Source organism: Amblyomma americanum, chromosome 3 (genome assembly GCF_052857255.1).
Source record: "Amblyomma americanum isolate KBUSLIRL-KWMA chromosome 3, ASM5285725v1, whole genome shotgun sequence".
Classification (NCBI taxonomy): domain Eukaryota; kingdom Metazoa; phylum Arthropoda; class Arachnida; order Ixodida; family Ixodidae; genus Amblyomma; species Amblyomma americanum.
In genome coordinates, this window is record NC_135499.1 from 173590693 (window position 1) to 173662781 (window position 72089).

Below are 72089 nucleotides of genomic sequence, written 5' to 3' on the forward strand. Positions count from 1 at the left end.
AATGCACCGTGTCTGTCCGACTTAGCTTTAGACGCAGCCTTATTTTCTGGAAGGTATGATTACTGAAAAATACTGTAGACTTGAGAGCTGCGCGGGATTGGTATTAAACGACGGTCGAGACAAAAGCGCCTCGTGCTCTTTTGCAGAGTATGAGGCAGCGTTAATAAACAAGAATGAGTTATTGCTTGCTTCCGTTCCACATTTCTTCCCCGTCTTACTCGATGGAGCGGTATGCGTAATGAGCGGGATGTGCATCTTTGCGATAACCACTGCGAAAATAGCAGAGAAACCTATGGCAATAAAGTGGCACAACTCAGCGTAGTTAGATAAGGGGGACTGAAAAGGTAAAGGTCTTATCCCATTTTGTTGGAAAGGCATTTGCAAAGATAAGCGACCAGAACAGGCACGCGCGTGGAAGGGTAATTTTATTGCATAGATTTTCCTCAGAAAAGCCGGGTTCTTGAAACAAACTGCAACAACAATGCGTTTTGTTCACTCTTCCTTGCATCCTGAAAAATAAATCTTCCCTTTAGAGAAAAGCGGTCAAGAAATGTTTGTTCCTCGAGTGCGAGTGTGAGGCAGTGTGCGAATATTCACGAAACAAAAAAGGGGGGGGGGGGGGACGTAAATACGATCCAGCGAATTTTTTTTCCCGGAGCGCTTATATCGCTTTATTGGATGAGATGGAACAAAAATTGGCTGAATGGTTAGGCAAATCTCTATAAAAACCCCCTTTTTTATCCTTCTTTAGCTCAGATAAGGATGTTCCGTCGCGATGTTTCTTCTCTCCCTTCCCTTTTTTTACGGCCGACAGTCAAAATATTCCATTCCTTCATTCCCTTGAAAGCTCTTTTTATTTTATTTCTGGCAACCGTTGGACGATTTTTATGTTTTAGTTTGCAATCTGTGCCGTAATTTTGAACTAGAAAAATAACATATGGTGGCTTCCGGAAGATAGGACCCTTTCTTCCGTCCATATTTTTATTTCGTGCGGTACAAAAACAATGAGGAATATTGCTTGCTCGCATTACGTTGATCGAAGGCAAGTCTGGCCTGGAAACTAGCGTTATCTTGCATCAAGTAGATCGTGGTGTAACTGGGGCGGAAGTTTTGCTGCTTAACAAGTCGGAAAAGCACGGACACGGGAAGCAGGCTGATACTTGCACTTAGACAAATGCGAATACTGGGCACATGCGCAATTCCGGTGTCGCTGCTTGCTTTCTTTCTTTGTTTCCAATAGGTTGAGCTCTGAAACTTTGGTGAAAAGATGTTCTGCGATTCAGGTGGCACCAATAGGTAGAATAATAACTACTAAGCTTCGAATTTCTTAAGCCATCTGCGAAGTCTACCTGATCTGTATACAGGAAATATTCAGTTTGTTAAATATTAAGTTAAAGGCAGCTGGTGAACATGAAAAAACGTTTTGTGGGATATTATAATTTCATCAAGATGGGACCAAAAGTATAGACCTATTTTAGTAAAAAAATTTAGACTTATTTTACAGTTATCGAACACAGTACATATCTACAGTCACGAGAGGTCAAATAGAAAACAAAGATCTGCATATCACGCTACGTACTGTAAATCTGTGTTTCACACTACTGGTGCGCGTTGAAAAACCGTCAGTATATATTAAGCGGTAAAGTCACGCGTACGAGCGGCTTTACCGCGTTTTGACACAACTCACGCATACAGTACATCATACGCCAATGTTCATCCTTCGATGTTACAGCACGAATAATGGGCACATATTGTGTTGAGATTTCTGCTTGGGTTTCTGCTCTGTGAAAGTAGCTCTCGATTTATGACAGTAAAGAGAAAAGAGACATTTCGTGTCTAGAATTTGGTATTTAATGCTCTTGTATCCCCGTTCGCTAACAGGGGGATAACAGTGGCAGTGCTAACGTTGTAGTAAGAAAGAAAATTACTTCTGTTTTGGATTTGATTAACTTTCCGTTTCAATAATGCAATAACTATCCTGCTTCAGGATACTTTTGACTGCAGTGCCAAGAAGCATTTTTTTTGTTTTCAATCTCGGCTGAATTCCTTCAGAGAAAATTGGTAGCATATTCAAGCTTAAGTGGCTGAAAAGTTTTTATTACCTTCTAGCCCCTTCCGCAGTAAGAATGTGGGCACCTATTTTAAAACATAGCGTCTTAAGCAGTGAAAACTAAATCCAACAAAGGGAAACTTAAGTAAACATATTTTAGAACCTGTACGAATATGTTATCACTTAATGAAACGTCATATCAACTAGCCCCGCGGCTCTAAATTGGCAGATACCACCTATTTCTAGGGTGTGATATTGCCAGGCGCACAAAATTAAATTATCGTGACCATCGCCGACTTATGGAATAATTTTTTTTCCCGTCGCACTAGACTTCTTGTGCTTTTTAAAAATAAACGTTAACGCCTCCGTTTCTGTATGCAGTATTTAGTAATAACGCCGCAGCATTACCATGTTTCTGGCGGCGATGTTTGATTGAGATTTCCCGCACGTCGGCGCGTATTTATAGTACGGGGGAGCCAGCTTGCAGGTAAATTCGTTTCGCAAGCCATATTCGGAGATTGATAGCATTTCTTTCTCGCCTTGCTAGCGAATTTGCTGGAGCGCTTTTTGAGCCGTTTTGCTCGGCTTAGCTTCGTAAGTATGAGATTACTGTGAAGCCAAGCCATATTTTGCTGAAATATACTTCGCCGTATGGGACGGTAAAAGATATGTATAAAAAGTTGCATAATTATTCCTAACGGCCCTGCAGTTAGCCGTTCTGAAAGATTGATTTCGGAGGCACATGACCTAAAAATATGCTACAGCAGCGGACGTGATTAAAAGAGGCAAGGTAACTTTGGATCACATTATATCGCTAAAACAACCATGAAGAAGCATGCCTCATGTGCTGTATTTGTTTGACTAATGCATGGGAGGTGTTCTACCTCCCTGTATATTAAAGCAAACTTGCTGCGTGCTTTTTCTTTCACCATTCATTTGGAAGAATGTGGGTGTGCTGTTTTGCATACGCAGAGAGCGCTTTCGCTTTCCTGTTTCTTAGAGTATTTGCCCATGGAAGCTGTGATAAATGATTGCGGTTTTTGCTGAAGTAAATTTGATTAAAAAGTTTACTTGAAGCAATATTACTAAGCAACATAGACGTTGGCCTTAGCAACGAAGTGCGCTGTTCTCTGCCACGTAAATCACCGAAAATGTTTTTTTTTCTTCATAGATTTAATATTGGCACGTAATCCTGTAAAGCGTTTCATTTTTATGTAGGCCACGTCACTAATTATAGGCAATTGGTTTAGCTGTATGCCGCGGTAGCTTCGGTCGTGTTTCGACGCGTGCTACCCTCCAGAAATATTTATCGACACATGTTGCTTGGTTGCCACCATTGCAGGCAATGTCGTAACAATTAAGATCGTTTTTCAATGTCTAATTCGGTCGGAGAGCCAATAAGGAAAGCTATAGCTTTTTTATGCTATCGTAGAGGTTTGTTCTACTTTGACTGGTGCATGGCAGCCAGAGATAGCGATGTTTTGAGGTCGGAAACGATAAATAAAAGACTGCAAGGGCATTTCTAGAGCAGGCGATATGTGGTTAGCAGTTATTACATGAGCTGAGCAGGCGAAGAGAGATCGCGAAGGGGGGATAAATAATTTCGATTTTATTTCTGCAAAAAACTAACCTAGTAAATTTTGAGAACAGAGTAAAGAATTGCTGAGTTCAAGTAATAGCTGTTCTTGTAGGACAACGAACGGTTCATTATGACTGGCACTTTTTTGTTAACATATGAGCGCGCATCTATGGCGAACACACCTCGATGCATGATTCAACATGTAAAACCTCAAAAACATCTAAATTCAGCCCAGGTGCTGGTAACCGGTGATGAGGATATTTGTTGTTCAGCCACCACCGCCAGAGGGTGGGGAGGCCGCCACTGTCCTGACACAACTCGACCAATTATCGTCTTCCGGATGTTACACGATTTCCTGCTTCCTTTCCACTTTCATTCTATCTTTTTTTTTCTAATAGTTCTGCGGGTGCCATGCACTAAATCGCGAAAAAGACAAGCCCTCGTTGTACTGCGACAATGCAGTGCATTTTCTGCCAGCCACAAGCGAATGTGCGGCCCTTTCCTAACGTTTTCTCCCGCGGCGCGAAAAAAAAAAAGTCGCGCAAGGAGTCAGGGTTGTCGATCACGATTCTTTCAACCTTCTTATCCCTCTCTCTTCATTTCTTCCTGAATTGCCTTAGCCAAGTATTCTTCACCTCTATTTCTCGTTTTGTCACAACCGCTGCTGCGCTTGGAATCCAGAAAATTTGTGCTTATTATTTCTCTGGCTCCCACTTCACCACTCTCTGCATTGCTAATTTATTTCTTCCGGCGTGCGTGTCGATTGGTAGGCAACCCTCCTTTGCAGTCTTCTCTGTCTATCGTTTCTACGGCTTTTTTTTTTGTTGCCTTCTTCATTGTTCTTCGTGAAGAATTCGTTTTAAGAGTACACTGCGCGAAATAGTTGAAGAGGCTGAAAAAATGAAGAACAGCTGAGCCTAGACCATTATTAACGAAGTCTTCCTCTCGGACTGTTACTGTTTCTTTTTTGATTCGCATATATATGACGACAAATGAAATCCACGAGGAAGCGGGTAGTTTTTGATTGCTTCAGTTTGTGTTCTGAATTCTGAGGGGCTGCCTATCGCAACTGTCTTCGATACGCGTTTTATTTGTTCAGCTTTGCTGTCAACAAATCTCCAAATTGTATGTTATAGTAGAGACAAGACGCCTCTTGCAGTCGCTTATTCCGCGGTTTGTACTCCATTTCTATCGCATTGTAGGCGTCTCAGTTGTGTACCTTATATTATGTGCGTTTATTTTTTGTTTATTTTTCTGGCGTGCGGCGAAAATTGAGCGCTGACAATATTATTAAAGGCAGAAATCCGTTTTTTGCCACCTTGTTTAAGCGTTCGCTTTTTTTTCTTGCAAACAAACAGGAAAACAGATATCATGCATTTCTCATTCGGTTGGGGGATCTTTTTAAAATGTTTATTTCGCACGCTCACACGCTGTCAAACGGTTTTTAAAGCTTTGCGGTTGTGCGTTGATACTTGTGTTGCTATGTTACTTGAAATATAGCTATTTCGTAAGTATAGTATTAACTCTGGTATCTTACAGGGCCTGAAACTCTGATTAAGACTTCCAAAAAAGCTTTAGAACCAGCCACTAGTCTAGTTAGTACCATGTGTATACGAAGGTGGCGTTAGTCGTTACAGGTAAAACGCAGAAACAGTTTACCTTGAAACCGCATGTGATTCAACTTGGTTTGTGTTTTCAGTGTGAAAGAAAAACATGGTTGTGTTTATATTTTTCGGAGACTTCGAATTAAGGTTTTTTTTCATTCATCTGCTCCCTTTTAAGTATCACCAAGCAATGTTCAAGAGAAAATTAATCTGCTTTGCGCCTTGAGTAAGCATCAAGTCAACCTTTAGAAAGGCGAAGCTTTTGGCGACAAAAAGGCACCCTAGAACAAAACGTCTCAAGAGCTGGAGAGAGGGAGAAGAGAGCGTAATTTCACAGCTCTTAGCGCTGGAAGCCACTCAGCGAGATTCACCTTTTTTTCTTCTCCGCCTCTTTTTTTTCGAACTATGATACGTATGTTTATACAGATTTCATTAAAATTCTGCATTATAATAATCAGTATGAATACACAAGTTTGCGAAGAGGGGAAGGAAAACAATTTTGCTAAAACTCACTTAGGAGTCATGATTTTTCATATAATATGGCCACCCAATTCCTTGAATTCATTGACAATCTACAGAAATAAAGGATTACACTCTTCTCATGCCCAACAATACTGGACAAGAGCATTTTTCAATGAAGTTTATGAACGCAATTTTTGATATATTGTAAGATTTTAATATAAAAAACAATACATCCGCCGATGTCCCGAGGACAGGCTTGCATTTTTTTTTGCTATTATTGTTTTTACTATCGTCAAAACCATTTCCCATTAGTTTTCTACTGCAGTCTTAGCTGCTCGATGCGTGTCATTGAATAATTTTAAAAGAAAGTTTTTGCTACACACTGAAATAGTGATCTGTTACCTTCAATATTTACATAACAGAACCTTACAATTTTGGAACATTCAATATTTTGTCCAGGAATGTTGGGCAAGAGACGTAAGAAGCCACCCCGGTGGCTTAGTGGTTATAGTGCTAGGCTACTCAATCGAATGATGCGGGTTCGATCCCGGCCGTGGCGTTCACATTTTAATGAAGGTAACGTGGTAGAAGTCGGTGTACTATGCGATGTCAGTGTGCGTTAAATTAATCCCAAGAGGTCGAAATTGTCCGGAGCCCTCCACTACAGCATTCCTCATAGCGTGAGTCATTTTGGGACGTTAAAGCCTATAAACCAAACCAAACCAAACCCATCCCAACCAAACCCAACCAAACCCAACCAAACCCGACCAAACCAACCAAATCCAATCCAAACAAAACGAAACGAAACCAAACCAAACCAAGCCAAACCAAGCCAAACCGAACCAATATTCTGGGCGTAGCAGACTGGTCATAAGCAAATCGCAACAAAGAACTGTGTTTTTCAGGCGCGACAAATTTAAATGTTCATCCGCTGTTGTCGCCACGCTTACAACAAAACAATCGCGCACATTTCGCACCTGGTAACCCAGCATGAAAGGCACCCATTACCTTCCGCGTTTCATGAACGGGATGGAAGTCATATGCATCAAGTGTCTCAACACCCCCGCCAGCTTCTTCCAAGTAATGAATTTTGGAAAGGAGACGCAAAAAATCCCCATGACTTTTAGTTACCCCGACAATACAGTTGTCTGTAGAAGGAATAATTAGGAAGCGTGACGTGATGGTATTCGGTGGTCAGCAGTTAGCCCTTTACCAGATACACATGCGGTATCCCGGTTACATTCATGTGCACGTGTGTGGTTCCGGTGTTCAAAATTCATCAACTTCCGCATTTGTGATTCCGCACCTGAACGAGCGACGGGCATGTAAACTGGCTCACGCGACAGAAGCTGCGACTGCTAAGATTTACGCTATTGATTTGGCTCTACAGTTAATCTTCTCGGTGCGAGACCCGCGTATGTCGGTAATCTTTAGCGATTCCCAATCTGCACTGAAATCACTTGACAGAGCTAGATCAATACCATGGAAATCCGGACTGGTATACGAAGTTCTCAAACAATTTTCCGAGGCTACCAAAAGTAGAATATTACAGTTTTTCAGTGGATACCCGGACATTGCTTTATTTCTAGGAACACGGAGGAGGATGCAGCGGCTGTCAAGCACACTCCAATGCCCTCACTTCTGGCCTTCCGTTATCGAGAGGCGCATTGCACCGTTTCTTGAAGACAATGCGCAATGAAATGAACGAGAAGATGTGGTGTGACCCAAACCATACAGGTTCTGATCTGCAGTTCATCGATGCGTTGGTGCCGTTTAATACTCCATTTTCTATCAGCAGAAGTTTAGAAACGCTCCTTCACCTCTTGCGTTTATGAACGGCTTACACGAAGCACTTTCTTCATATAATTGGCCGTGCATACAGCCCACGGTTAGTGTGTGGTCAAGAAAACGAGGATGTGGCTCACCTATTATTAGACTACAGAGTGCATAACAACCTCAGGTCGCGATTGAAGATAGACTTGAGCGCTCTTGACAAAAGACCCTTAAGTCTGAAAAAAGCTCGTAGGCCCGTGGCCGACATGTGAACTACAAAAGCGAGCACTTGTGGCATCGATAGCATTCCTTGAGGACAGTGGTATCCTTGGGAAGTACTAGCTTTTTAGAACTTGAGTCAGTGCTACAACTCTTACCTCTCGGTGTGCGAGTTTGAAGATCTTTTTTATTTGCTTGTGCTGTGTTTGCGGCAAACAAACTTTCTTTTTCCAGTTTTTTGTGAGTGAGTGCTTTAATGGCGTTGTTATCTACTTTTGCCGTGTGTACAGCAAATCAGCTTATTTCTTGTTCTTTTGCCCTTCTTTGTTCATATATATCTCTTATGGGTATTGTATTGTGTACTGTTCTCTTAACATTCAAGGTCTTTTTGTTCTCTCATTATTGCTACTTTTACTGACGCTTGTAATTTGTTTTATATGTTGCTTTTACGCCATTAAACTCAATATAACTTACTAATTTGGTTTTATGTGTTGTGCACTTCTTTGGTTACACGCGCGAAAACACGCACACCACAAGGTAGAAAGACAGGATGGAGCGCCACTAGTGAGTTGTGAGTGGCGCTCCGTACCGTCTTTCTACCTTGTGTTGTGTCTGTTTTCGCGCCTGTAACCAAAGATGTACAGTTACCAACTTGCCCAGCAAGACGTTCTTTTAAGTTGTGTTGTGTACTGTTTGTGGTTGTTTTATGTTATGTTGAGCAGTACATTGTCGGACCAAGTGGTTGCTACGAATTGGTGAAAAGGAAGCCGCTATGCAGCACCAACCTCTCTTCACTGTTCATATAAATAAATTAAAAAAACTATGGCGAAAAACTGCGGAATGGAACACGCTATATAGAAGCGATGTTGCCACAACGGCGGCGCCGGTTCCGCCGTAAGGAAAGGCGCTTCTGACTAGAATGGAGGCACTTGAGCAGCGGTGGTGTAAGACGAAGCGAGTGCGCGTCTCAGCACCCAAACTGCCTCACTTCACGGTCCACTGGCAAGCGGAGAGTTTACGCGTCTCCGTTCTCTCGGCTTGCCACATACTTTAACACGTCCCGGCTTCGTCGGGTCGTCGGCGGAGATTTATCCACGCTTGCAAACTCTGAACAAGTCCCCTTTTTTACGGGGTCAGAAGCGGGCGTTTGTATACGACCACTCTTTGGGCCCCGTCGCGCTGTGTCGTGCGATCGCACCCTTCCTTTAACCGTCTTCGCTTCGGGAGCTGAAGAAACACTCGGCGATATATCTGCAAGAGATCGCGTCGTTGTAAAATATGCACTCACATCTCCGCGGCAAGTTGGTGCTACTACCAAAGTGCGCACACTTCAACGTGCTCGCTGGAAGCGCATTGTTCTCGAACTTTTGAGCAAAGTACGAACTACGTCTTGTTCTGGACATTAATGGACCGTTCGCTGTCAAAGACAGATCTTCATGTGGTCGCTTGCGTTTTCCGTGGGACACATTTTGTCACGTGGCTGTGATGGTAGGCACTGACGACGCCGTAGTAAACAGTATAGCCCGGCATACGTAGCACTCGAAAGAATTTCTTCAATGGGTGAACTTGCAACCACTAAGGAGACGATGGTTCGGCGGTGGCGATAATAGGGAGTGCGCTAAGCGGTCCTCGAAGATCAGACAATTGTCGTAGACGTAGGCCATAGTAAATTTAAAGGCCGCTGTGATCATTTCAGATGTGGCTCTTATTACACCGGAAACATTCTCGAAAGTCGTAGAAGTTGCCGCGCGTGGTCACAACAGTTATAGAGTGGTCTGGTCCTGTCTCGCGTAGAAAACACAAAGCGATAACGCTGCGTGCCAGCGGCGATAACAAGAGAACGAGAGAAAGCAAGCGAAACACTTCGGGGCACCATACAGTACATTTCTTGCCTTGCTTATTATTGAATTTTTGCATCTTTATAAAAGTTGACATAAATGGTTTTTATGTTCAAATGTTTTGGGCTCATGGGTGACTAGATAGTAGTCGCAGTAGTTTCGGAGTACTCATACCGTAGTTTCTCTCTCGTGCTTGTCCTGTTCTCGTTGCTTCTGCTTGATTGCATAAGACAGAAAGAGTAACTGGCTCTGGAAATTTGCCCAACAGTTTCGTAACGCAAATATAAGTAAGCATGGTAGCTAAATACTTGAAACTTCGATTTGATTGCTTTGAGTTGTACGTCACTCAACAAGGACCCGAACTGTGCGCAGATGTTGTACCAAGGCTGTTCTGCATTTTTCAAGCTTGTTATCTTCTATGAGTTTCGTCAGTTGTTTTCATGGAACATCATAACGGTTTGTAATTGGGAGAACACAAAAACTTACTTTCATGATAGCTGAGATGTGTCTTCATTTCCACAGCTGAGAGTGCAACATTTAGGGTACCGCATTCAGTTCTAATTGTTTTTTTCTTTACAATAGCTGTTTAAAGAACACTTGCAGTTTTGGCACTTGTCATAATAGACGTGGCCGGCTTTTGGGATGCACTACTGCCTCAAGTTTCCTATCGCGGATTTCAACCTTTGTATTTATGCAGTTCAGCAACATGCAATTTCCGTTCACCATAGCCGGTAACTCTTGAGACAAGGAATTAAAATAACATAAACAATGAACATTTCAACCATAAAACAAAAAATTGTAGAAATGTTCCGCAAAGAATGACATGACCGCTTCCTACATCCTTTGTCTTTAGTTAACACAACTAAGAAAGGTGATCGCTGTACCGACATATCACCACTGGCACGACTTAAGGTTGCTTTATGTGGGCCTCGATTCGTTAGCTACAGACCTTGTCCTAGGACGGCAGGTAGAAAAGGGGCTTTGTGACGCGCTACCTAGCGGGTAATGCCGTACCGAATCCCAGCGCCAGAGCACGAATGTTCCACTGCCAGCGGGTCTTCTTCAACCGCATGGCAGTGGAGATGCTAGCTGAGATTTACAAGCTGTAAGCCCTGAGACACTACTTACATAAAATTACATGGCTAATCCTTTGGCTAAACTCGTTCTATATCTCTGGCTATGGTTCATTTCACTTAAAAGCTCATGTAACAGCGACCTGAAAAAAAAAAAGATGCGGAATTAAAAAAAAAAAGCTGGAGAACTAAAGTAACAAAATACATGTATATTGAGAATAGGGTTACCAACCATAAATTTAAGGCCAAATTAAAATGTTTTTATGATTATTATCACAAGCATCGCTTCTTCTTCGTTCTTCGGTGCATGCACAAAGATTGCACCTTCCTGACACTGTCTCCTTTAAAGGTTTCACATGCGCCCTTGCAAGAACTTCCTACGTTACTAAATGTTAAATAAGTCCTAATGTTTTGTCCAGGCGTCAGGGACAACGTTTCGTGGGAACGTGCCCGGGGCGAATATTTGCATTAACGCCACGACAAAGTGCTTTTCGCCCTTCTGGTCCCGCGTGTGCTGAGTGGTTAAGGAGAAGGCATTTCCAGTCACAAGCCAGCGTATATGAGTGAGACGGTAGAAGTAAGATTAATCTGTTTCATTTTTTCTCAGCTGTCATTTTTGACTTAATATTCCCGAACCCACTAACATCCGAAGATGCGCGTGTAATGCCGAGCTGTAGCTGGTAACAAGCCAATGCAAAATATCTTCATGGCTTGCAAGGAATTGGCAACCTTATATTCCGGGAGATTGTTCCCGTCAAAGTAATTGTTCTTATACAGTGTTTCGCTTTTGCTTTGAATGGTAATTGCACAGCTTAATATTATTAATAATAATGTTCCACGACTAAAACTGGTTTGGTTTGGCTATCTCGTAAGGATTGTTTCGTGTATAGCAAGTTGTTTTCTTCTACGCTGGTAGTTCTGCGCAGACATAGCAGGCATGGTAGACGCTGGTAGACATAGGAAGGCAAGTGACCTTGATTATATAACGCCACTGTTTAACCGCAGCTCTCGGTCCACTTCTCTAACTTCAGGTATAGTTAGCCAACTCACCTTGATCTATTGAACAGCTAGAACATTGAGAAAATATTAATTTTATTAGCAATGAATGTTAAGGTACTCAGACGGCTCGAAGCTGTTGATGGTCGCTTATCAATTAGGCTAAAGGTGCTACCGCGCTGGTTCCAGAGAAATGACTTTGTGGCATAGAGGGCGAGATTCGTGGTAGCCGTGAACTCGTAGAGCCCAACTGTTGACCACGCTTCCCGCATTTCAACTTATTGCCACGTGCGTTGTTAAATAAGTCACTGAAGGGGCGTGATAATGTTGAAAATGTCAGTTAATTTTGGGGTGCAGTTTCTTGTTTTTGGCGGAGTGCCCATTTTTAAGTTTTGCGTGAAGTAACAGATGCATGGGGCTTCACGTGGCCAGTTGGGGTAACCATCGTATTGCGAATTTATCAAAGTGATTAGCAGAAGTTTGCACCGTAGTCTTAATTCATAGCAATCATAAGAACTCGCTTGGCCTCCTATTGCTGGTCTGGTCATTCAAAAGTCGGTTTTTACTACAGAACATCAGGATCTTGTGGCAGACTGGGATAATTGATAATAACAGACTCTTCTTTGCGCAGGGACCGCTTTCATGAACGAGCATAACAGCTGCGTTCTGGGAACGTGTTATCTGGGGGAGCGCGGTACAAAAGTTCTTTCCTAAACTATTGATGCAAACGTTTGCAGTTGCTCCAGCAGCTTCATTGAAAATAATGTGCTCTGACTATCAGGCAGCAGGGTTGATGGCTACAATCATTAAATTCGAAGCTGAAAAAGAAAAAAAACAATCGTTTTAAAAAGGATCGTTTCTCTAGTACCCCGAAGGTACCTCTTACCCTTGCGCACAAGACGTTTCGTGCCAGAAGCGAATCATAAGTCAGGAACGACAAAGGAATAAAACCTAGCGGTCATAAAACCAAGTGGTCGTTGAGACAGCTTTAATTCTTATATAAGACTCCATGCAACGGAACCTTGCTGCAAGCAATCTCCTCCGGTTCAGAGTGATTGCAGGGCAAACCTTTTATAGCCTTCGACCTTTCATAAAGCCGGCTGCCGTTTCTTGCGGTAGGGTACTTGATATCGGCGCTGGAGGCAGTCGCTTTCGACATGCCCCCTTAAAACGCTCGCTGCCACCATACATACGAGTATAATGTCTCGTGTGCTTTTAATAAAGAATTAACCAATGACAACATTTCACAAGAAGGCGTAGTCTACTATTCAATCTAGAACAAACCATATATTTGGAAATTATTCAGATCTTGCTTAGTTTTTGCTTGGAATTGTAGTCAATTGTACTCAACTGCTGCTGGGAGCCGCGCGTCATTGCTAATAAAAAATAACCTTGGTTAACAAAAACGGAAGGCATCTACGGCATTGGATATGGAAGCCAATATTGAGTTAGGCGTGAAGGGGTCTCATTTATCTTTTTATCGGTCGGCTGCGGAAGCCACGTGGTTCTACTAGATGAACTTTTTTTCTTCTGTCTGCCATGTTCTGACCTGTGTTCAAAGCTGCACCTGCGCCATGAAAAGCATCATCACCATCATCACCCTTTAACCAATAGAGTTTTTCCCGTTTATGGTTAGTAGGAGCCGATTCTGTCAGGGTGAGAAAGCTATCAATCAATGCCAGTCGCTGCAGAAACAAAATGAATATTGACAAACTACATGTAGTCAATCGCATGGTTACAGACAATAGTCGCTGCAGTATGCGGACCCCCGACAACAGCAACTCACCAATCATGAGAATTGTGCCATATAGAAAAAGAAAAAAAAACATAAGAAAAGAGAAAACCGTTTCGCCGAGCCAGATACTGTTAGCACCGCAAACGCACATAACGAATGTAGTGCCCATAACGGAAACGTATAGCCCACTGGAGACAGGGCTCAGATGACATCTATGATGGAAAGCAGTCGTGGATAGCTATGAAGACAGCCCCAGCCATTACTTTCATTACGGCGTGCACATGTATCCCTGTTCCGATATAAGGATAGCAGCGCAATCCTTTACCGGCAAAATGGGGTCTTGTTTGTTTCTGTTTTTTTTATCCAGTAATTCCCAAGCTCGCATTTGGTTACCCGTGCTCTTATTGAGGTGACGACCATCCGTGCACGAGGGGTGCGTGCTACCTTTTGAGGCCAAGGGGCATTTTATTGTTGTGAGGCTTCCACGTGTCTTGTGCAAGAGTAAAAAAAATCAACAAGAAAAGTATGAGCTGCGGGCAATTTGCGTCGTCATTTTCTGTCAAAGATGACAGAAAAACATCACATCAAATAATCACGCACCTCACTCTCATTTGATCAATCATTGAAGCGGTATTTTCTTACTGGAGTGTTTGGTTCGGTTTAGGGGGGTTTAGTGTCCCAGAGGGACTCAGGCTATGAGGACGCCGTAGTGAAGGGCTCCGGAAATTTCGACCACCTGTGGTTTTTTAACGTGCACTGATATCGGGCATGGGACTGTCAAACGGTATATTTGAGCCCAAATTTATTTTTCACCACTTTGCACTTAAATTGCACATTTATATCCTTTGCCCACTATCTCATTTCTTTGTTATATTGTATTGTGTTCTTCCCACAAATATCGAAAACGCCATTTATATTTGGTTATTCCGAATCTATGCTGGCGATGTACTTGTAATAATTGTTTATATTATTTGATATAATTTATTGTGTATGTGATAAAAAAATTTATACATAAGGCCCTTGCACTTTTTAAATTCACAAGTTATCCTTGTGTTTTTTGTTTTGGTGCCTCATTTTTGTATGGTTGACGCACTTGCCGACAGTAGGACCCCCTGATGGTTGATACCTTGGGACCTTCTGCCGTAATGATTAATGATTAACTTATATGCTTTACATGTACCTAATGTTGAAAATAAAATGAAACCTAAAAACGAAAACAAGAAAAAAGCTAAATACGTATGTGCAGGTCTCCTTATCCAAAGTTTTCTTTAGGGTTCCAACTGCTTGGTTCCTGGCTGAGTCATTTGTCTAACTCAGATTGCTGTGAAACGATTATATATTTAAGATCAGCGCACAAAGTAATATTTTACCATCCTTCCATGTTAAAAACAAGTAAAAGATGCGTCTTAAACTTTGTTTTGCAGCGGTGCCTCTTATTGCTCTGTTTCCCGAGATCACGACGTCCTCTTGCATAATCGCGGGGCGCGGCTCCCATCGACAACACAGTAGTCGGCGTTGGTGCTCGCAGCATGGGCGGCGCATTAAAGAAATTCGAAACCTGTCACTGTTGGCGCTGGTTCATCTCGCTTTAGATTCGGCAGCGTTTTAAAAGGCTAGCATATAACCCGCAATGCCAGGCCGTCGCGTCTTCGCGGATGTGATGCCACAGTGCTGCATATGTGCCGCGGATGCCACAGGCCCCACGTATGCGCATCACATCTATTCAGCGGATTGATAATCGTCACTGCAAACTTCACACAAAGCTCCACAACCACCAATATAGTGTCATCCTTCAAAGACGTTCTTACCTTCCGCAGAACGTCACCTATACTACTGGTTGGAGACTACACAAAGGTGAAATCGATCACCATTACAACAGCCTTAAAGAAGTCACTACGGCTGTACCTCGCTACGTTCATAGGAACTATTGGGCGCTACAGACGTGCACAGACTTGGTTATTTTACAGCCTCGAATTCTCGCAAGAAATAGAACATAAAGGATGCCTTTACAGTGATCCTAACTTGCTCAAACGACACTAAACTCAATGCTTACTAAGACTATTTCATATAGTGCAACAAATGACTTACCTCCCTATCTCCTGTGTCTCGTCGACAGGAACATACCAGCTGCCACTGAAACTCGTATTACTCCAAATACAGAAACAGTGTCATTTTTTTCCAGTGTTGGGCTGTATAGCCAAATGTAGTGGCTTCACAATTTGAGCACAGTGATAACAATTACGATTATCAGAGTTGTGCTAAACGAGCACGCTTTCTTATTGAAACAGCGTCATGATATGACTGCGCCCGAGACTGCAAGAAAAAAAAATCAGCAGACCTCCGCTCCCCTTAAGCTTACCGATGTGGAAATGCAGTGTGGAGACATACTGCGTGAGAATTTCGAGAAGCGTATGCAAATATTACCTGTATTGTTATTTTTTCCAAGCTTAAGTTGGCCCTTCTTCCTGTTTAACAACGATAGCTGTTAGTGCCACATCACTGAGTTTCGCATCGTCGTCGACGTATAGCAGTAGTTTCATGTTCGCAGAGTGTAGCAGGGCGCGAGCGAAAGAGCTCATGGGAAGGAGGCCAGGGGCGTTCGAGCGCGAGCTTTTTAGTCTTGGTCGTCGACCCTGTGGAGAAAGCCTTTAGTGATTGCTTCAGAAGCAAGAGAAATATTGGACCCTGGAGACACACAAGCTGGCTCGTCTAGAAAGAAGAAATTACGAGTGACAGCGCTAGGCGGCCATGGATGTAGCCGAGGAGAACACTCGTGATAGTGATGCTGCTCGTAAGCGCCAGGACAGAGCTTGGAAATTTGCTGCGGGTGAAATAGTGATGAAGCGCTCGGAACGTTGGTCGCAAACACAATGAATTTCCGCAGTGTTTTTGGTAAACAATGTATTTCTACATTAATAAAGCAAGACCGCGTCTGTAAATAAGAGTAACAGTATGAGTGCACCGTTTAAAACATGAGATGCATCCTGTCAAACTATTTGGTTTTACAACTCTGTTTTCAACCAAAGCCGCTGCTATGATCAAGAGCGAGCGCTCGGATGAGACATTTTTTTTCCCTTTGCGTGAGAACTGTGAACTTCACTGCGATAGTGTATTTATGGGTTAAAATGTATCAGCAATGTTACCTGTTACTACAATACAACAAGATTCCTAGCCCCACACTCTTCAAGAACACTTGACAACTCCGCGTTAGAACGTGCCGCCTTACAATAAACTTGGGCTTAGTGCACACGATGTTGCAATCAGGACTGCGGGCGACGTTATTCCCTTTCGTACCCACGCCGTATATGTCCCACACAACGCCCGCTCAAAGGCAGCCCTGAAGGCCTTCAGTAGCGAGCTTTTTCCAAAAACCGTTCACAGCTAACAAGTAGGTGTACGCACCAACAGTCGCGGTGGAGCAGCCGCTTCGTTTTCGTAACAACTGGTAAGACGTTTGATAACTTTACCACCGAAGGAGATCCTTCCGCTAGGCAGTAGACGCGTTTGTCGCCGTTAATAAACGCCTAAGACGTTTCAGAGGACATATGCGGTGATCTGCCGATGAAACTCGCTCCACTGAACACACAAACACGGTGTTATTTCGCCAGTGGTGCACGTGGGGACATTTAGTTTGTCGAAGTATGCTTCGACGATTTATATGCTCCGTCTGTCGCAGGTGCGTTTTTAATACAGATAAGATGACTGTCTTTAATTGAAGCTGATCGCTAACAACGGCAGGAGATTTTAGTGAAGATATTAGTGTGGATAAATCCCACCTAGCGGAGAACGAACTTACACGTCGCCATTGTGGACGGAGCCGGTTTGTACAGAGCTGCTCTTGTGAGCAAAGCAGCACGGCAGAGTATAACACGACGGAGCGTAAAAATGCGTCAGCAAGAACACACCAGCATTAAAATTTGGCAGTAACATCTGTACTACAACAAATACCTAATTCTATCGTGAACTAATCGCAGTCGTGGTTCAGGCAAGTGAGCGTGGCTTTAAGCGCAGAAGCAATTGAAAAGTCAATTTCTCACAGGATTTTTACATTTATGTGTGAAGTGGAGTCACAAGAAAAAAAGAAGAAAAGACACCAGATTGTTGCTTCCCGTCAGTGCATGGCCTTCATGTTTCACTCGGGCCATAAAGCGGACAACATTTAATTTGATGTTAGCTACACAAGCGCAAACTCTTTCAGACATACATACAGCTTTTTAGGGGCACGTGACCAGTAAACCAGAGTAAATTCACGCTTATAAGTGAAGTTTAAGTGCTAGGACCGCGATGAGTTGAATTTTTAGACTCGTAACACCCCCTCCCCCTCCACACACACACACACACACACACACACACACACACACACACACACACACACACACACACACACACACACACACACACACACACACACACACACACACACACACACACACACACACACACACACACACACACACACACACACACACACACACACACACACACACACACACACACACACACACACACACACACACACACACACACACACACACACACACACACACACACACACACACACACACACACACACACACACACACACACACACACACACACACACACACACACACACACACACACACACACACACACACACACACACACACACACACACACACACACACACACACACACACACACACACACACACACACACACGCGCGCGCGCATGCATGCATGCATGCAAGCTCCAACTTCGTTTTGTGTCGCCAGTGCTACGGCACTGTGAAAAATTATGGGAGCACTTTGCCAATCTAGTGTACGACAAGACGAAATCCTTTGGCCTTGCCGACTGCGATTCTAGCTTCGCAGGTTCCCATGCCAGTGGCATTCCCAAAGGCTTCTACCTTGCCACACTCTCGATCTAGACGGCCTTGGCCAGGGCTTGGTGCAGATCCAAACAGGAGAAAATTCATCCAGGTTTATCTCAAGCGGCTGATAAATATATATAGAGGAATGGTACTGATGAAGGTCCTCTGCTTCTTTTGTTCATGCGTATAGACCACAGACCTCGTGTTTCCTTCATATGCGAAATCTTTCACGTCGAATATACTTTCGCGTTGAGAAACAAAGCACCTTTTATGAAAGTTGCTCTTAATTCAACACCCCTTATTTGGGCATTAAGGCTCAATGAAAACTATAGCAAAAAATTGAATAACTGAACAAAACATGGGTGAAAAGCCAAGCGGCGTGTAGATGAAAGTCCATGACGTGCAAATTCATCACTTGCTCTAACCTGCAACTTCCGCCACGAATGGAATGAATCAAGAATAAACAGACAAGTAAGGAATTCGCAGTTGCGCGCATCGCATTCGCGATATGTTTTCAAGCGGCGTTATTGACTGCAGAATCATTCAGTCATTTTTTTTTTTCCCAGAGCGCAATTTCGGCATCATGGTTAATTTGTTCAGCACCGAATTTGAATCCAGAGTGAAACAACGAAAAGGACTTGAACGCAATGTTGGCAGCTTTTTCTCAAAGATAGCTCATATCTATCTTCTATCTTCGCTTTTTCTATCTTAAAAAATACCACAGCATCCGTGTACACTAAACCGGATAGAAACTGGGATATTGATATTCGGTGTGGATTATGCGCTAAATTAAACCAAGCTCTGTTCTCCTCTACCATGCGCTCAATCCTTACTAAATTTATTATTAACCTCAGCGGCAATAAGGAGCACTCTTGTCATTGAGCTCTTTGCATTTTGACCTTCTTCGTATATTTATCCCTCCCAAGTTAATCTGGCGAAAGCTGAGTAGCGCCATCTATTGACCACGCCGATAACCGTGTTCTGCACTGCGCCCCTAGCGGTCAGGAGCGGTGCGACTGTGTCACGGTGCCACGCGTGTGCCTAGGAGGAAGGCTAACAGAAAGAGTTCTCGCTATAAAATGCGGCCCCAGCGTTCTGAAGCGCAACCAAGGCACTATGCTGCCCCCCCCCCCCCCCCCCTTCCCCGTAAGGTTCCGCGTCGAGCGCCCTTTGTGAACGTGAACAGGCGGGAAGAGCAGTAGCTATACAACGGCTGGTGTTCTCTTTTTTTTCCACAAAACTTACAACGTATATATGTACATTACTCCAAGGACAATCATTAATTTCTTTACTCTCTTTTTCTTTCGCTCTGTTTTCACTATCCTTCTCATGTTATTTATTGGGGGAGACGCGTTCGCCGCCGACAGGGACATAATAAACGGCACGCATTCAAGTTTAGGAAATTTGCGAGCGAGTATATGCCGCCAGCCCCTCGCGTCGTCCCCGGCGTGCCAACGCCGCGAAGCTTCTGCGCTTCTTCCAACGCCTTCCGCATGCACACACATGCTTGCAGGTGCCGCTACCTAACCTTTGCTTGTCCATTGACAATATTTTGCACCAGGCGTGCGTGCGTAGGTCCCTATAAACGAGAGGCAGACTGCAGCACGGCTTTTGGCGATGGCACATAGCCATTCACGAAGGGCGTCAGGGCATTTGTTCTTTATGCATAACATGAGAAGCACGGCTATAGGGCTGCGGATCCACGTGCAAAGCCGGGCATGTAAACAACACCAGACACCTCTGGCCGTTGAGGCAGAGCCTGCGCTCTCGGTGTCCGCTTGGATTCCGGCGCCGCGTCTTTCGCCACCATCGTCTAACGCTGGCTCTGCTGCGCCCGATCTATCTGGAGGAATTTACTTCCTTACTGGCCTTTCCTTCTTGCCTACCGCTCCTTTTTGGGAAACTGTAGACGGGAGAATGGATGAAAGCGCCAAAGAAGAAGCGAGGGCAGCGCATTTCGATTGTGTCCTGCTCTTTCCTTCCCTCAAACGTTTGTTACTGCAGTTACCGCTTCATGCTTTGGCGTTACCCCAACACTGTCTTTATATATTTGCTCGCGCTGCTTTGGATGGCTTGGGCTTATAAAAGCTAAACCCACTAAGCGTGATGGATCAAAATTAAAGAAGAAAAGAAAAAACGCGTCCAGCGGGATGCAATCTGTCCTTGCGAAGATAAGCGCTTGGCCGGAAAGATGTGTTGGCCATTCCAGTGCGAAAACAGGGTGCGATAGCTGTCACACCCAGCAGCCGAGGCGGCAGCGGCGTCAAGACGGAAACATGAAAGCGTCGGATTTTCCCGCAAGATTTTCTTTTTTGCTCGGTTGGGACCAGTCTGGTGTTTGGAGCACTGACACGCGAAGATTATAGCGTAAAGCGGCGACGATTTTTTTTTTTTTTTTTGGGGGGGGGGGGGAGTTCTTAGCGTTGGAAAAGCCGGATATGTTCCTTCTTGTCTTTAAAGCTCTTAGGTTTATTACTCTCCAAAACATGCAATATACCTCGCTTGATGACGCGTTAATCATTGTTCCTGTAGCTGGTTTTACAGAACGATGTGCACTTTTTGCTTTACAGCACTGGAAGTTTGGCGTCAGGCAGTATTGTCCAACGGAATGTATCTTTACAAACAATTTTCTTTTATCGAATGACTTGTTTTTGTCCACCGAGCAAAGACCGTGGGATTAAATTACTGCGAGTCTAATTTTTATTCTACAAAAAGTTGTGTGTCTGCCGGGGGGAGGGGGGGGGGGGGTTCTTTCGATTATGGCTAAATGGGTTGCAACTTAAGCGGAAAAAATGACTTTTGCACAAAATTTATGCCTCTTCATTTACGGTATACAACAAAAAACATTGCAGTTTATCTGAACATTCGTATTTGTTGCGCATATTTATGTGGTTGCACTAGCGTTTTTTTTCCCTTAAATTACCTGCACTGCTTATGACGAAAGGAAGAATAATGCATTAAAGAGCTGTTAACAATTCTATCTTTAATCTGCCTGTTGTGAAGTTGGTGTTGATTGAATGAGAAGCAAGTAAGCTTGAAGTTTCGTGCGTAAAGGTTGGCAAAAGCGAAATTCTCATGCATTACTCCGCTGCAGATCTTGGCACCTTTCTGATCTTAGTTATCTTCGTTATCTAAGTGAAAAATATACGGAATGGCCCCATTTCTCGCATGCGCGGCTAAATGTAAGCATGGCGTGTCTGCAGGCCGGTGACAAAATATTTCTTTCATGTGACATGTCCTATGTGGGGCAAACCGGATGGTGCCTAAATCAACTGCTCGTAGAGCAGAGAAGAAAAGGGAATTTGGCCAATCACTGTCTGAAATACCAGTGCAACCCATGGTTTGAAAAGACCATAATCGTGGCAGGGCCAAAAGGCAAGAAAAAACTGGTGGTGGTGTAGCTCTGGTTAAACCTGGATTGACGCGATAGCTACAGTTGGCCGAGTGGAACTTGCTCTGTTGAATTGTAAAGTCAGTCTTTCGCCGCTCCGTTTCGCTGGGCGTTCCTTCTTCATCTTCGTCCCACTTGACACGGCGCATGCGCACAGCTGCTGCAGCTCGGTTTCGCCGGCGCGCCGCGCCGCCAGCAGCTGTGCGCATGCACTTCTTTGGGGTCTGCACTTTTTAATGCGTAATAATTACTTGCTTCATGCATTGCATGTACAGAAAGTGTCCACTCTTTCTGCCCGCAAATTAACTCGTGTAAGTTCGGAGGAGCTCCGCGCAAGCTGCAGCCAATGTGAGGAGCTCGGGTACACTTGGCTAGTAGCCTGGGTAAGCTCGCGTAAGTTCGGAGGAGCGCCGCGGAAGCTCGGGTAAACTTGGGTAGTAACCTTGGTAAGCTTGGGTAAGTTCGGAGGAGCGCCGCGCAAGCTGCAGCCAATGGGAGGACGCTCGGGTAAAGTTGGGTAGTAACCTGGATAAGCTCGGGTAAGTTAGGCGGAGCGCCGTACAAGCTGCAGCCAATGGGAGGAAGCTCGGATAAACTTGGGTAGTAACCTCGGTAAGCTCGGGTAAGTTCGGAGGAATGTGGTGCCAGGTCAGGAAGAGCAACATGGGGTTGCACAATCCCTACGGATGGCTGTAACAGGAACAGCCACCTGCCAGTGCAATGGCGCATCGCGTGACAGCTGCACCACTGCGCTGGTAGTGGTATGAGGACTCGCCACCATCAATATTAAGTAGAGAATTACCAGTTCTGCTTACTCGGGCATTAACCCACGGAGCTCTGAATGGTGTGCGGTTTGGTGGCCGACGGCAATGAAAGAAATTAAAAAAGTTTTCAGACGTTGCTGAAACGAAGTGACAAAAAAATGATAGTGTAACTCGTTGTCGAGAGTAGGCGTAATCATGTACTGTATTGCAAGAAATCCGCAGCCCTTTCGTAAGCGATTGATAGATGGTGGTATCCGCATTTCAGTACTAGAGTCGCTGGATAACCTTTCTATTCAGTACTGAATAGGTATTCTGGCTGCTTCATTTTTTTTTCCGTTTGTGTTCTTCGGTCCGGGCCACTCGCAAGTTCCCTCTGGGTGCTTTTGCAGTTTGAGGAGCCTCTACCATTAGCCGCTCTTTCTTTTTAATCTGGTCTGTGTGCTCGGCTTCTTCCGTTGCTTTTGGTGATTTACATGCCGTCGCGTTGAGCGCCTTCTTTCTTTAGTGCCCGGGAAAGGCATTCAGCGTCACTAGTTCATTTCGTTGTTCGAAGCGGGAAAGCCTTCGGTCGCTCTCCAGCCGCCTTAGAACGAACCGCCGAGCAATGAACGCCATGATTCTCTAAAACCTAAAACCATTTCATGCTTCTAAAATATTAGTTTAACCCTGCCTGCTTTAACTGTTCTTGCGCGTCGGGTACAGCACACCTATTGCAGCGTTGCGCACATATTTTCCTCCCAGCTGCTGTTTATTGTCGCCAGTCTGTCCATAGTGGACATCACAAGCATAGCCTTGCTTAAGAAGACACATTTGCTAGGGCGCTTTAAGGCCGCGTTTTGATAGAAGCAGAAGGAACCCTGCAGGAGTACGCGTCATCTAGTTGAGCGCATAACTGATTCATTACTTGCGAAGTTACTAACAATGGAGCGGTCATGTATATTGTTTAATTTTCATGCTTCCTTCTTCCCATGCAAACTTTGCTACATGGAGTTAAAGAAATGTGGGTGAGAAAGCGGTACTCTGCTCTGACTTCTTTTATCTACACGGCTAGACGCTTTAGTCAGCCAAACATGTTCGCGCGAGTCCAAGTTCAATGTCACTGCGGGAAGAACTCAGAGGAACAAAACATTCACATACATGCGTATATCCTATGCAGGCATAGGGTGGGCGCAGCTGCCAAAGGACCGGGGTAATTGGAGAAACGTGGGAGAGGCCTGTGCCCTGCAGTGGGTGTACTGAGGCTGATGATGGTGATGATGATAAATGCTTGCTAAAAATACCTGGAGACTTCGGAGCAATTAATAAGATCTTATCAAATCCTTTAGTTTCATAGAGCTTATGCCGGCAGCCTGTTAGTGGAATCAACAGAAAAATATAAAGGAAAGTTAATCACCTGAGCATACAGGAAAAGGATGTGTCAGCTACACATGCGAAAACACGCGTACTTCGGGTGCATATGATAAAGCGCAAGGCATGGCACCGCTGCGTGCGGACGGCAGTGTTCGTACTGCCATCACACCTGCCTGAAAAGCCGGCGCCCATGAGAGCTTAGCGCGGTCATTGATATGCGAGGAATATGGCGGATCGATGCCACGCGGCCGCTGGCCAAGGAGTACAGCGCTGGCGGCTCTCGTTCGAGCTCCGGGTGGGGAACCCACCCTGAAGGTGGGCGCTTCTTACGGTGCCGCGTGAATGCGCCCGACGCGCGATGTGCGCTGACGGCCGTCGTTCATTTCGTCCGCTGACACTGGGTGGCGTCACCACTGCGGAGGGGTTCGCGCGCTCCTCAACCATTTCTCTCTTTTCCCTTTATACCAACCTTTTCGCGTGCCAATTTACTGGAGGCCATTCGGGGCGTCTCCCTGTAGTCTTGTTTGATTGAATTGGGCCCTTTTTTTAGTTTCTCATCACCTGGTCGGCGATAATTAATTAATCGCCATAAACTTTCTGCTCACATAGAGTGACATTTAATGAAATTAAAGGGCTTGGATTAAGGCGTATACGATGAAGATTTTGCTGCGTTCGACGATCCGCAGTCTGATAGCTGCATGGCACGTAGCGAGGCCGCTGTATTTTCGCCGAGCTTTCAGTTCCTGCCGCATCAACACTCCAGCCCACGCTAATATTAGTACGCAAGGTACGACAATATCGCCTTTAAGAGAGGGTAAATTCGGCCATAAAACCTTCTGGACCCGCTGTCAAATATGTAGACTGGCCACGCGTTCAGTAATCTATAGCATCTTTTTCGATATGGCTTTATGTGCAATATTATGCAAACGAGGTGCATACGAGTGCAAAAGTGCAAACGAGGTGCACTTTTGCTGCGCTACACGCTATCAGAAGCATTTATTTTCTGCGTTCCGTAGTTAAGTAAATGCGCGACATAACTTGGCAGGCTCCGGACCACATCGTTTAGAGACTGTTACGCTTAGACGACAAGTAAGTAGACGAGAAGACAGAGTAGCCCGCACCGTACTACAAGGGTCACTCTAAATGCGCACCTCGTAATTCTTAGAGCCCGATGAACGGGCTGTTTTAGTTCTCCCATTTATCTCTCCTCGGAAAGACATGAATTGGTGCCACGACCTTCTTGACTATGTCATCATCATTCGCTGTGCATCTTTCTAAATCGGCGACAGTGTTTGCATGGGTACAAGGCCATTAACGGGGCAAGCTTACACAATTTAGAGCAACCTTCTGGGCCCGTCCTGCACACCAAATAATACCGGATGAATGGCAGCAAGCCGTTACTGAAGGGAAGGAATGATGACGCGAAAGTCCGGCACGCTAGGGCGCAATTAACTGAGCCATGTCTTCTCGCGCTTTGTCCTCTTCGTAGTACCGTTCAAGCCACTGGGATAACGAAGTCCGTGGCGGTCTCCGTGAATGTAACTGAAACATAAGGGCGAGAGCCTCCGGCTGCGATGCGGAGTAATTTTTGCATCAACATCATCTTTGTCTATCATGCTGGGATTACATCAGCAAATTGCCGTCATGGGTGGTTCAGTATACTCGTAGATCAATTATTCCTCTATCTATACGCCAACTGGAGGTGCGGCTGCTTGAATTGACCACCCGATTTGAATTTTTATGTCCGCGAAAGCGAAAGAAGGCAGTTACAGGGCAGGATTGAAGAGAGGCCTGGGCGCTTTTGGCAAATGACAGTTCCGTCTTCAAATGATATTAGGCCCATGGCTGACATTTGCACTGCAAAAACTAGCACTCACGCCGCTGAAATCATTCCTCGAGGACAGCTAGCGGCAGTCTTGGAAATTACCAAGTGTTACTTGAACTGAATGACTAAATATTAGAGCCACTATCTCTCTTCATTGATGAGTCGTGAGTGCCTCCAATAACTTAAGTATTCACTTTCCTGCGCTGCTTTCCTCAGTATATGATTGCGATTGTAGCCGGACAACCATTTTTGAGGTTGATATTCCTGTCTACGTTTCAAGTAATTCTTGCATCAGTATATCCTTAAATATTCAAGCTCTCTTACATGATTACTTATTGTCATTGTTGCTATGTTCCCCCTTTATGTATAGTATTTTCATTTACAGTGATTATACTCTCCTTAATGTTGTGTGTCCAGACGTATGAACTGTGTTTTCTACGTTGTGTACTAAATATTGCGGTGTTCTCTAAAGGATGTACGAGCAAGAATAAACCAAGCTGGTCTACTGCGAAGGATGAATAAACAAATGAAATCGCTTGTCTTAGGTGCTACTAAAGCTATAAAGCTATACTACAAAAATGTAATATTCGTGCGAACAGTTGCGTTCCCTCCTGGTAGCTGGCTTAGAGCCTGTAAACGCGGCGGCCGGGTGACACAGTTCCCCTCACTACTTCCCTTACTCAACGAAAGGCAATAAGCATTCTACGTACGTCAACATCCTACAAAATATATTTTGAAACCGCTCTCCCTCTCCATTCCCCGTTTCTCTCTCTCACTTGGGTATACCGCTAATTTGGACGGCTTAGATTAACACAATATATACTTTTCTCCCCTTGCTTCGCCGAAGAAAATTTCCCACAGAAGCTTTGTGCACCCAACCAGGCATGCCATTTGGCCCGGTTCTATATTATGATTACATCTCGCCCAATTCCCTTTAACATAAGCCGTGGCTGGTCCCTCGCGATACTAAAGGTACGTGGGACGAACCGCAAATCCGAATCGCAATCCGAAGGGCAGATATTTTTTTTTTTCGACCACTGCTTCTGAGTTGTGTTCTTTCAGATGACGACCTTCGAGATGACTCCTAAAAGTAGGGCCTTTCACAGCTTCGATATTGAGCAAATGCAGTTTTGTGTGCTGGCGCCGGTCACACTCCTCTGGTGCTCGCGAACACGCCACAGCGCAAATCTCTGCGGTTCGCATGGGAAGCAGCTTCGGCCACCGCGGATGACTTTTGCCCACGCATTGCTGTTTCCCGGCGTTATTAAGTTTGGCAAATGGGAACAGGAACAGACGCCATCACAACGGCGTCTCCAAACGACTGCTGCGGGTTCGAAGCAGGAGGGCGGGGAATGCTAGTGTTTGATCTCGCCCCTACTCACTGCAAAGTGGTCCCGACGCCCGCCTCGGCAATGTGCCGAGACGGCTTCTGAGGGGTACGCTGCGGCCGATTCCACACGGCCAATGAGAAGTGTGGGCGAAGAGTCGTCTTCTTATCCCTGCGAGCTGTCCTCCTTTATAGTAGCGAGCCCACACATCCAAGCACTTCCGCTGACGCCATTATGGGGAGCTTGCGCTGAAGTTTGCGGTGCCGATTGCAGCGCCATAACACACTGCCTAGCGAGAAGAGCAAGCAGTTTTGGGTAGTACTATTAGTACTTTTCCGTTCCATCTTCAGGCGCTTATTGGCGTGAGCCTCCGCGCTCTGTCGAAGGCGCACGTGCCGAGCGTCAGCTATCTGGGCTACGCCGAGAGAAGCTAGGCAATGTATGCTGTCAGCCAAACGCGGGTATCTAATCGCGCAGAATGTGTTCTCGCGTTTGCAGCGCCCTAATGGGCTGACAAAAGCAGTTTTGAGTCACCGAATGGAACAATTGCAGTGCCACCTTGGCAGCGCAGGTTCCCCATAGGCTCAGTGTCTTGAGCACATTGTCCGTAAAGTGTAATGGGAGGCATCACCCTCCGCACTCTGTATCTAATAACGTGATTCGGAAAATTACATGCAAGAGATGTTGATATTGATTCGCTCAGTTACCGTGCGAACTCGAAGCTTTTACGCAATAGTCTAAAGACAATACAAATCCTATAGAAAATTTATAGACAATCTATAGATTAATGGCTATATATTTTAGTGTTTTGTCTAGAAACGGTCTTCAGACTATGATTAGACAAGAATAAATATTTATATGAGGAAAATAGAGTCTACAAGAAGTCTGCAGACTGTCTACAGACCATTTTTATAAGGAAACGCACAAACGGTCTTATTTAGAGCTGCAGTGTGCTTGCAGGAGGAAATGCTATGGCTATTTATCAAAGCAGTAACAGAGGTAAAACGATTGAGCTGTCAAAGAAAAATGCAAGTAAAAGTTTGCGTCTAAACTGCATTGTCAGGATATCGTTGCACTGTGTAGGAGTAGACGACGGGGCTTCTCGAGTTCTACGTTTTGAAAGCAGTGATGGAACTGCTTCGGGACCGTTGCTCGCGTTATCCAGAACGTGACACCTTTTCGTGACGCTCATGCATGGCTTCACGTCAGGGGCCTAACATGAAGTGGAGAAGGCAACTCAACAAAGTAGCTGCTCTAAGAGGGTGGCAGAGTGAACACACAGAGCTTTGCTCTCAGAAGGCGAGGATGTGGAGCGGCCCGGTCTGCAGAGGCGTGTACCGCAGCGGAGGAATGACTCAAAGCGCACAACTGCACCAATCCAACGATAACACTTTGTCACCACGCGATTGGCTTCAGTCCCTTGTTAATTTGCTACATTGACTGGGTGTAACTCCTACTCAGTAGCCAGTTAGCTGTAGCGTGCATGTAAAAGATGCTGACTTTTTTTCGGCTGAAACTGATTTTTATAATTGAAATTTGGGACACTTAATCTTTTCTTTGTTTAAACCAAAACGTCCTGCCCCTATGGGTAAGATTTTAAATCATATTTTTTAACAAATATTACATTCAAGAAATTGCTTTCAAGTTCTGTACGGTATAGACGGAGCGGCTGTAATTGTTAAGAGACCATTAATTTATGCGTCAAAACCCGAGGTGCTGATACATCTGAATTAATTTCGCTATGATGGTCGTCATGCTTACTTAGAGAACTGAAGAGCGGTGTTTGCACTCAAGAAACGCGACATATTTTTTTAATGCTCTGAAGACTATGACAAATAGTAGTGGTGCAAGTTGAGAGACAGTGATGGGGGTACATCTAAAATATACGGGCTACGTACGTCATCAGAAAAAAAATTGCTCGCCGTATTTCTTTACTTTATTATTTCTTTTTATTTGCTAGTTTTACTGGCCTTCATGTAATATCGCAGCGTTCAGATATAGCGAAGACAGCGACAAAAATTGAGGATAAGAGATATGACCAGTAGAAGCGAAGACGACCAGAACGGAAGGCAAAAATAAATGGGATTAAGAGCAAGACAGCTTTCAGGAACTACTGAGGTCTTTTTTTTTTGCCACTTTATCCAACAGCAAAAAAAAGACTTTTTAGATTGTTTAAGTTGCTCACTACTGCTATTTTGATTTAAGAAACCCTTCTTACACAGGAGGTATCAGTACTTCTCAGAGAAATGAAAGAATGCTTTAATTTCAGGCCATGAGACATTCAAGCGTCGCCTGAATTTTGCCCGCGTCGTCTGATGGACACGCAAGTTGACAGCAAGGCGTTCTAAACATGGCAGCAATAAATCTTTTCAAATTTCTCTGTATGTCTTTTCGCTCCGCTTTAGGAAAGACCGACAAATATTTTAATTTTTTTTTAGCGGAAGCAGTTACAGTCGAGCCCACTTAGAACGGCTGCAGGTATAACGAACGCTCGCTTATTACAAACGAGCACGGTGCTACCGTAGAAATATACATTAGGGCAATGGAAATCCGTCTCAAATACAACGAACAGTTTTGGCCGCATCACTCGGTTATAGCGAACGAGGAGGCATCGTAAGCTCCCTCCCTTTAAGTTGAAGAGGTAGCGCTTCCAGCAAGCTCAGCGGTCGAAGATCGTTCCTCAGCCCTCGACACAGCCCAGGATGTTCACTGCACCACCGGCACGATACATTGATGCTTTCTTCATCGGGCTCGAACCGCGCGCTCGACCAAAGCTCTTTCACCTTGGAAAGAAGCCAAAAGTGCGACGGCCGCGCGGTAGGTGCTATAATGAGGTGCGGAGGAGAAAGAAACAGAGACGGCGTCATTATACGACGACACGCCGAGATTAGAGAACCAACGGTGGAAGTGGTTACACGATGGTTGGCTCTACATCGAAAGTCATGCGCTTTTGGCAGAGTGCGGACGTTCTAAAATTATATTCAAGTTGAACAACCTTCTGTACCATCAGCTAATAAAAAAGAAAATTGTAAGTAAGGACGCAAAACCTTTATAATAACTCTGAAACACCTGAGCTACGCACTGTGGACTGGAAAACAGTGAAGGAAGCAGCGGAGAACAGCGATAAGAATTGGAAGCTTTCGAGTGAAGTGACAGAGCACAACGCCGTAATTTCAGCTGCTGTTGGGACGACCGCTGTTGTATTTTGAAAGAACTGAGAAGTCGTTAATATGTAAAAAAAAACACACGTCATTATCGTGGAAATAAAGCCCGAAAGTCTCGTTTCTAATGAGATGCGCGGCTTTTGCCTTCTGCATTCTCATTTTGAACGAGTACAGCTTTTAGACTCTCTTATTTCTTTTACTTAAGTGTTAAGCGAGAGGTTCCCAAAATGTAAAATGTTTTTTTCTTTTATGAACAGAAAACAATCTATACGCGTTTTTTCGAATCTATTTTATCGAAATGGCTTATGGATAGAGTGCTTGTGGAAGCTTTGCTGTTGCCTGCCATCGTTTCCTTGGTTTCTTCCAACCCAGCAGTTCTATTACTCCATGTTGCCTCGGAAGACTCTCCGTTCTTCAATGCGAGCTCGAGTAAATTATGATTACACTGTCTAAAAAGACAATCTCAAGGAAGCGCGTGACATTTTTTGAGCGTTCTCAAGTAATTGATCTGCTTTTAAGTTTGCAAGGGCGAATAACGACTTGTAATGCATCTTGCTTACGTTTATAAAATGACAATTATTAAGTAATTCTACTGATAATTACAACAAAGATGAAAACTGGTTTTCACTTTGCTAAGTGAAGAGTGTGTGCACATAACATTTATCCAATAGTTCTGTTATGTTTTTTGTTTCAGAATATGACTGGACTCTATGAAAATGCTGAATCCGAAGCAAACAGTACGACAAAAATGAGCATGGAAATCTCACGGGCCAAGAAATAGACACAAAGGAAAAGATGAAAGCCAATGCAAAGTGGAACTCTAATAACAGATCAGTTTCGTCGACTGCGACTTAGAAAAAACAAAAGCAGACGACTACTCGCTAGCCGTCTGCGTTCCTCCTCGTCCGTCGTATTGCGTCTTCACCCTTCTGCGAGCTGTATGCGCCATCTTTTCTGATGAACCCCTCTTTCTTCCCTTGCGATCTCTTTTTCTAGGTTTCAGCCTTCGTCGATAGTGTGGGCATACTACTGGTTCCCCAGCATGTCCCCACTCTGTATTGCGAAATCATACCTCTGTTACATTGTTTCGGTCCCCGTTAAGAAGCGTAGAGAATAACCTGTTACAGGCCAGCTAACAGCACTGATGGTTCATAGGCAGTTGTTACTCCTCTTATTCCCATATTTTTCTTTTACTCTACTAGTCTGTGTGACCATGCGAGACTGAACAAAAGACTATGGAAAAGCACAGCAGTTCATTTTGTCGTGTTTGACGACGTAAGGAAGGCCGAAGTTCAAGTGATTCGTCTCTGTCGCAATGAAACAGCTTTCTTTTTTTTTCAGAGTTCAAAGCTTGACTTCTGTTTCAATTTGAAATGTTACATCACTCAATAAATGTTTTCAGGTTTTCTTGTTGTGTGTAATAAAGCTGTCAACATGTTTTTTCTTTATTTTGCGTCTTCTAATTCTTTTTGAATCCTCTGGTACGCCGAGGGTACTGTGAAGCCACGGCGACAGCACCTCCCTCTATGGCTATGCAAACGAGCACCCTCTCCGTTGGAGGCAGGTTGGAAGCTGTTTTTCAGCGCATCACCAAGCGAGCAGAAAGGGGTGGTTAGCGCAGCGGCGCTTGCATAGGCTCGAAGCTACCGCGTCAACAATACGTGACATGTGATAATGCGCACGACGAGAAAGTTGCACTTTCACTAATGCGTTTTTCCTCTTTTCATCGCGTCAAATTCTCTCGTTTGGGTTGATGACTGATTTCCAGTATCCCTCTACACGTTTTAAAACATGTTTTGCTGCCTGCCGCCGCATGGCGCGATTGTCGCCCTTCTTGTCGAAAGTTGTCATTCGTACTTTCATTCCTATTTTTCGTCTATATTAGGCGCAGTGGAAAGTCTAGCCTATGGCCAGGACGCTAAAGGGAGTCGCACTGTTGATTTCATTGCACCCATTCCTCTAATTCATTGTGCACAGTGGTTTATGAAAGTTTACAATACATAGAACAAGTGAATACGTAAACTACACTCTTTCCGGTTGCAACCATACTTACCTACGTTCATGTAACAGACTAAATTCTGCTCAAGCCACGTGCCGTTACGCTGCTGGATGTATTATCTTAATACCTGGTTGATGCAATGACACAGCGTAGTCAAGGTCTGCACAGTTTGCAATAAAGATACGGACCCCTCAAGTACTGAAGGAAGTCGGAAGCAGGCTTTAGTATTAACTCTCCCACCAAACGATTCTCTTCGTGACCAGAACCGGTCCTTTGTCCATACACGGCCCCTTGTGCGACGTACGCTCCGCATAAGAGGCGAGACACAGGGAGACGAGCCTTTATTTCCACAGGAAACTCCCACATTGAGTTCGATCACCGAAACATTCTGATAGCCCTAGGATAACATTCGCGCAGCTGGCTGCGTTGAGGCTATCAGTAGCGCCAGTGCCTTTCGTCTCGAAATCGAGAAAAAAAAAACCCTGTTAAGCACCGAAAAAAAAGTAAAAGAAAATTGCCTAGCGATAACTTCGGGCGTAATGATCTGAATCGCACGGCAAAGGCTTCCGCTTTGATCGCAACTCTCGTCGCATTGACCCCGACTGGCAGTGCAAGCACGCGAATTCTCCCAATCAGTCACTGACGAAGTCCATGCCCACCCCGCTTCTCCTGGGAAGTGCATTAAGCACCGGCACTGTCTGCCCTTCCCCCCATCTCTACTCGTCCTCTCCGACATTTGTTTTTTTTTTCCTTGCCACAAAAACATGGCTCCAGTGGCGACGGATAATGAAGCTTTGTTCACGGAGAAGTTGGAAGCGAGCCTTTAGCTGCTAGCGAGAGAAATGAGACTTCTGGCTGACAAGAAAAAAGAACTCGGCGGCGTGAATGCGCCGTGGGCTGCCGCGCACACTGGGGAACCATGTGTGCGGCAGGAGTGTATGCGATCCGGCGACATTACTTTGGCTCCGAACTATACCCTTGTGAGGCACGAAAGAGCCGGCTCTTTTAAAACAGAGAAGAGTTATTGGTCCTAATGCTTAATCAGACTGTCCGATTTTTCACGCTACATTTACGGCGCTTTATTTCTCGTTTTCTTCTTTCTTTTCCCGTTACCGTAGTCAAGAGAGTTCGCCCCCATCGATTTATGCTTAGCTGTCTAGGAACATGTTTTTATTGTTTCTGGTTACCACCAGCGAACCTTGCCTGTACTGTCTATGAATCGGGCTTTAGTTTCTTTTTTTCAGTTTTTTTTCACACTTCCTTACTGCAGCTTTTGGTCCATCCGCAATTGCCCTGCTATCTGATAGCCGTCCTGGTTTGCTTAGTTGAAAGAGCGACTGTCTCGGAAAGACGATCGTCCCGCTTCCGATACCAGGACTAAAGTGAATTTTTTCTTCGGCTATAAAGTTTCTGTGAAAGCTGCCTACTTTTCTCTCGTTTTCGTATGGCGGCGCTCGAGGGAATGCTAATGAGTGATTAATCAATTACTGCATCGACATATCCCGCTTGAATGCGAAAGTACTATTTCACCGGTTCGCGACTTTACCGGCTTGTGACCTTAGGGTGACCTTAGGAAAACCATAAATAACAAAATACTGCCGAAACTGCGATTCCAACCCCCGGCGGCGCAAACAGATCCAACTTCACTATACCACTCCATCAGAGCACTGTGCTATCGCCACAGCCGATCGCGCCTCGTGTTAAATTGCAACACATTCTCACGCTGTGCATTGCACATCGTCTACTTCATAAACCTATGCTACTATCAAAGTGATATTCGCGCTCTGAGCTATGTGTAGGTAGTGGCAGAAATTTTTGCGCTGCATGCGTTGGCGTGGACAACGTTGTGGCAGAAATACGGCACTAGAGCAATACGCGCTGGCGTTGACAACATGGCTGCAGAAACGCAGCACTGGAGCATAGGCCGTAGGAGTGCATTTGGTAAATTGGAATTGTATTTGTTTGCCTCGCAAACTGGCTATGAAATTAAAACTGACTATGAAAAAGTTGAAGACGCGCATATGTAGCTCCCTGGGTCAGTGGACACCTCAATCGCGCTTTCAGGCACGACGCGATGATTCACACCCATAAAAAACTATGCTTTCGCGCACAATTTCGCGTTTAGCAATGCTAAACCGCCAGCCAATTTTTTTAAGCTTGTCTTAACACTGTCTTTGTTTCCTTCGACGCAGTTCTCATGGTGTAGCTGCATCATCAATACGCTGTGCCAGTCACATTAATCGTATGTTGGTGGCTCAGAGATTTTTTTCGAAGATTTATGCGGCAGTGGGAGCCCCGAAGAGTTTTTTGTTCAATTGCAGAACTTAGGGTATTGCCTTGTACAACTAACCGACCAGTTTAGAGCATATACTTTAGCCGTGTTGATCTTGCACTAGCCTCAGTTATAAGAACGGCATGCGAGATACGAGTTCATGCCAGTCATTTACTTGCTTCTTTCTGTTTCATCTACTGTTAATTAGTTTTTTGGCTGAATAAAGCTTGGAAAGGGATTATTAACATTTTTTTCACAAAAGTACCCTTAGGTGGCCATGGCGACCAAGTTTTATAGCGGGACGCTTCTAGTTGAAATACGTGGTAAGTACGGAAAAGAAACAACAAACACGCCCAACGATTGGTTCTTGCCAGTTTTCTGCCCTTTAGCCTGCATTAATCCTAATACCGCACGAAATTATGCCGAATAATCGAAACTCCCGCAGAGAAGAACTTCCCAAAACATAAATTCTATGTAAGTCAGGCAATTCTTGTTTCGACTTGAAACATCATTGACAATGCCCATGTGATGTCAATTTATTCAAGGGATGATATTATTTGAAAAATTAACTGTTCGCTGGGATGAGCTATGAAATTATTAGCGGGCTGCACGACACTTTAACGCGACGAAAGGCTAAACATTGCCATTGAACACGAGTTAGTTATACCGATTTAAAGTTTGCAGAAAATCGCTAAAAATGAGCGTTAAGTCATACAGGGGAGTTAAAAAGAAAGAATACCTGTATGCAAACGCTCTCTGGCACTGCGTGATCTATCAAGACTGCACCACATTCCCCCTTAATTCTCGCTGTTTGTTCTATATTGTGGTTTTGAAACTAGGAGGGCTGTACGTCGTTTTGTAAATGTGCAGAAACGCGGCCCAGCTTAGCTTTACTTCCGGTATTTTCAATTTAGTTGGGGCATGACATAGTGGCAGGGCTTACAGTGATTTATTCGTAGCACTTTAAAGTACACTGTTAAGAGGAATTGTATTCGAGTGTATTCTTCTTTTTGGTCGCAACCTTTTATACTCTCTAGAAGTGCAGAGGGAAGCACTTTCATGAAGGCACTGCGTTTCATCCCTAAAAAGTCCCGTTCGCATGCACAGAAGGCAGTCGTTCACTTGTTTTGTAAAAATCTTTACGGGCGTTTTAATATCTTCATCGTGCTTTACAGTTTTTTCCGCACTCGTCCGTTATCACCGAGGCATTCACTGCATAAAGCGCCAGTTGAGTTTGAAACTTTGGAGTGGCGCATATACACTATAAACATAAATGAGCAAAAAGAGGGAGTAAGCAGTCCTCTAGCGCGATTCCTTTTACCAAAACGTGTGCGTTATAAAACAGCTTGCTCCATTCTTACTCCCATGTAGGTGTATTCGCGTTTAGAGCGTAGTGACCATCCAATGACCGCAGAAAGAAACGGGTTTAACAACGCACGGCATAAGCCGCGAAAGGAGTGCTGCGGAAACGACAATTTGCTGGAAAGCCAGCGTGGCAGTTTTCCATAAAAAGCGCGCGTGCGGAAGATTTCTGCTCACTTAGCCAAGTATCGCCATCGACACAATGCCTCTCAAGGTGTGTTGTAAGTGGTGGGTGCCAAAAGTTTAAATCAGCATGCGTGTGCGGTGACGCAATTTTAACTCGATAGCGTTAAACGGCCCCGTGTCGCAGAAGAGAACCGTCGTCGTCGGCGGCGTCGTTAACCATGAACGAAAAATCGTTAGAGAAGCAACCTAGGTGACACGTGGGCCACCTAGGTCACATTATATTGCTACGGTTGTGCTTGTGCTTGGAACGCTCGTGCTTGGTGCGCTCGCGCTTGGAACGCGAAGAGGACGAAGGGCGTTTCTGCGGCTGGGCTTCGCGTGCCCGGTTGTTCGGCTGCGTGGCTGTAAGCTGTTTCCCTGTAAATATATTTTTCCCTTTTGGTGTGCACATCTTCACGTTACATTATTGGTGGAGGTGCTGGGTACAGCCACAGCAAGCACGGAACTCCGCAGCGGTCGTCAGCTCGCCGGCTCTTCAACCATGCCCAGCGAAGGGGCCGCTCCGTCGGCGTCCGCCAACCCGGCGTTCATCATTGCCCATCCGAGAGATCCTGGGACCTTCAACGGAACGGACGGCGTCGACGTGGAGGACTGGCTCGCAATGTACGAGCGCGTGAGCACACACAACAGGTGGGACCCGACCCTAAAGTTGGCCAACGTCATCTTCTACCTGACGGGCACTGCCAGGGTATGGTTCGAGACCCACGAGGATGAACTCACCAGCTGGGATCTCTGCAAGCGCAAGCTTTGTGACCTGTTTGGTAAGCCATTCGGGCGTCAGCTCGCTGCGAAGAAGGAGCTCGCATGCCGTGCACAAACGTCCACAGAGTCCTATGTATCATACATTCAGGACATATTAGCTCTCTGCATGAAAGTCGACGCCACTATGTCAGAGTGCGACAAAGTAGGTCACGTGCTCAAAGGCATCGCAGATGACGCCTTTAACCTTCTTGTATACAAGGACTGCGGAACGGTTGACGCAATCATCAAGGAATGCCGCCGATTCGAACAAGCGAAGAGCCGCCGAATTTCTCCGCAGTTCACGCGGTTGCCGAATACGACTGCGACGTCGTCCTGTGTAGACTCGACTCCACCGAGCCGTCTGCCGACATCTGAGAGCCTGACACGACTTGTGCGCCAAGAAGTAGAGGCAATGTCCCCCGTTGCGTTTCATCCACCCGCAACAGACAGTACTCCAGCAGTATCCCTTATAAAGGCTGTCGTTCGCAATGAATTTGCCAATCTTGGGATTCAACCTGTTTGCTCAGTTAGTGCCCCATATGCTCGCCGCATGTCCCCGGAGCTCGGTTCTGAACGTGCATACTACCCTCGACGCAGCCGCAATCCAGATGAATGGAGAACACCTGATGACAGGCCCATCTGCTTTAACTGCTCCCGAGTTGGCCACATATCTCGACACTGCCGAAGCCGTCCGTCCTCGACCTACAGCCGCTACCCGCCGGGTTCTGCATATTCCCGCCGCTCTCCCTCGCCCTCGGAAACGACCTCTTCTGGCCACCACGCTCAGACCCCGCTTACCAACCGTTCGTCGTCACCTCAGCGCCGTCAATCTCCATCGCCCCGACCTCGCCGCCCTTCGTCGCCGGCCCCATATGCCCGCTCCCGGTCGGAAAACTGATGGCTGCAGCGTCTGGGGGTGATGCTGCTCTGACGACCCGACCAGAAAACCCTCCTTTAACTCTTCATGCTCATCGGAACATCCTTAACGTCGACGTGGACGGGGTCCCTGTTACCGCTCTGATCGACACTGGAGCGCACGTCTCAGTCATGAATGCTCGTCTTCGCCGTCGCCTAAGGAAAGTGCTCACTCCTGCCCCCTCAACTGTGGTCCGTGTTGCAGATGGCGGTATGTCTATTGTCGTCGGAATGTGTACTGCTCGTGTTTCAATAGCCGGCCGCCATACTTCTGTGCTCTTCACTGTCCTCGAACACTGCCCTCATGACATCATTCTCGGCCTTGACTTTCTCACCGACCATTCCGCCCTTATAGATTGCGCCACAAGCATCGTTCAACTCGCTCTACCTGTTCCTTCAGAGCCACCGGATCCAATTGTTCCCCGACTGTGCACCGCCGACTTTGTCCGCCTGGACCCCGATGCCGCCACTTATGTCCGTTTCTCCTCTGTCCCGCCAGTTGCCGATGGTGACTACATCATTACTCCGGTTCCTGATGTGCCCTTTACACGCAGTGTTGCCCTTGCGCATACAGTTGTCACCATGTCGGCAAATCAAGCGTCCCTTCCGGTTCTCAACTTTGCCTCTTACGTTCAGCCGCTCCCACAAGGTATGTCGCTCGCCACGCTGTGCCCTGCTGCCGAATGCGTCGTATCGGCGGTGAGAAGCGTCCCACCCTCGTCGAACTGCCGCGACTCTGACGTCCCACCACCTGATGAATATGCAAAAATGATTGCTGCTGACCTCTTACCAGGGCAAGCTCACGACCTTCGGTATCTTCTGTCGTCTTTTCGCGACATCTTTGACTTCGATGACCGCCCTTTGGCTCGAACATCTGTGGTCACGCATCGCATCAACACCGGTGACGCAGCTCCTATTCACAGACGACCCTACAGAGTGTCCAGTACAGAACGCACCATCATACAGCAAGAGGTGGACAAGATGCTCAGTAAAGACATCATAGAGCCCTCGTCGAGCCCTTGGGCCTCACCAGTTGTGCTGGTTAAAAAGAAGGACGGCAGCTGGCGCTTTTGCGTTGATTACCGGCACCTAAACAACATAACAAAAAAGGACGTCTATCCCCTCCCAAGAATAGACGATGCTTTGGACTGCCTTCACGGAGCCAAATTTTTCTCTTCAATTGACCTTCGGTCCGGGTATTGGCAAATCTCTGTTGATGACAATGACCGCGAAAAGACGGCATTCGTCACACCGGACGGCTTATATCAGTTTAAAGTTATGCCATTCGGTCTCTGTAATGCGCCAGCTACCTTCGAAAGAATGATGGACTCCTTGCTTCGCGGCTTTAAATGGTCCACATGTCTATGTTACCTCGACGATGTTGTGGTTTTTTCGCCCACGTTTACCACGCACCTCGAAAGACTGGCGAGCATTCTTTCTGTCTTCCGTCGAGCCGGGCTACAGCTCAATTCGTCGAAATGTCAATTCGGTCGCCGCCAACTCACCATTCTCGGACATCTAGTCGACGCTTCTGGTGTCCGCCCGGATCCTGTTAAAGTTAAAGCCGTCAAGGACTTCCCTATTCCCCAGTCGTCTACGGATGTGCGCAGCTTCGTCGGCCTCTGCTCGTACTTCCGCCGTTTCATCAAAAATTTTGCCGGCACCGCTCGCCCCCTGACCGACCTTCTAAAGAAAGACACCCCTTTTACCTGGGGCCCTGCCCAAGAGGAGGCCTTTTCTTCGCTAGTCGACTTACTCACTTCCCCATTTATTCTGGCCCATTTTGATCCGTCGGCTCCGACTGGAGTTCGCACAGACGCCTGCGGTTATGGGATTGGCGCCGTGCTAGCCCAACGTCACCAAGGGCAAGAACGCGTTATCGCATATGCCAGCCGCCTCCTTTCTACAGCTGAGCGAAATTACTCAATTACAGAGCGCGAGTGTCTAGCTCTTGTTTGGGCTGTAGCTAAGTTCCGACCGTACCTGTTTGGCCGTCCATTCTCCGTAGTGACCGATCACCACGCCCTTTGTTGGCTGTCTTCACTGAAAGACCCCACAGGCCGGCTCGGACGTTGGACGTTGCGCCTCCAAGAGTATTCTTACACTGTTCATTACAAGTCAGGGCGTCTCCATCAAGACGCCGACTGCCTGTCTCGGCACCCTGTAGAGCCGCCTGATCCTGGAGACAACGACCTCGGCCCGTGCCTCTTCGCTATCTCCGATCTGGTTAACATCGCGGCCGAGCAGCGCCAAGACTCTTCCTTGCGTATTCTCATTGATCGCCTCAACTGTGCCAGCCGAGATCCTTCATTGCAACTGTTCGTCATTCAGGATGGCGTCCTATACCGCCGCAACCTTCGTCCTGACGGACCTCCGCTCCTGCTAGTCGTTCCCCACCGTCTCCGTTCATCTGTCCTAGCGGAACTACACGACCTACCGACCGCAGGCCACCTCGGCGTCTCCCGCACATACGATCGGGTCCGACGCCGCTTCTTTTGGCCTGGTCTGTACCGCTCTGTTCGGCGTTACGTTGCCTCCTGCGACCTCTGTCAACGCAGGAAGAGACCATCAACGTTGCCTGCTGGCCTTCTACAGCCTATTGACGTACCTCTCGAACCATTCTACCGTGTTGGACTCGACCTTCTCGGACCTTTTCCGACGTCCTGCTCCGGCAACCGTTGGATTGCTGTCGCGACCGACTATGCGACCCGGTACGCTATCACGCGTGCGTTACCAACAAGTTGCGCAACCGATGTCGCCGACTTCCTATTGCAGAACGTAATCCTTCACCACGGCGCTCCACACCAATTGCTGACGGACCGCGGCCGCTACTTTTTGTCCCGAGTAGTTGACGATATCCTCCGGTCCTGTGGCACGCAGCATAAGCTCACTACAGCTTACCATCCCCAGACGAACGGGCTTACCGAGCGCCTCAACAGGACTCTGACCGATATGCTATCCATGTATGTCTCGCCCGACCACCGCGATTGGGACGTTGCCTTGCCTTATGTAACATTTGCTTTAATTCGTCGCGGCATGATACCACCGGCTATTCTCCTTTCTACCTTCTGTTTGGTCGGCATCCTGCGCTGCCATTGGATACATTACTACCGAGTTCTACTGCCTCGACCACAGAGTATGCACGTGACGCCATCTCCCGAGCAACTATGGCCCGTGAAATCGCCCGAGACCGGCTCACCGCATCTCAGACCTACCAGAAGTCAGTTTACGACCGCCGGCATCGCCCAGTACACTATCCGCCGGGCTCACTCGTCCTCCTTTGGTCTCCTTCTCGCCGTGTAGGTCTCTCTGAGAAACTTCTACGTCCGTACAGTGGCCCTTATCGAGTTCTCCGTCAGGTGACCGACGTGACCTATGAGATTACACCTCTTCATGCTCCGACGTCGTCCACTAGCCCTTTGACTGACGTCGTTCATGTAGTCCGTCTCAAACCGTACCACACGCCTGCTACATCATCCACTTAGCACCGGGACGGTGCTTTTGCCGCCGGGAGTTATGCTACGGTTGTGCTTGTGCTTGGAACGCTCGTGCTTGGTGCGCTCGCGCTTGGAACGCGAAGAGGACGAAGGGCGTTTCTGCGGCTTGGCTTCGCGTGCCCGGTTGTTCGGCTGCGTGGCTGTAAGCTTTTTCCCTGTAAATATATTTTTCCCTTTTGGTGTGCACATCTTCACGTTACAATATCGTGAGGTGATCACAACCTACCCAACGTATTGTGAGCAAACTGCCGACCGTAGCAGGTGGCAGTTTAATTACTAAGTAGACGCGATAGTTTGCTCGAGAAGAGCAACCTGGGTCTCACAATTGTGCCCCACCGGTGGCAGCACCTGCCATCGCAAGGAAGTGGCGCATGGCTTAACCGCTGAGCCGCTGCTCGAGGACCGGTATGAGCACTCCCAGTGATCTATGAATGTAAATTAGAGAATGAGCAATTACGCATATATGGGCATTAACCCATTAACGCTACCGCTGTCGTACCCTTAAGGCGGAACTTGTGTCCCCTCCAGTTTTTGAGTTGCAAGTAGGCGCTGCATGAAAGCGCACGTGGTGTTACTCCACCACACTGACATGGAGGGGAAGGGCACAGATGGTCATGGCTATCGTTGCCACCCTTAATCCTTTTTCTGCGTGCTTGCATAATACGCTTGGTAGTGCTCCCGTTGCAGAGTAGAGCCGAATGAGACTGGAAGCCTTTTCTAGGCGGGGTACGCTATGCGGGCTTAGCGCCTGAGTAGAAAAAGGCTCGACTATGATGGCAACGGCAGCTCTCTCTAAAGGCATACAAAGGTGGCCGAACTATAGGAATATGCTGCCGAACATCGTCTAGGCTAAACAAAAGCAGACGAACACTTCGGTGAGTTAAGAAGCAGGGTACGGTGAATTTAAAACCGAGCAAAGAAAGCCAACCAGCTCAACATGGCGGCATGTTGAGTATGTTGAACGGCATGTTGAACGGGAGTATTCTAGAGACAAAAGAACTCGAGTAAATTACGCCTGCGTTCGAAACTTCTTGCAGAGCATTGATTTTGTGAAATTGTACGACAGTGATGTGAATATAGAGTGTGAAAATTTTATCCGCTGCGTATCAAATGCCGTAATGAAGTCCAAGCGCGAATGCACACGTCGTAACTACGAAGAAGCTGTGTGCCCGTGGATAACTGATCATATACTTGCGGTTCTAAAGAAAAAAGACTCCTTCTATCACAAATGGAAGCAAAACAAAACAAACAATTATTATCACAGTCAATTCAAGCTTTATAGGAATAAGTCTGTTACGATGATGAGGAGAGCGAAAAAAATGTATTACAGTAATTTAGTCACGAAACCTGGCCTTGACTCGAAACAAGTTTGGAAAATTGTTAAGGACGTCACAGGACTTGGACCGAAGAAACGCGTTACCCCTAACGACCCCTCCGTACAGGTAGTCAATGACTTTAATAGCTACTTCTCCAATGTTGGTGAATCTCTTGCAAACCAGTTCTCTTTTCAGTCCGCCTCTACTACCCTACCCAGAGTTGTCCACACCGATTTTAATCTAAATGCAGTCACTGTCGAGGAAATTACATCTGTAATAAGCGCACTGCCAGTTAATAAAGCGGCTGGGCACGACAGTATTCAGACTGCAGTTTTAAAGCATAATATCTACATTCTGTCCAACCCACTATGCCATATATTTAACCATGCTATAGAGACTAGTTGCTACCCAAACATTCTAAAAATCGCGAAAGTTGTGCCTATTTATAAATCTGGAGACGAAAACAACCCAAGTAGTTATCGTCCAATATCTGTACTAAGCATTCTAAATACTCTTTTTGAGAAACTAATTGCCATTCAACTAAAAATATTCCTTAGTCAGTATAACATCATCTGTCACCAGCAGCACGGTTTCGTCCCAAACAGGTCGACCTCTACAGCCGTTCTAACGCTTTCCCAGTTGATAAATTCAGCTCTTAATAAAAACGAAATCGCAATTGGTATATTTTTAGACCTGAAGAAGGCGTTCGACACAGTATCACATCCAATATTACTGAGGAAACTAGCCGCCTATGGGATTGTTGATGACACACTGCAATTTTTCACCAGTTACTTATCAGGTCGACAACAGAAAGTGGTAATTAACAACCTTGAATCTACATATAGCTATATAAAATGCGGAGTACCCCAAGAATCTGTCCTGGGGCCTCTACTGTTTTCCATCTATATAAATGATCTTCCAGGTTCAGTCTCGCTTTCGCAGGTTCTCATGTATGCAGACGACACGGCCCTCATATTCACAGGTAAATCGGTTTCTGCGATGCAAGACGACATGAGGCAGGATTTAATGACTGTTTCCAACTGGTTCAGTAACAATAGATTAACATTGAACGTTGCGAAAACTAAATATGTCGTCTTCCATACAAGAAGAAGAAACGTTGACTTTAACCATATTAGGATTTCCTTGAACAATTGTATAATCGAATCAGTTCCTTCATTTAAATATCTTGGTGTTATCTTTGACAATAACCTTAACTGGAAGAATCAAGTGAACAGCGTTTGTAATAAAGCTGCGTTTGGTTGCTACGTCCTTATTAAGGCTAGACAATACTTTCCTCGCAACATATTACGAAGCTTGTACTTCTCATTCGTTCATTGTCATATGAGTTATTGCTGCGAATCATGGGGCCACACATACTCAACTTATCTCACACCTCTGCAACGGTTACAGAAGCGAGCACTAAGGATTATAACATATTCTCCATTGCATCATCCAAGTAACAATCTGTTTGAAGAAGTTCGAGTACTAAAATTTTCCGCCCTACGCGACTATAAAATCTCCCTTCTAGTAAACTGCATGTTAACAACTAACTCTCCACTCCCGATGAGCTTATTCACTTTGCCTGTTCGCAACACAAGACATGCTGCTAATGGTAATTTTAATCTTCCGATCCATCACAACACATACGGTGAGAGATTAATCGAGTTCATTGGGACGAAAGTCTGGAATACGTTGCCATTGGAAATAAAGCTTGCCAGAAATTTTAAACTATCTTCTAAATTATATTTCTTGCATAATCAAGTAATCATGTGATTTCCTTTTTGTGTTTCTGTGTTTCTTAAAATGCCGGTGTATACCTTCCTTGTACGTTTGCCAAAATGCCTTGTTTTTGCATGCGATCGGACACTGGATGCTTTTGCTGTGTTAATTCGCTGTTTTCATTTTTTTTCACTTTACATATTTATGTGGTTGCCTAAATGCCTAAATGACTTGATTTGTATTGGACCGGACACTAGCCATGTAGGCTATCGGTCCAAATATTTTGTACAATTTTTTTGTGAATTATGAAATAAAGCTTCCTTTGATTGATTGATTGATGTTAAACATGAAATGCGGCGGGGTACGCCTAGCGCGGTGTCAATATAGAAGAAGAGAAGTGGCTCAAGGCGGTGGCACATGAATCAGCCAAAACGGCTGTTCGATAACCATTTAAAGACTGCGGCTGGTGCCACCTATGAACGATCCTAGAATTCTCTCAGCCCATTCTGCAGTGTATTACATACTTGCACATGCATTTTACAACGACACAAGCGACAAAGTTTGCTTTTAACCGTAATTTCTACCATTCTCTTTATGACGGTGTAACGATGCATTGAATTTGTTAAGTGCTTGAACAATCGGATCCCCTAAAACTTGCCTTGTAAGGGGGAGATGCGGGCTTCGATCCCCAGTAGCATCGTGTAGCCACCGGTTTTCCAAAGGATACAAGCTTTCTCTTGACCAGGTGCGCGGCTCGTCGGATATGCAATCCTTGGAAATTAGGTCTTCGACACCAGCTTGGGTACACCATGCACATTTTGCTGCGGCACTGTTTGGCCAAGCCGACCTAGCGCCAATAAAAAATCATCATCATCATCATTACCTTATACACATACTGTTAAGTAAAAGGTTTCCGTCACAATTTTTCCATCAAGGTTTCTGTGGTATATTACCGTTTAGTGGGACACGAGTAACAGACATCGTGCAATCGATAAAAAAAGAAGGCTTAACTACAGGCCGGTTCAGGCACTTAACTTCTGCCACAAAGTGTGAGATAACTTTTAGGAAAAGCATGCTTAGCTGAATATGACAATGACTAAGCTTATCACGTGCGCATTTTCCTGTATGTTAAGGAGTAGAATAAACACGCATCCACTGTCATTGATTTTGCTCTATATTTTGATGGCATGACGGATATTCCTGCTGATTTTGGCAGTTCAGAAATCAACAAACTCTGGCGTATTTCACTGATTTTTTCTGTTTGTAGTTAAAAAAAGCCCCAAGACCCACAGTTAATAGCTTGAACTCCTTACTGTTGCACTGCACTTATGCCAGTGGACAAGAAATATTACAAAGCCTTTCTTGCCATCTTTTCTCTCATATCCGAGTAAACTGTTTCGGCAGCAATCTTATCTGGAGTTAATACCTTCTTAATCTTGAGCAGCCAAACTCAAACTAGAAAACTATTTAGTACAAGCCTTTTATCTCCTTCCTGTAGTAGCCGAAATGATCACTTTACATGAGCAGCTGCGGTTGTATGATAAGCCCCATGAATACACGGCGAAAAATTAGTAATGTCATTTGTAATGCCCTTCCTTCGGAAAATATGGAAAAAGAAGGTTTAGTCATGTTGGTTCACCTGCATCATTAATGTTCAGCGCTCATTAATCGTTGCAAGGGAATTCAGAACGACCTCTTCAGAAGTCAAGGAAGTCTCGTTTCGTTACTTCCCGTGCTAGTTTGTAAAGCGTGCTTTGTCGCATTATAGCGGTTTGTACGAGAAAGGCAGCCTAACGTTTGGCAACGCTCTCAAGTGGGATCGCTGTGTTCAGTGAAAAATAAAGACCTTGTGACCAGGAAAAAAAATTGGAGGAGGCACTTAAGCTCCGCCTTAAGAGTATGACGCGATGGCTTTAGTGTGTAACGCCCATCCGACAAGGGCTGGCGCCCGTGGCGTCGTTACTCCGCCGCCGCAGAGTAGCGGTAATGCAGCCTGGCTATTTTTGGCAAAGGTGTTACATCTACAGTAGGCACAGCAGTCTTTGGGGTCAACAATTCGTCTTGTCTGTTGCTCTGCTGTTTCTATTTGCAATTCTCCGCGTCGCGCTTCATTTGACTGCGCTCCATGCAGACTCTGTGTTCTTCGCGGCTATTACCTACGATTGTAAATACAAGGGGCCTTCTCTGTTATCCTGATCAGCTTGGACCAGCACTGCTGAAGTGGAATCTCACTGAAAGCCATACTTTACAGCGGTGGCTTCGTAAAAGCTAGTTCATCTTAAGATATTTGGCGCCCGCACAATTGAAGAATATCGCTAGCTTGGCCGAAATGTACCTGGGAAGCTGTGTGGATGGAGGACCAAAAACGGTCGGAGGCATAAAAGCAATATTTTGTGCTGATATGTACAAATTTTATCGCTGTGATGTGCTCACGTGAAGAAAAAAAAAGCAAGCAAGCGTTTCAGTGTTTACAGCCGACGAAAAGAGGGGAATCTTCGCAGTTGAAACTAAGATGACAAATTTCTGTTTCTTTAGCCGTGGGTCCCGTGATATTATGTTTACATGCAAGCGTAAGCCATGTACCCCCTTTGCCAAAAGTAACCGAGCAACCGGTTTTGGCTCTCGACCGTATAGCGGAGCCTTTACGGCACCCCTAAATACTGAAAGGTGTCCGAACGTGAGTACAAGGGCTCCCCTTACCTTGCACATATTCAGAGCTTAAGGGCTGAAACATGTGCTTCGCTACGCGGGTAAGAAACAAACCACCTGTGCCCGGTTACTTTTGGCAAATACGGCACATCTTTTCCGTCACAATAGCCCTGTATAGTATTGACCACTCCATATTGTTCACTTAATTGCAAATCCATGAATTTTGCGGCGTTCCTCGGACACTTTTAAAATCATAGCTACAGCATCAGAAACAGAGCGTTGCCATTGGTGAATAACCTTAATTTCTGCAAAGCTTAACAGTGGGGGTAGTATTTTAGGGCCAGTATTATTCAACGTATATGTAAACGATATAATTAACATCAGTGACAGCACACATTTTATATTTACGCAGATGGCACAAGTATCTTCCTGCAGTCAGATAATATCATCGAGCTTGGGCGTTTAGCCAACACTACGCTCGCTTTGCTGTCTGATTGGAATACGACTAAATAGCTAAAAATTAACACATCAAAAACAAAGGCCGTTTTATTTGCACCATCATAAAATCCTGTAAACTTTGACATAAACTTATACCTTCGAAATGATAGGCTAGATCTTGTCAACGCGGTAAAAACCTTGGGAGCAATCTTATATGAACACTTAACCTGGGATGCTCATGTAGACCGTAAAAGTAAAAGCCTCGCGGAGACTTGCGGTATACTATTTAGGCATTGCTACGCTTTTCCTTCAAGGATTAAGGTTTTATTGTATCACGCAATATTCTCTCCTCATCTAAGTTATTGCAGCCTTGTATGGGGCACAACTTCTCAAGAGAACTTTCATAAACTATTTCTTATACAAAAAAGAGCTATCCGTCACATCGCAAATGTTTCGTGCGACGCCCACACAAGCGAATTATTTCCACTTTTTGATATTCTTCTGGTCAAGCGTGTATAACAATTCAACCTTTTGCTAACATACAAACACAGCTTGAAAAATTCTCTAAACTACTTTCTCAAACTGCGATACCGGACAAGAATTCCGCAACTTTCATACAACATTAGGCACAGAAAGATTTGGAAGCAGCCATTTTCTAGAACTAACGAAGGGTGCAAGAGGATAGCAAATTGTTTACCAAAACTATTCAATAATTTAGGGGATGTAAATCGAGACATAAAGAATATCTCAAGAAAGGACTAGAAAAACATTTCATTTCTAGCACGGATCTTGCAACTTAGCCTAGTAATGTAATTAACTTCCGGTCCCTAATGAAAATTTGTTGCGGTTGTATCGATAATTTCTATGTGCTGCAACTATTATTGGCTTTATATGGCTTCCCTTACATTTCATTGTATGAATTCTTAAGCATCTTCGTTTATTTCTGCAATGAGATTACAGCACAATGAACATGGTGCGTTTTTTATTATGTGTATTATGGTAACATGAGATGCCAAGTGCCTGGGTAGTATTGCTAGTGTTATTATTATTATTGCTCTGTTAGTGTTATTAGTTGTGTATTATTGCTTGTAATATGCCACCACGTACGCCTATGATTAGTGAGCTTGATTGTGTCCAATAAGAGTGTCTACAACATAAGAATAAGTGATCATGTCTGCTTTTAATTCAGGCATCTATTATTCTTTCTATGAGAAGCTGTGTGTTAACGCCGTTCAACCAGTCCAATATAGGGGCAGCAACCTTCGTCAAGCTGCAAATTAGCAGCTTATTGTTGCTTGCCCTCGCATTTTTTGTACTCTTGTAAAAAATGGGCAATAAAAATTGAATTGAACTGAACTGAACTAAGGTAGTGTAACGTTGCTCCTGAGGAAGCAGGTGGCAGATATGGGAAAACATGCTGCAAGCATTGTTAGTACTGTGATTTGAAAACAATGTGATGCGGTATCCGAGTTTGACAAGAAACGTAACGGACTTAAAGGCACCCACGAGTGTTTCACTAAACTCTGTTTTACATTTTCTCGAATTCGACTGTACGGGGTTTGTGGATTGGAAGGCTTTTCGTTTGTGGGATAACGTTGAGTGTTGCTGGCTTGGAAGATTAGTTTATGGGGGTTGAAAGTCACAAAGCGACTCAGGCTATAACGGACGCCGTAGTAAAGGGCTCCGGAAACTTCTACCACCTGAGGTTTTTTAAAGCGCGCGGACATCGCACAGTACACGTGTCTCTAGAATTTCGTCTACATCGAAATTCGAACGCCGCGGCCGGGATCGAACCCCCGTCTTTCGTGTCAGCAGCCGTTCGCCATAACCACTAAGCCAGCGCGGCGGCTTGCTTGCTTGGAAGAGAAGAACTTTGTCTGACAACACTCATAAAGCAGAAATCTACAGCGGCAGCCGTGGTGCCGTAACCAAACTCTCGGCTAATTATCCTTCGGTAGTCCCTCTTGTTCAGTCGCTGTCACTCTCGGGCATCAATAGCTTGTTAATCGCTGGTGGAAATACGATGAGGTCATTTTTCGCTCACCGAATGAAAACTAGAATTGCTCCCTCTTCACATCTTTTGTTCTCGCGCGCTGAGTATTGGCTGACTTTCCATTATGCAACCTAATCGGGAAGGACGCGACTAATTCAATGTATGTATAAGCAAATACCACCAGTACTTAGTCGATTTATTTCTTTTTTGTGTACCAGGTTTATATTGCCTCATGTCCACAAATGCATGCATTCAAAGAGTGCCTTTATCTCTATTACAGCTGCCGCCAGCTCTGGAGAACGCATTGGTACTCGTTTGCTGAACGTTCCATTTTACCCACATTTTTTTTAAAATTGCCTCTCTAGAGAAAGGCATCGAGGATCATCACATAGGCGAGTAGGGAGCGGCCCTTGCTTTAGCAAAGCTTGCAGACAAAACGTCTTTCTAGGGTCTTATTTCGAAAAGATCCCCCGGCAACGGCAACGTTCCGGATTCGCGTTCTTCCACAATTTTCTTGTTACCTCTGCCATCTGCCTCTAAGATGAGAAAAGTAAACGATGCCTCTCTCCAACTTTAAGAAGAAACAAGAGTGTGAGCCCCGAGGCCTTGAGCGTCTTTAACCTTCCAGTGTCGTCGTCATCAGCGCACTCGCCGCTGCCGACAAAAACACACACCTCGACTGTTGTCGCTTCTTAGCTCCCAGATGAACCGACGTCACCAGCTCCGCATTAGAGAGAGGCTTCGCGCTTTACAGCAGCGACGCCTCTGACGGTTTCGAGAGGAGTCTTGTCCCGGCCGCCACACTCTCTCGCACTCCGGTGCGAGAATACGGCAGCTGCGACCCCTTCTCTTTTTGTTTGTTATCTTCATTTCCGACCTTTGTTTCGTATCAACCGCTTGTCTCCTCTTTTCTGGTTCCTTCGTCTTTAGTACAGCATAGCTTTGTCGTCTTGCACTTGGTTTTTACTTACTACAGCCGAGGACAGCTCTTTCCTTTACTGCTTGATTCGTTTTTACCGAGCCATCTTTCCTCTCCATTTATGCCCGCAGTTCCCGAAGACCCTTATCATTCTTTTAGAGAAGCCCGAGAGTTTTACGTACCGTGCACATACTTCGGCTTACCTACCATTCACTGGCGCACGGAAGAAAATGGTGCCTTAGCATTACTGCCGTCCTTACCTCGCTCACCGCTTTTACTTTCTTGTCGCTGGCTTCGATTTGTTTTTTCTTGCTTTATATTTATTTTCTCTTTTCCTTCCGGACCTCGGCGCAGTCCCCTTTCTGCGCCCTTCTTTGGAGAACGAGCATGAAATATAAATGCGCTGGCGAGAACTCGTTAGGTAGCTTTCTCTCTGCTTGTCTTGTTTCTTCCTTCTTATACGTCGCTGTTGCCGATTGTCCTTAGGCTTTATTTGTGAGGTGAAATAGTCCCTCGAGGCAGCGGAATCCCCGTCACTGAAGTCCCAGCTAGATAGCGTACAGTCGCGCGTCCACCGATCTGAAGGCTAAATGCGCCGAAAAACATAAGAGTGGAAATGGCACTTTCGGCATTATACCGAGCGTCTGGCTGCAGAAGTCGAAGCCGGAGGGAAGGCTCTTCAATTTTAATTGTTTACTTTTTTTTCGATGTAGGAGGCCGGTTGACAAAAACGTTGGGAGTGAGCACTTTGCTGAAATGACAGATGGGTAGGGATCCTCAGTGGTGGTGAGCTGTACAAGTCAATGCAGCCTAGACTGTGATAATAGTTTCCGCAAATGGAAGGTTATCGCAATGTTGGCTTCACAATCATTTGATAGATGCGTGTGACACTGGAAATAGATTCGTTTTGATTGAGCGGGAACGACTGCAGAATGTGCGAAGTCTGCTAGCAGCGATACCCATCTTTCCCTGAGGTTAGCTGAAAATTATTAAGATATCGTGATTATAAGAAAACTGCCCTACCACTATATATTCACATTGCCTCAGTTTTCAGCCAATTAAAAAAATATGAACCTGCTAAATAAAAAAACGTTAGAATATGTTCGGTTCTACTCTCTGGAGGAAGCTGATTTATAGGCAGAGGAACAAAAATATAGTGAGAAAAAATTTGAGTAAAAATAAATTTTAAGTGCAAAAAGAATGTAAATTGATGTTCGTTACCATTGCTTATTTGACGTCATCAACAACATTGTCATTCACTTTAGTTTGATGTAGGGTAAATCTTCTCATCTCCCGGAAGCCTTTCTCTTTACCTGCGTTGCTTTTACTCTAATTAATGCCAGCACTGGTACGGCCAGCAGGGGCTGCACTCTCGGACACACATTCTACTGTGTTCTGCTTCGGGAATTTTTTTCTTTTTCAGAGAATCTGAGGAGAAAGATCCGGAGGAAGTGGACTCCATTCAAGGTTTCAGGAACTTTTAAGAGCCGTAATATGCCCACTTTTTCCAGACTGGTGGAATTCTCAAGCATCTGCAGAGAAAAAGAGCCCAAAATACGAAGTATTGGGTCTAATGAGGCGAATGTTTGGTTCCCTAGTAGTAGTAGTAGTAGTAGAAAAGTGGCTCTGCTTTCGCAATGAAAAATAAAACCTAAAAATGAATGACCGCTCTATGAGGTGTCATGGTCGTGGGTAAGGGGCGTAATGGGTTATGCGATCCATTACATTGCAAACCAGAGCCTTGGTCCTGCCTCCTATAATACTCCCTCATTCGACCAGTAGCACTTGACATAGTGGACGAAGCCTTAATAAATTCGGAGTTATTATATCACGTACAGTTTCTAGCCATAATGCAGGAATTTGTTTTTCGCTACGGCACTTTTTCATTGACATCATTGCTTTCCCGGCCGGCCTTGGACCACAGTGTGTGGCATAAACGTTCTGGGATGTCAAGCTGGAATCACAAGCATATATTACGAAGAGTGAGCTTGCTTTGTAAAACCTTTGTAAACACACTGTGCTCTTTATTCAACAGAGGCGGTCGCCGACAACTGGGTCTTCTTCTTGCATACACAGAGACCCATCGCAGCGCTTTTATCGGCTTGACGCAGTTCCACTTCCTGCTTCAGCAACAAGACCGAAGCGGTGGCAGAAAGACGAGAATAAGAACATACAGCGCGCTCCCATCGACGGGCAATACGTCAGCGGCCCGTCTTCATGACAACTCCATAGCCCCACCGTCGGTGCGGGCAGCAGTGCCGTCTCTGGGAGGAAAAACAGATTTAGGCCAACAGCGCCAACGCGCGTCTTTATAGCCTGTCAAGGGATGCCGACCTGTCCTCCTTACCACATGCGCCGTACCATTTCACCGCAGCTCCCAAGACGTAGGAGAGAAGGAAGAGGAAAGGGATGTAAGATCCGCACGATTGGCCATTAAGCCTGTACACTTCGGAAGAGTTATCGATCATTGAAAAAGGGCTCCGCCATCCGAAAAAGCCGTCTCCTCATGGCAGTTTGTATTCCACGTCGCGGCTCCAAACAGAAGTTCCTCGTCCGGCCCGTACAAGTAGTAGCTGCTGTGTAGGCATGGTAGGCGCCGCGCCGCCGCTATTCAGGGTGCTCCTGTGTTGCCCGAGTAGCGGCTTCTTAGGCAGGGCGTTTCTAAAGGGCTTCCTCGGTCTCCTCAACGAGATAGATAGCGACGTCTCCCGAGACTCTGCGGAACGCCTTTCCGCGCACATGTGGCGTCACCTGTGCTTAAAGACCGGTGAGTCCTGTGCATGAAGAATAGGCGCAGATCTAGCCATGAGTTACTGGCTCCGGCCATTTTTACTGCTGCTCTTGTCGTGTGGACTGGATGTGAGCGTCAGAAGGGATTAAAGTCGATGTTTGACGAGCGAAACGTTCTATTAGATAGAATAGCATCTCTTCATTTATGAGAATACAAAGAAAAGAGTCCTTCCTCCCCACATTGTACAACACTGCTCCGCGGGAAAGGGGGAAAAAAGGAGGAGGAGGAGAAACATGTGATTGGAACCAAATAGATTGTTGATCTCGTTCGAGTGGTCGAGTGAAGAAAAGATTCATGCGGTAAAATGGAGAGTGTTGAAGTAATGAGAGCAAAAATTCTTGGAGAATTTCGACGAGACAGAAGCGTCGAGGTCTCTTTATTGCTGCTTTTGTGGAAAAATGCCAAGCTTCTTTGAGAAAAACTTTTCATCAAGTGAAGTTTTGTTAAATCATTATGCTCGCTAATGATTACCTGCGGCTCCTCGGGGCGGTACAGCTACACAGGGGAGTCTCAGTCGTCAATAGAAGGTCGCCAAGTGATGCTTTCAGGCGCCAGGGCACTGCTGCGTTCTTTTGCGCGAAGCAATTGAACCACAAAGGACAGTGCATCATATTCAGTGAGAATGTTTCCTTATTTCTTAACCATATCTACCTGTGAAACATGGGCAACTCTAAATCAGACAGAAATAAGAGCCTCGCTGGAACTGCGCACGTGACCAATAAAAAGCAATTCATGATTTATTTACTTTGTTTATTTCTGATGTCAGTACCAACCTCTAAACACCAAACTAAGAGAATAAAGACAGAAGTACTGCCTTACCCGATAGCGGCTTCTGTGTATACGTTTTGTTTCCCTGAGTTTTAGGAAAAAATTTAGCTTTACCTGGATTCATTCGCTCCTCCGCGAAAGTCAAAGCAGGCAAGACATAATACTTCCGGATACGTATTCCATCCTACCTCTGTGCTGGCTCCCCCTTTTTGTCAGTACAGTACACGCTCACGGTCACTCTGTCTCGGTATATCGTCCTGTGATTCATTCGGGCTGAATAAGAGGACGCCCACACACAGCTGCTCGAATGCCGCGCGGTGTTTTCGCTCGTAGCGGTCACGCGTAGCCAATCTCAGCCATTATAGACGTACTACACGACAGACAAAGCAGTTTGGCGATATGCGCTCACCCAAGAGAAGCTTGTTACGAATCTCTCGAGTGTTTTCGATTGTTTTCGATCGGCCGGTGCTTGTATTTGGGAAAAGCGAATGCGATGCTGAAGCAAATGAATGGTCGCCAGACTAACTTTAGCATGAAATCGCAGCGGGCTTCGATGGGCTGCTTGCGTTCAGAAAAAATAGGTGATCGTTATACCAGACGTACTTGTCAAGTGCATTACGGCAATGTCATGAGAACTTCTCTGGAGCGTGTACCATTAGGAGGGGTTACAGCACTCTTTGGCCCTGAATAAAATTATGGAAAGAGAAGGCTTGGTGGCTATTGGCTGGACTATTTCTGGGCATTCGTACAGGACAACTAAAATTACACTTTTTTATGTTTGAAGTGTGTGGTATACTTAGGAAAAAAATAGACAAATGTACCAAAGGACGCGCACCGCAAGCGCGATCTTTCTCTACAACCGTCGTATTCTTCACAATGAAAAAAAATGGGATTTTAAGGAACAAAAAATAGGGCAGTATCTGTCTCGCATCTAGGCGAACACCTGAACCGCGCCATAAAAGAAGGGAGAGAGGAGGAACTGAGAGAGAAAAGGAAGAAAAAGGTGCCGTAGCGGAGGGCTCTGGAGTATTCCATTTCTACAGCCAGAGCTTTGTAGTCTGAGCTGCTGGGCACCCATGTGCAGTCTGAATTCAGAAACGAAACGCCTCTTAGCGGCAGCGTCGCGAAATAGCAAATGGAAGAAAATTAGCTTGCTCTCTTGAGAAGCGCCTGTCAGGCCGTGATGTCTTAAGTCGTCTACGGCCAATCCCTTTAGTGGACGCGGTTCGAAAACAGGGATGAAAAAGGACCGGGTTCGAATCCGACCGCGGCGGCTGCGTTTTTATGGAGGAAAAACGCTAAGGCGCCCGTGTGCTGTGCGATGTCAGTGCACGTTAAAGATCCCCAGGTGGTCGAATTTATTCCGGAGCCCTCCACTACGGCACCTCTCCTTCCTTTCTTCTTTGACTCCCTCCTTTACCCCTTCCCTTACGGCGCGGTTCAGGTGTCCAACGATATATGAGACATATACTGCGCCATTTCCTTTCCACCAAAACCAATTAATATTATTATTATTATTATTATTATTATTATTATTATTATTATTATTATTATTATTATTATTATTATTATGAAAAAGGAATGGCGACCGGAAGCAGAGGAGGATGTGCCTTGCGAGTGCAGTTGCACGACTGCTTGACCAAGCGACCACGGCAGTTGAGGTACGAATATTGAGAAGAACGGGTTATGTATAATGACTTGTTTATTTATGTTTTCATCTTCCACACGATATCAGTATGAAGAACCCGAGTGCTAGCCGTGAGGCGGCACTCTTCTATCACGATTGAAGAACTGTGTTTAAATTGGAAGCTACCATTTCAACTCTCCGGTATACAATGGAGCAAGGCGGAAAGTTGTGAAATAGAGCTGGCGAATGGTTACTTCGTGTTCGCATGCTTAGAGACGCTTTAGTTCCTGCACAGTTCTTTTTGTTTTCTCTTTTACACCGAAAACTCTATTTCACGATCAGAGCTGCAAAAGTCGTTTTACCGCTGAAGCCTGACCTTGAATTGACCTTGCGAGCGTAAATAAATGTTGCGCGACTGGGTTTCAAACCCGCGGTGGCATGAACAGATCAGGTTCGCTGGCCTGTGCACGACAGCATTGTGGTGTCATCGCAGCCGATGAAGCTTCGTGTTAAATTGCAGCACACGCTCGCGCTGTCCATTGCACGTCGTTGTCATCATCAACTAATGCAACTATCGAAGTAATTTCGTAGCCAGACGTGCCATCGGCCCAGCAGAGCAAAACCATGACACGACCAGGCTAAACGCCAGTTCATACGTCTACTCGGTTTAACTGCGTTAAAATCGTACCCCCCCCCCCTTTTTTTTTATCCAAATAACTTACGCTATTTGCTTGGTGGGAATAGGGTAAACAATGTTGATAAGGCACGGGTGTGAGTAAATTCTTTTCTTGTGTCTTATTCTTTTGTTTTACTTACAATAAGTTCGAAATTACGAATACGTAATCAAATTGATTTTTACGTATGTTCCCGTCTAGCCAGATGCAGAAATAAGCAACTATATTCAGAAAAACATACTTCTATTTTTTGTTTCTTTTAAATGAATACTTCACTCCCTTCATATTTAGCTTTATTGCGGATTTTTTTTATTCCTTTTAAGGCTGTTGCCCGAGCCTACTAATCGTTTCTGCATTTCACTTATAGCTAATCGGAAACTCTACGCGGTTTTATCCTCTTTGGAAATGAATCGTTCCGTGACAACGAACCAATGCATTTCCACGTCCCCCCAAAGAAACTGTGGGCTTTGAAGCTCGCCTTATGACGAAGTGCCTGACCGCATAAAACTCTTGAGCTTACATCGGTGTCTCAGCACAGGAATGTTTTCGAATCACGCACGCAGCTCGAAATGCTAACCTCGAAAACGGTTCATCTCATGCACATTTAAAGCCTCTAACCAGCTGTGGGAAATGCCCTGCACTGTTTCAGCGCTGCTGGGTGGAAGTGTTGGCCAAAAATCATTCAGCTATGTACGAAAAACTGAATTTATGGCGGGAAGACATAGGCGTTCAAACATTTCCGTTGAGAAAAATGAATCTGAAGGCAAAAAATTTTCCATTTTGCCCGCTTCCTGAAAAAGGGCGTACTGGGAATGCAATGCGTTTCGAAAGCACCCAACTGCGATAAACTGCTTATCCTGTTTCTTCAGACAGAAACGAGCGGTCAGGTTCTGTTATTCATTCCGAAATTAACCTATATTTAACGTTCCCTAAACACTGAGTCGAGAGCAAACCGACAGTGAAATGAAAAAATGTAATCGGAGAGGAATAAAATTCCTCTAAGCTGGAGCATTGAAACACACAGCTTGAGCTGCTGACGCTAACAAATAATTAGGCTTTTTGGATACGCCTTTGTGGAAACTAAGAAACGATATTCATAAAGCAGAATCTGCGAGCTCAGCCATGTTCTTGAAAGAAATTCTTCGAAGTGTATGGTACGAAAGAAATAATATATGTATATAAAATAATTTTGACATTATACCTATCAGTTAAATCACATATTTGTATCTAATGTGACAAAACAGTTTAACTTTCTGCCGCAGCCGAAAGCATTAATCCCAATAATACGTTTCAAATATGGGTGCTTTGAGACGGGCGAAGCACGTCATTACAGAAGTGTTTATGCTCGTTGCACCGTAACTTTTGTCTGCTGGTGATTTATTAACTTCTCTTTATGAGCAAAGTCTATTTGTAAAAGATCATGACCAAGGACTTGCAATATATTCTCTCGTCTTATCATTATTTTTGATCCAAGAAAACTCCATTTCCTTGCTTCAAACTGCGCGCAAAACATTAAAGACATACTTTCGCTGAATATTAAGTAGTTTTTGAGGACAATATTTATTATTTTGCGCGCGCGCGCACGCACACACACACACACACAGACGCACACGCACACGCACACGCACACGCGCGCGCACACACACACACACACACACACACACACACACACACACACACACACACACACACACACACACACACACACACACACACACACACACACGCACGCGCACGCGCGCACACACACACACACACACACACACACACACACACACACACACACACACACACACACACACACACACACACACACACGCACGCACGCACGCACGCACACACACACACACACACACACACACACACACACACACACACACACACACACACACACACACACACACACACACACACACACACACACACACACACACACACACACACACACACACACACACACACACACACACACACACACACACACACACACACGCGCACGCACGCACGCACGCACACTAAACAGGAATCTGGGAAGACGGGCGAATACTAAGTAAATAAAAACAAGATTGCCGAATAAAACAATAATAAACAAATACTCTAGACCTCGGGACAGTCAAGACGTTCGGCGCTGGTTCTCGGCTATCCCGTGTCGTCGAACACAGCGGAGTGAAAATTGATAAGTCCCGAAAATTTGGTGTTGCCTGCCGCCGCTTTAATGCTAGACTGCAGGAGAGAAAGCAAACAATCAAAATACGGTCTACAGAGGCGCTGACGGGAGATTGTCGAGAGTGGTGAATCTGCGGCATATTTTTAAGAATGCTTTTCTTTTTTTATTGCTTTTTCCTTGCACTGATAGAGAAGCAATGGGGCTTGTAGGTAGTCTGTGGGAAGCATCTTCGATGCTTTTCTTTCTTTCGAGGCTTTTCTTCTTGGCCCCTTTCACAATGTGTACGTCATGTTGTGAAGAACAAATAAAAAATGAATGAATGAATGAATGCTTCCTTTTGCCAGCGCATTTTTTTCCTGCTCTCACTATGATTTTTTTGTTTTCTTTACCCGAGGTGAATTCGCTCCCGTTCATCGTCAGCGAAGCTTCGATTCTGGCTGCCGGCGATTCTCTGCTCATCGCCCCTTTTTTGCAGCACGCATCGGCGGCAGTCACCGTAATTACTGGAGAGACATAACCCCGCATAAATTCCGCAGGAAAGATTGCATTTAAATAGGCATTTTACAGGGTTAGCTGCTAGGGCGACGTATGGTGGTTTCGTGACGTGCGAAGCAGTGAGCTTTTACGACGTCAGCGTCCCATGGTTCCTGCTGGGTGGTGCGTAGCTTGCGAAAGCGCCATCGCCAGGTCTCCCTACTGAGCCATAGAAGATGGCTTGCCCTAAGCAGTTCTCCGAAAAAATGACTTCGCGAGTGCAAGCGACGACTGCGGGTTGATCTCATCTCTTCCTCATTTTCACCTTTGAAGCAGTGCCACTTGTAGCTGCACAATCGGTACGGTGCAGCTACAGATAAGATAAGATAAATGAGATAGAGAAGACAAGATAAGATAGAAAAGATAAGCACTGATTTTTCCCGATTCTGTTGCGTACATTCGCCCAAGATACATCAACGTTTGAAAAGACGGTAATGTAAGAAAACAGGATTTTAAATCCTTAATAACCCTGGCGCGTGAGAACTTAGCTTTTGAATCAACAGTCATCTGTAGACTTCGTGGAGAAGTGCATATCCACCCACAGTGATATCGAAGATGAGTGCAGTTCATCATCATGCGTGGGGTATCAGCCACTCATGCGTGAGGTGAGGTATCAGGGGGATGGCTGATCCAATCGCGACACCTTATTTTCTTTTATTTTTCCCGCGTTATTAAATACAAGCTCTGGAGCGAGCCATAGATGTTTAATATTGTTGTATGCTAACATCATGCGACTATAACCTTAAGCCTAAGATAGTGAAGAAAAACTTCAATAGCAGCGTAGTCGTTTGAGAAACCGTCTCGCATGCGGCAGGTGCGGGGTTTGATCCCCAATGCTGCCGAGTACCCGCCGGAAATACAGGGTGGCAAGCTTTATCCTGACCGTGTGCTTGGCGTCCCTGGGGTGAAATGCTTGGAAAATGGGTCTGCCATGGCGATCTTTGACCACAGATGCCCTTGCGCCATAAAAATTAATCAGCACCATCATCACTATGAATGTCACAAGAAAAATTCACACATCAGCACGGCTAAATTGATGCGATTTCCAGCATCGCCTTCAGCTCGTTCCACCAAACACGTTTTTCTGGGTCCTGACGCAATTGTACCGCATGGTCACAAACTCGATTGTGCTAACCCCTATCTTCGTCCTGTTGTCTCTGGTTTGCTGCATAAGCTTCAGAAGCGTGCACCTCAAGATTTTCACACCGCAACCCCTGGGGTCAACCATCACGTTAACGACGAAGCTCTCTCGCTTCCTGTGAAATGCCCAGCTTTTGTTCGATCAACTCCAGGTGCTTGTGTCACAGGGATAGAGGCACCGGGAAGTCTGTGTTTTAGAACGTAGCGAGCGCCGTCGTGTAAGATCTGTAGAAGAACGCTGTAAATTACGTTGCAAGAACAGCTGTTAAGGCCCAACTCCATGGGCCCTTTTCGGCGCGCTTCCTGCGCGCCTGGCCGCCCACGCACCGGCCAGAGGAAGTCTGCGCGTGCGCGACACGCCGGCCGCCGCCTAGCGCGTCCACGACGCTTGGATCTGACAGTGCCAGATATTCGGCGCACGCTATTCGCGGCAGCGCGCGTGTTATTTCCGGCGCGCCAGCATTAACCAATCAGTGGGCGTTATGCTTCTGTGTCTTCCGGGGCGGGTCTTCCAAGCATTACCTGCAGCGCGCTACTGAGCGCGTACTCGCGTCATGAGCTTGAAGTTGTGTACCGCTTTTTTTTTTGCACGTCGGCACGCGGCGCTAAGTGCGCAGGCGCACACGGCGCGCAGGACTCAGAAGTGTCTATGGAGTCGGGCCTTTAAAGAAGAGTGCGTGACACGCTCTCGTTCGGCTACACCGATGCCGTTTCTTGAATTCATCGCCTTCGAGTAGCCAGTGTGTTGCGTCGTCTTTGTCCATTAATAACACGATTTCGGCCCACTCCCACATATACTCTCAACGTTGTAATAGGTGTTGGCCACATTTGATAGAAAACCAGGTCGCTTCAGCTCTGGACATCTTTCCTAATGCAGTGCACTAGGTTCATTTTTAAATCAGCCTATCGAAGGTGCACGCTCAACACTGTGCGCCTTTTCAATTTATTTTTGTATTTCGAGAACCGCTTGGCTCTTCCTTCCTGATATTTTCGCCACCATCTGAGCCACAAGTGAACGGAAAGCAATGTTTCTTTGATGTTTCTAGCGCTATATTCAAGGGATATAAAATATTTAATTCTGCTCAACCCCAGGCTCAAGGACCGGCGTCACGTCCGGCCCAGTCGCTTCACGAAACCTTGGCTTTCGTGCTTTCAAATGTACACAATTTGTATTAATTTTTCTTGTGCAAGTACGTCCATTTGTTTTTGTTTTGGTTGTTTCTTTCTATCCTTCATGTGTCTGTCCTCTTCAGAAGTACGCTATGTGGTGCTGTGCGAAGGCGGGTTTGCTATATAATAACGACACATGTGACTTGGGACAAGTGCAGGTCTAAGCGCCATTTAAGACGTCCTTCTTTATGAGCAGAATAATAGGCGCAAGAAACTGCTACTGCTCCTTGTTATGACCATCTATACGTAGGGCTACAAATGAACATTGGTTTACTTCACGTGGAAAGCCTACAGCTGTCTTAGGTAAAGAAGAATACCACATCGAGTATCAATAAATTAATACTATTTTGTGCTGACACGCTTGCTTCCCTGTAATTATGTCCTTCACAACGGCAACAGCCGGCAACAGCTGCAGCTCTGACGCCTCTAAAAGCAGAGGCAGAAAAAATGGAGCATGCCTTGTGGAAAGTGCGCTCATAACTTGAGATGATTTGTTGCGCCTGGCGTAGTAGGATAAATAAGCGCATTAAAGAAATCTTGAACCGGTGACGCTATAGCCCTGAATTTCGCTGTAGTTGCAAGAGCTCATTGCTGTACTGGATTTCTTGAAGCCGAAGTGCGTTTTAATCAAAATATATTTTGCTCATTATTGTTTTTAAGCAGAAGTTTTTGGCACTGAATTCGCCTTATAATTCAAACTATCAGATTTTACACATATTAGCTTAGGAATCACCAGCTCTTGCTGGCCAGAAAAAGCATGTGCAGCAGTCTGGACCATTTTTGAGGCGGTTAAAACAAATTTTAGGGGACACATAAGCTCCACCTTAAGGGCATGACACGTTAGCGTTAATCGGTTAATACCCATATATGCCCATATATGCGAGAACTGACTTCGTCGCTGTCACAGCGCTTGTGCTTGCTCGAAACAGGAGACTAACGTGTTGTCAGAAGAGAGATTGTCGTAACCAGTGCAACCAGCTTTGGGACCAGATTTCTTACGGTTAATAATTTAGATCAGTATGCTCTGTTACAGACAACTGCCCTACAGGGAAGCGAAGAGGGGCTGTTGCTGGTTCAAAAAGCTGCTCGGTGCTCGTAGGGGCAGCCACTCTTCCGCATATCTTAGAGCAGCTCAACAGTAAATAAATAACTCGAGCAGGATGTAACGAGCACTGCAAATACGATAAGTTCCTCCATGCCCTTTAATGAAAAAAAATATATTGGAACGTGCGTCTAGCCTGTAGATTTACTTTTACGTTGGAATAGAAAGGGAAACAAGCTTCATTATAGGTACCGGCCTTCTTTTTTTTTGTTGCTTGCTGACGCGAGAAAAGCAGTACGGTTATGCGATCATCTTCTCAGATGATTAAAAGCACATTTCAGTATTAGACTGCGTGTGCCTGTAAATAAAACCCGACCAAAAATTTTTTGCACAAAAAGGCGTAGAAGTAATTAGAGTCCATATCAGGGACCATCTGCTTTAAAGTTTTAAACTTTCCTACATGCTAATCAGTACCGCTTCTGTAGCCATGGGCGTTCTCTTCATTTGTCATTTCTTGAGTGCTCAACTGCTTCTGGCTGCATTGCTGCATGCATCCGTCTGTCGTAACATAGGCCGCTGCTAGACGCATATCATTAAACACTCAGAGCTTTATGGAAAGCAGGCTTAGGTTGTTGAACCGTTTCTAGGTGCTTTTGTGCCTTTTCTCCTTGCCTTAACAAGACATTTATGTCAACTAATCGACGTATTGTGGTCTCGACCACAAAGGATCTTGTCGATTAAATGCTCTCTGGAAACGACTCCGGGCACTGAACGGTAAAGTGTTGATGCCCAAGATTCTCAAGAATATCTCTGTATAGATTCGATACGGTCCATATAGTGAACGAGCTCACTTTAACGCTACGTTTTCTCTTGTTCATTTTTACTGTGCTGTTTATCGATAGCACTATTTCGTGAAGGTTTTCGACTGCCGGTCACGGCTGCTCAATAATGGCGGCGTGTACGGAGGAGCGTCCACTACGGAACTGCTTTCTATTGTCCATGGGCGGTGGCCCTGAAGCTAGGCACACAGGATGATGGATATAGTTCATTACGCCTGTTGGGTAGGCTCCTCAGAGAGTAATACATTGTTCTGATTTGCCACCGCAGAAAGTGAACGCAGCTTGAACAATATCATCTTCTAGAGCACTGTGCCCATTGCTAACCATCACTTCGCCAGCAATAATTACTTTCGTTTGGTTATCATGACCTAACAATGGTTTTTGTTTTGATATTCGTGACGTTACGCTTGGTCGAGGATAAAGACATATTGGTTCCTGATTAAAAAAGAAAAACGAGATGAAGTATTTCAGTATACGTTATAGCCAAGCTTCGGCAAAGCCGAGCAAAAATTCGGTCGGGTGTATGGAGTTAAAATATTAGCCAGGATAGCGTGGGTGTGTCTGATATAGGACAGGGCCAGTTGAAAAAGAATGAAAAGCGCCTTTGTCCTGCAGTAGACGTTAGCAGATTGGTGGGAATACTGACAACAGCGCTGGAACGTACCCTTCCTTCAGATCAGTTACATGTTTTATCAGAGTTGAATTTCGGGCTAGCTTTATTGAAATTGTAATCAGGCATAATCAGGTAAAGGCACGAAGAAAAATCCAGGAAAGAAAATTGCGGAAATGGAGCAACAAGAAAATACCAGCATCAAAAAGTACTTATCAAAGGTCAGGGTTTAAAATCGAAATGACGGCAGCTTTCCCCTATTATATGGCGAGGGATAAACTCTAGCTTGTTCGACAAACGATAGAAGAAAGAAAGACGTAACACATGACGTGTTTGGGGGTGATAGAAGAAGATGATAATGATAATGAGCTTGTGATGGTGCGTTTGGCCCTGTCTGGACGCATGCTCCCGCTTCGCAGCGTCGTTCCGAGGCGCTATTTGCTATCGACGTACGTACCTACGAAACCATCAGTCAGTATTTTTTGGAACGCTCCGCAGTCCATGTGCAAACCACGCCGCACTTGAGAAGCCGGGTATTTATAAATAGGACCTGGTGACTAATCCCAGAGAAGCTCGCTTCAAAACGATAGTTAACGGAATACATATTTACTGAGCATGAAGATCATGAAGCTTATGTATTAACTGACTGCTATTCCGAATTTTATAGGCTATGTACTTGGGACCTAACACGATATTCTATGGGAGCATATTTGTTTCGCTTTTCTTACGGATCCTGTTAAAGCAAACAAAATGTGCCTAACGTAGCATAAGCTTTAGAAAAGCAAAATTACTGCGTGAAACTCTTTTGGAAATTATAATGTCCCGATCTAAGTACGGTTTTCCGCCTTTGCACCAAGCTAGCAATCCGGCATTCTGTCGCTGGCACTTCCAGCCCCAGTCAGGCCCCGACAGCCCAGCGCACTGGAACGAGTAGCTCTCTGGCAAGATAAATGGTGGCCGGACCCTGAATTCCATTTATCTTTCGCTGTTGGTCATCGGACGTCCTTTATCCCGTTCTTGCCTGAACCACTATCTGAGCCGCTAAGAGATTGGTTTTGTATTTTTGACGTTTAAGTGGCCAGACGTGCCACTAGAAAGAATTCAAAAAGTTAGCATTCTTATAACCTTATTTGGTTGATTTGGTTGACTTGGTTTTCAATAGAGGGGTGATAGGTTTGCTTATGTATTTTCGGCAGTATTACAAAAGCGAAATCAATACAACTTCCTCTGGAGCAGGCGACGTTTTTGTGCGCCACCGCTCTCTCGTACACATTAGTGCCCAAAGATTGATGTTGCTCACTTGTTGCACAGGCATGAATCAGACTTTGTTCAGCTGTTCCTTCTTGCCATGACAAAACTTTCGAAAGTGCCTTTTATCCTTAATCACACAAACGTTTGATGACTGCTCGGTGACTGAAAAAACGAGCGTTCACAGTGGAGGCTACAGGGGCCGCTTCGTAGGCGTTGCCTGTAACAAAGGCGACTTTCAGGGCCCAAAGAAATCTCTCTCACCACGAGGAGGAATATTTTCGCACATTTCTTGTGTGGTTCGCTGTCTTAAACCAACCCCTGTCCTCCTCGTGCAATGCATTGCACCACTATATATATGCACCTCCTGACACAACGCCTCCCCAGAGGCCTGTAACGTGTTTGTAAATAAATAAAAGAATCGAGGAACAAAATAACATGACCAGGTAGCCACAGCTGGGTGATTTCGAAATGCATTACTTGCTCGTGCATTTAATGTTTGTTCCCATCGGCAACATCCCGCCACAGTTTTGCAATTAAACTAGGTTGCATGTTTTTTATGAGGCATGCCGATATTGTCGTCTTTGGGAAGCAACCTTTGAAACAACAAACAAAGCTTAAGGTGTAGATACGTTGGTGTTGATGGCGTGATAAAAAAAGATAAGCTGACTGACCCCGCACACAGATGATGCGCTCATTTCTGGATCCATGCTATACGCAAACGACATTCTCGCGCGAGATGCATTAAAAAGACATGTACCGTGGCAAGGAGGCTACACCGACCTGCCCGTGTTCGCTTACACGATAAGCGGTTTTGCCGAAAGCTCGGCGGATATGAATTACAAATTTCCTCTATCTCCTCACTGGCTGCCTTTGGTTGCAAGTCCGCACTATTTCCCGTGGTTTACTTAGACGTTTTTTTTTTTGTTCGGCTTTATTCTCTTTTTTTTGTTTGATTCGACATGTAAGTAAACGAATTAAGGGGGGGGGGGAAACCCATTAGATTTTTCGCAGTGCTTTTGTTAGAAAAAAGAAAACAAAATAAATGTGTTAGATAATGAAGACGGCAGCGGTGGCCTAGTGGTTGAGCATCCGCCTCGCAAGCAGGAGGTATGGGGTTTGATCCCCCGTGCCGCCGCGTGCCCACCGGTGATACAATGGGTACAAGCTTCGACTGGCCTGATTCTCGGTTTATTCAGGGTGAAATGCTTGGGAAATGGCTTGGGAAAGTAAAATACCTTGTTCCATGACACTCTTTGGCCGCAGATGCCCTTGAGCAAAAAAAAAAATCCACTGTCATCACTGTCATCGGATAATAAGAGATCTTGTTCGTAGTGGGACTCGGCAGTGAGATGAAAAGAAAAAAAAATGTGGTTGAACCACACAATACGAAGAAAGGAGACGAAGATGGTATCTGTTTGCTGAAGCGATACGCAGTAAGGAATGATGACGATGATAGACTTTTTCTTAAGTTGGGGTCAAAGATCCATTTCCCAAGCATTTCATCCTAATTAAGCTAAGCACCAGACCAAGGGAAAGCTTGTGCCCATTGTATCACCGGTGAGTACCCAGCGGCACTGGGGATCGAGCCCCGCACCTGCCGCGTGCGAGGCAGATGCTCAACAACTTAGCCACCGCTGCAGTATCCGCTGTAAGGAATACCTGGAGAGTGCATGTCGGTACGCTGACGTTGTGGCAGACACCTCATGGAGGAAGGTGCCGAGCCACCACCCGCCACAGTATAAGTAACAAGCCTGACTCGTGGGCTGCCCCCCTGAATGCCCCTGCAAAAAGTTTTTTTCCCCTACTTCTCAAAGCAATCACTAAAAGCTTAAACAACACAGGCGTAGCAACTTCATATCGCATACCATGGTCAAGGTAGGCTGCATCTAGATTGCGGTAGGTAAGCACGTCAACTGAACAGACTGCACTTTGTATCCGCTTTCGAAATGACTGACGCCGGTATGAGACTTGTTCTCAAATAAAATGGATATCGATTTGCTAGAAGCGTTACGTTTAAATGGAATGCGCGTTGGACGAAAAAAAAACACGGTAGAATAAAGGAATTAGTTACTCGTATTTATCCTGCCAATAAAAGATACAGTGCCGCAAACGAGCCACACATTTAGAGCCACACAGTTTACTAAGCTAGACCGCTTATTCAACATTCGCGGTTAACAGGAAATTCGTTCCAGTCCGGGGCTCACAGAAAGAAAAATTTATTGTTATTTTCTCCTTTGGTTGCCAGGATTTGCGAAAGCTGCCTAAAATAGCAGTTCTGTGATTTCCTCTTTTAGGTTGATTGTAATGTATAATGGCAGCAGTTACTGTCTAATGCCCTCTAGAGAACTGCCTCGTACATGTTGGACAAAAATTAGGCCTAACGCAAACCGAAAAAAAAAAACAGTAATAGAAAGCCCCGGACGTAGCTCTCGTACCCAAATAACTTGCCGTCCATATGTCCGGCACAGAGAACAAGTCCTTACGGAGCATATTGTCGGGTAAGTCAGCGTTTCTGTGGTACGATGTTTTAACTACACAATAATATTTGGGGTTACTTTCATAAAATTGCCATTTAAATGCAAGTAGTATTTACTCGGAGTACGCTGCGTGTCACGCGCAAGCTGGAGTGAGCTTTCTTGTACTAGTTGCTCGCTAAAAGTAAAGGAATCGCAGAGTGGTTTAAGCAGCCACTTTTTACTACTGGAAGAATTCTCAGCACAGCAGACTTCTAGGCTCACTGGCATTGGCTTTCGAATACGATGTTTCGACGAGAAGCGATGAGAACTCCCCTGCTCACCATGAGGCTGTCAAATGCAACATCGTTAGACGTCGAGAATAGCTGCACAGCGTTGTAAAAGTAGAGTACCAAGTCCCGCACGCACTTTTATGAGTAAAGGTTCTGAATTCACTTTAGAAATATGCCTAGACATTTCAAAAACTCGAACTCCCCTTTTTTCACAATATTTGTAAAGAAAAAGAAAGGACACAACTTCGCAATTAGAATACGTTTTGTTCATATCCTGGTAGGGATGCACCTAAAACCTGTAGAGCTCTTTGCTTACGGGCAAAGGTCGATTTTGGTCCGATTTCTTCATCCACCATATATAAAAGAAAATTCGGTCAAAAGTGGTTTCTACCCGAAAACTACCTTTCCAAAGTTGCTTTGTCCCTCGAAACCCTTGAGCTGAACTACGTGCAGAAACTAGCGGCAACCGCAGAAGCGTTTCAAAGAAGACCTCAACCAGTAATTGTACAGCTTTCCTTGTCGGACGAAAGATGTCGCGCTCGCGTGTACTCAGTGAGACACACAATGCGGCAAAGCAAACAGCCTGTACTAACAGTCCAGAAGTTACAAGGTGGTAAGCGCAGAGTTTGCCTGAAGCGAAAGTCCTGGCCGAACCGTTCGCTGAAAGCTCGAGTGGTCTCCACGAGCACTGACTCCACTCGACTCGAAGTCGACTCGAGTGGACTCCACGAGCTGGGCCACGTCGCCTCATCGTATTTCTTCATTGCGACATATGATGATGGCGATACGTCTTCTGCACCTTCCGTTACTCGCCTCTTAGTGCTTGTCACTAAAGGCGATTCTACACTTTGGAACGGAGTCGAAACAGAGTCTGCGAAAGGTAGTCCACAAAACGCAGCCTGGCATCATCGTGCCATAATTATATGCGTTCTCTATCCAAGGGTTTTTGACCCCGTGAAAAGTAGCAGCTGCTAAAATCATAAACTACTCTCGCGGTAGAGTGCTTTCAGAAGTACGAGAACTCTGAATGGACACAGGAAGGCAAGAAACTTAAATTATAATAAAGTCTGCAAAAGTTCAAGAAAAGAAAGAAAACTGTCTGTCAGTTCATTTAATTTCCTTATTGAAACTCAAATTTACAGCTTCATTAAAGAATGACAGAATTATATGTCCTACAACAGGGTTAGCTGATATGGTCAATCCTCTGAACTGCAAACATAAACCGAAAAAATTCGAATTATAACTACCTGAAAAAACATTGTACACTATTAGTAATGAAACCATATCATCAGTCCCCACCACTGACCCCCCCCCCCCTCCTCGACCACTCAACCCCCCCCCCCTTCCCATGCATTTGAAGAATGTGAAACCCTTAAACAAACGACCCTTAACACGCATCGACTTATTTCATTTTCTGAAATTTATGTGTATTTTTTTCAACAGCTACAGGTAATAGTGGAAATCTGATACGATTTAAATAGTCTCAGACCTTTCGCTTTCAGAATGCAAAGGAACAAGATCAGCTTTACTTGGTTTGACATTCACGAAAAAATCCCATTTCAGAAACATGGTTACATGAAAGTCACTTGACACTTATTGACTTTTATAAAAAGCGTCCGGATATCGGCAGTGGTGGTTGTTCACCAATATTATAGCTGTTTATAAGCTGAGGAGGGAAAGCAAAACAGTTGAAAACAACCGTATTCACGTTCTATTTTTTTAAGGTTAAAAAGAAGGAGATATCGAGTTTTACATCTGATTAACGGTTCCCAGACACATAATTTCGAGCCGTAACAATGCTACTCACTTCATCTACTACAAATAAGAATCAATAAAGAGTATCTGCAAATTGTTGAAAAACTTGTATTTAGATAAAAAAAACTGTAGCAAATTGGTGAAAGCAAAACGGAACTGCCCAATCGTTATCTGCCTAACGTTATCAGTGTGGTAGGTAACGCAAAGGAAAGCAATGAAATACTTTAAGGTTACTTTACTACAACATTTTGCTGTGCTTGAACTATAAATAATAAAACGCAACATATTCTATTTTCAAAACACGGCAGCTTTAATAAAGACCACGGACACACTGCAGCGCTAAATTTCAAGCAGCTGTAGCCGCTCTGAACATGCGCGAGCGGCAGCAATGGTTTATCATCCGAGACTGCGAGCATCATTCAAAACTTGAAAAACGCTCAGACTAAAACCTTGTCGAATAAAATCACGCCATTAATAGCTTCGTTAGAGTTTCTACAATTTTTATTTTGGAAAATTTCGCTTATTTATGATTATTTGAAGCTTTCGGATTTATTTTTGTAAGAATTGCAAACTATGGAGCTTAACGTCCCGAAACGGTGTAAGGACTTCGAGGGACTCAGTAGTGGAGGACTCCGGAATATTAAGACGAGCTGGAAAATTTAACGTGCGCAGAAATCACATACCATACGGGCGATTTCATGTCTTGCTTTAAAAAAAAAATGCGGTCAGATTCGGCGCATGCTGTTTTGACGTGTGCTGTTCTTTCATGTCCCCGGACTGGATCAAACCCGCGGCATTGGGATCAGTAACCGAATATCAAAGCCACTGATGCGCCTGGGCGGGTCTGAATTCGTTTTGTCTTTATAATTACACAACATGCGAGCAAAATCCAAAGACTATTCTTTCAAGCTGGAATTAAAGCCAGCAGTGCTACCGGGGTTTTTTGTTCTCCAGCAGCATGTGCCTATTTTCCTGCAGACCACTCGCGCAGTTTCGCATCATATTTATTTTTATGGTAGCTATCCTCCAGCAAATAGCTGCCAGCCGAGTCTAGCCGAGTACAGCAGAGCCCAGCTGAGTGCAGTCATCCCCGGGAACCGAAGGCCGGAATCCTCATCGCAGCGAAGATCACACCGCTTTTGCCGTACCATTGCAACTAATATGTCCGCCTTTGCGAAAATATTTGCACCAGGTCTGAGCGTTACAGAACCAAAAGTGAGTATCGTGACCCTCCGTTTATTAGGTCACTTGAACAGAGCGATCCGGGGACCTATTAATACCACCACAATCTGGGGAGCCTGCAAGGATCGCTGTTAATGTTCTGTGCCATATTTTAAGAGCAAGTTCATGGCTGCCCGTGAGTGGTGCAGATGGCGTTGCAGGAAAACCTGCTCTCGGAAACAGATTTTAACATTCTCCAAGTGGAGCACTGTATTTCGGGTGTACACTCAAAGTAGTTTGCCGCAACGTCCACTGATTGAACTGTTGACAGCAAAAAACAGGAGGTTAGGCCCCTGAAGTCTTCAGCTCCAGGCATGGTTCAGAACTAAACAAGCTGACCAACGAGCAGCAGACGCAAAGGAAAGAGCGGCTCGTCGTGAAGCTGCTTAAAGGTTACATAGAGCAACTATGCAGGCACTAGAGAAGGGAATATCGGCACTTAGGCGGAAACTTTCATAGTGCAGTATGAGCTGGAAGAAGCCAAAGGAATAGAAAAAAATTTGCCCAAAGAAATCTTGTCAAATTTTCTTTGTGATGCTCACCAGTAGGAACCTCGTAAACGAGAAAGCACATTGCTGCTTCGAGTTGAAATTCCGCAAGCTGGCATCACGTTCCCATCAAACCGCGATGTGGTAGTGCTTGCAGGTCTCTGCGGTCGGAATAACGGGCAAATTGTTGGCCTAGGACAAAGTTTCGTCGTGTGAAAAAGGCTGATTGGTGCCCCAGGTCACTCAGTCAACTCGACAGTTTGTATCTTTGGTCAACCTTGGTTAGCGCTTCAGAAAGTGCCGGAAATGTCTCAAAGCACTACGCCTACTACTTGTGCGTTACGTGAGATGCTTAAAAGTGCGCCTCCTGGGAGCTCACCCGTGGATACCGAGCCCGAAGCTTCTTTTCTCAATACTAGGGACCTGACATATGTGTAAAGCACGATGTGCAGATCTGACCTGAGTTTTGCCCGCGTGTACCTAACCAATGCGCGAGAGAAATGAAAAACTGAGTCAGAAAACTTGTGCAAATTGATAGCGGATGAGGCGTTTCAGAAAGAAACAGGAGAAGAAAGAGACACGGCCTCGCCGATGGAAAGACCATTGGCCTGGCAACGACATTTATTACGCGGCCTGCAGCGGTCCTAAAAGAGCAAGGAAGTTGAATCAGAGAAAACATACCTTACTAGCATCGTGCGTGAGAAAAAGGGGCCCCGTAGGGAACCCACAAGTCCCCTATGACAGAGAAGAATGAAGTCGAAACTGTATAGTAAAATGAATTTTTCGCAGGCGGTTCAAGAGATTCAAGGAGCAAAAAACACTCCGTTGAGCCGCGTGCCGAAATGCATTTGGCTGCATCCTTCATTTCTCTGTTGCCATGGCCCGGCGCAAGAACACAGTATGGAAGTTTCACAGCGCACGCACCAAGAGGTGACGATGAAGTTCCCTTCGCAAGAGGAAGCGGAACCGGAAGTCCTTCTTGCTTGCTCAGCAGTAGAGAGCGAAGTACGAACTGTGTTTTACAGTTACTTGCGCCGTGTTTGGGTGTAGTAAGTCTATGCTGAGCGCCGATGCCAAATTTACACAAAGAGACTAGCTGCATGCAGAGTGACTGGATTTATAAAGTCACATCTGAGTTGAAATTTTAGAAACTGAAACCATATTTTCCTCACGCCGTGTTGAAGGTTCGTCACTTCGATCACTGACATGCATCTTTTAAGTTCTGCTTAACACCTCCCAGTTCTCGGCATTCATTC